This window comes from Pinus tabuliformis, chromosome 3_2 (genome assembly GCF_031772625.1).
Source record: "Pinus tabuliformis cultivar Carrire ecotype Pingquan chromosome 3_2, CPIR1, whole genome shotgun sequence".
NCBI classification, from domain to species: Eukaryota; Viridiplantae; Streptophyta; class Pinopsida; order Pinales; family Pinaceae; genus Pinus; species Pinus tabuliformis.
Window position 1 is genome coordinate 673,657,168 of NC_142302.1, and position 72,089 is coordinate 673,729,256.

The window sequence follows — 72,089 nt, forward strand, 5'->3', positions numbered from 1 at the left end:
TGCCACACCTGATAGGAAACATTTTCATGATTATGTTCAAGGAGATTTTGGACAAGTTCGATTGGGTGATGATAAACTCTATAAAATCATTGGAATGGGTACAGTTTTCATAAAACAACAGAATGGAAATCAATGGCTATTGAAGGAGGTAAGGCATGTTTCGGATCTGAATAAAAATCTCATTTCAATAGGGCAGTTGGGAGGTGAAGGCTGTGTGACTACTTTTACAAATAAAACCTGGGAGGTCACTAAAGGATCCTTGGTAATATCAAAAGGAGAAAAGGTTGGTACATTGTATTTATGCAATGGTATTTATAATTCTGTTAATGCTTTAACCTCTATAGGAGAAGACATGACATTGTGGCATCATAGGCTCGGGCACATGAGTGAGAAGTGGATGCAGATTCTTCACTCAAGAACTTTGTTGCTAGGTTTGAAGCATGTTGATTTAAAATTCTATGAGAATTGTGTTTATGGAACACAAAAGAGAGTCAGATTCCTCAGAGTTGGGAAAGAAAAGAAGAGCAAAAAATTAGAGCTTGTGCATACAGATGTATGGGGATGTGCTCAGGTATCATCTCTTGGTGGGTCTCATTATTATGTTACTTTTATTGTTTATGCAACTAGAAAAACCTGGATTTATTATATTCAAAATAAATCTGATGTATTTGATACTTTCAAGAAATGGAAAGCTTTGGTTGAAAATGAGTCAGGAAAAAGGTTGAAGTGTCTCATATCAGAAAATGGAAGTGAATATTGCAGCAAAGAGTTTGATAGGTATTGTTCGGAGAATGTAATTCGCAGAGAGAAGATAGTTCTAGGAACACCTCAGGAAAATGGTGTGTCAGAAAAGATGAACAGGACAATCATGGAGCATGCAAGGTGCATGATATTGCATGCAAGATTTCCTTTACAATTTTGGGCAGATGCTGTAGATACTACTATTTATCTAATAAACAGAGGGCCTTCAAGTTCCTTGGATGGTGGTATTCCAGAGGAAGCATGGATAGGTAAAAAGGTAAACTACTCATTTTTAAAAACTTTTGGTTGTGAAGCCTTTGTCCATATTAATAAAGAAAACAGAACAACGCTTGAGGAAAAATCAAAGAAATGTAATTTTATTGGATATGGCGTTAATGATTTTGGTTATCTTTTTTATGATTATGAAAAACACAAAATCATTAGGAGTAGATATGTCATATTAAATGAAAATGTTTTGTATAAGGATCAACTACAGGAAAAGAAACAAGAAAAGGAAAACAAAGAATACACAGTGCTTGATGAGATCACAAAAAAAGTGATGGTACCTGAAAATCATAATGATCAATGGTCAAAACAACAACCACAATAGCAAAAGGCACCTCAAACACTTGAAAGTGGTGTTAGAAGATCTTCCCAGATAAGTAGACTCCCTGAACGATACTCTCCTTCATTATATTATGTACTGTTGACTGATTCTGGTGAACCAGAATGTTATGAAGAAGTAGTGTAGGTAGAAACCAGGAAGAAGTGGGAGCAAGCCATGAAAGAAGAGATGGACTCCTTAGCACATAACCAGACTTAGGACTTAGTAAGGTTGCCTGTAGGTGAAACAACATTGTAGAATAAATGGGTTTACAAGTTGAAGGAAGAAGATGGAGGTACAAAAAGGTATAAATCTAGACTTGTGGTGAAAGGGTTTGCACAGAAAAAGGGTATAGACTTTGATGAGATGGTTTCTCCTTTTGTTAAAATGACTTCAATCAAAATTATTTTAAGTCTAGTAGCAGCTAAAGATTTGCATCTTGAATATTTAGATGTAAAGACAACCTTTATCCATGTGGATTTGGAGGAAGAGATATATATGTAGCAACCACAAGGATATGAGGTAAAAGGCATGGAGAAATTAGTGTGCAGGTTGAAGAAGAGCTTGTATGGCTTAAAATAGGCTCCAAGGTAGTGGTATCTAAAATTTGACAGGTTTATGTCTGAACAAGGTTATACTAGATGTCACTTTGATTAGTGTGTTTATCTCAAAAAGCAAAATGATGGAAGCTATATTATATTGTTATTGTATGTAGATGGCATTCTTATTGTAGGTTCTAACATGCAGGAAATAAATGTGCTCAAAACAAAATTGGTGAACTTATTTGCAATGAAGGATTTGGGTGCTACAAAACAAATCTTTGGTATGAGAATAACTAGAGACATGAATAATCGAAAATTAACATTGTCACAAAGTGAGTACATAGAAAAGGTGTTGAAAAGGTTTAATATGTAGAATGAAAAACCAATTAGTATACCTTTGGCTAGCTATTTCAAATTAAGTAAGGAGGAGTGTCCCAAGACTCAGGAAGAAATGGCTCATATGTCTAAAGTTCCATATGCATTAGTAGTTGGAAGCTTAATGTATACAATGGTATACACAAGGCGTGATATTGCACATGCAGTGGGAGTTGTAAGTAGGTACATGAAAAATCTAGGAAAAGAACATTGGATGGTGGTGAAGTGGATTCTCAGGCATTTAAGAGGTACCGCAAATCAAGAATTATGCTTTGGTAGTTCAAACATTTCTCTATAGGGATATGTAGATGCAAATATGCCGAGTGATAGAGATAATAGGAGGAGCACAGTAGGGTACGTGTTTACTGTAGGTGGAACAACTGTTAGTTGGGTCTCAAAACTATAAAGTGTTGTTGCACTCTCAACAACGGAAGAAGAGTATGTTTCTGCTATAGAGGCTAGTAAAGAAATGATTTCGTTATAAAGGTTTCTGGATGAATTGGGTAAGAAGCAGGAGTTGGTTAGGTTATACAGTGATAGTTAGAGTGCCATACATCTTGCAAATAACTTTTCATTTCATTCCAAGACTAAACATATATAGCTCAAGGACCATTTCATATGCTTAGTGTTAGTGTTGGAAGATGGATAGTTGAAGCTGGAAAAGATACACACTAGCCAGAATCCTGCAGATATGTTAACAAAAGTTGTAACCAGGGACAAACTGAGAATTTGCTCAGTTTCAATTGGTCTTCAAGTATGATGAAGAACATGAGAAACAACCAAGTCCAAAGTGGATTAATTGTCCATCAAATGAAGAAACAATGGAGTTTCTATAATCAGTCTCCAAGTGGGAGATTGGTGGATGTGGATCCTGATTATTTTCTTTATTCAGAGGTATCATCGCATTGGACCCTAGTTCATAATGTGGTGGCAATGTCACCCATAATATTTACGTTGCAGGGGGGTCCTGGCAAGGGGATCGGGGGCAGCGCCCCCAAAGCTAAAAATAGATGTAAAATTGCCTTGTAAAATGTTGTAATTTCGTAGTCAATCTGGGCCATTCATTAGGCGGAGATCTGACAGTAGAAGTTATGTTTAATTTAGGGTCTTTTTCCCAAGAAGGAAACCTCTCGCTATCTATGAGGATCTGCATTCTGTAGATCTGCATTTTGAGTGAGAAGAGAGAGGAGATTGAATGAGAGAGAAGATGGAATTACAGCAGATCTGTTGTAGGTTGTATCTCTTTAGTTCGTTGGATAATACAAAAAGAAGGACTGGTTGTTTCTCCGTGGACATAGCCCAAATTGGGTGAACCATGTATATCTGTGTCTCTCTTGTTTTATAAGTTTTCTGCGTTTATATTTCTTCAATATTTTATGTGTTCCATTGCTCTGAAATATGTCATTTTCTAACAAAAACTGCCAAAAATAGTAAATTGTGCTAAAATTAAGGAAACTGAAAAAAACTAAAAGAAACAATGGTGGGGGTCCAAGTGGAATACGTGGGTCAGCACCAATATCCACCAGAATCGGGTTGTGAAATATTTTCTGTTATGGATGGTTTCTTTAGCTATAATCAAATCAACATTCTCCTAGGAGACCAACATAAAACCACATTCATCTGTCCCTGAGGCACATTTTCTTATAGAAAACTCCCTTTCAGATTAAGGAATGTTGGGGCTACATTTTAAAGGGTAATTAACTATTCTTTCCATGACATCAAATATATTTTGCAACCTTATTTGGACGATTTGTTTGCTCATTCACAACATTGGGCTCAGCACCGAATGCCTCTTAGGGCCATCTTTTTATAATGTAGACATTATAACATTCAACGCAATCCACAAAAATCTCTGTTTTGTGTAATTTTCGGTTGACTTATGGATTTTTTTGTATCAAAACATGGAATTTGTATTGACTTGTTGAATTTTCAGGTGATCATTGATCTACATGCTCCTTCTTCCCTCCTTCACCTTCAACGACTCCAGTGGAAGGCTAACTTTCTTCAGAGGTTCAATCCCAGCTACGCCAAACTAACCAAAAGATTTACTCACGTTTTAAATAAAGGAGTTCCCTTCCACTAGGATGACACTGTGTAAACATTTTCAATGCCTTGAAATATGTACTAATTTTGGCATCCTTGTTATATCCCCTAGATTACCAAGGCAATTATTTCTTGTGTTTGAACCTTGTAGTTACTATCATTGTTATGGTATTGGTTCAGGAAGATGATGTGGGAATTGAACATCCTATTTATTACTTGAGTCAGAATCTCAACGATATCGAATTCAAGTACACTCATGTTGAGAAATTAGCTTTTCCATTTGTCCAAGATGTCCAAATATTTTGCCATTACATAGTGCTTCGCTAAGCTATGGTTGCTTAATATTGCAACCCCATGACATACATATTATTGCGACAATTGCTGGGGAGAAATACTCTAAGTGTATTTTCATCCTAGAGTTTTATTTGGAATTCATCAAATCTAAGTCAAACAAATCCATAGTTTTTGTTGATTTAATTTGCGACCTTCCCAATTCTGAAACAAAAATGAAATCTAATGATCCTATTCCAGATGAGTCATTTCTTTTTATCTCATCATCTGATGTGTGGTATGGAAACATTATCATATATCTTTAGACCCAGAATTTTTGGTTTGATACCTCTCACTCTGACCAACAACATATCTGATATCAAGCCAAACATTATACTATAATTGGCAACACACTTTATCGTTGTTGTATCGATACAATTTTTCAAAGGTGCCTCACCCATGAGGAGGTCGAGAAAATACTAAATGAATGGCAATCTAGGGAATGTGGCAGTTGTTTGTTTGGATATGCCACCATATAAAAGATCCTACGTGTTGGTTACATTTGGACCACCATATTTCGTGATTGAATTCTCGCTATCCAAAAATGTCATGCATGCCAGATATATGATAGAAAGTTTCGTGCTCTGTCCACTCCATTGCATCATGTTATCACGATTGGTCCTTTTGTGAAATGGAACATTTATTTCATGACATGTAACTCTCACTTGGTCGAGGGGCATGGCTATATCATCGTAGCCATTTATTATTTCACCAAGTGGGCCAAGGCGAAGTTACATACAATAATTCCAGCGAAATAACTACTCTATTTTTATTCAAGCATGTCATTACGTAGTTTGTTGTTCGACACACCGTGGTTACAAATCATGGAAATTTCTTTTGCAATCATATTATGTTTGGATTGACTGCCAAGTTTGGAATTTCCCATGAAATTTCCACTCCCTACTACCCTCAGGAAAAAGGGAAAGTTGAGGAAATTATTAAAGTTCTCAAAACAATGCTTCAATGTATGAAAGGGGTCCATAAATTGGAATGATATCTTATTATTTATGTGGAATTTTGGGCATGCTGAACCTCTATTAGGAATGCTACGGGGTTCACACCATTCTAATTAGTTTATGTACAGGAAGTAATCCTTCTGATTGAATGTGAAATTCCATCACTCAAACTCGTTGTCAAACTCCTCCCTGTCACTTCTGCGGAAGAGAAACATCTCTTACATATGATGCCCTTATATGAAACCCGATGTAATGTTGTGATGGATAATGAATCCCATAAGAAACATATCAAGGTGCAATATGACAAAAATGTAAGGCCTCGTGTCTTCTCTTAAGGAGCCCTTATTTTTTATATGATATACAGTCTGATAAATTAGGATCACGGAAGTTTGAGCCAATGTGGTTTGGTCCATATATTGTCAAATATGTTCTTACTAAAGGGGTTTATGAATTAGTTTATTTCAATGGATTTCCCTTGGTGTAGCCTAGGAATGAGTTGTAGCTTAAGGAATATTATACTTGTGTTTTTGCATAGTTAACTATGTACATATTGTATATAGCTGTGGTTGACTCTGTTTGCAGTGTGTTCCTTTCAGAGTTTCCTAGGTTTCTATCAATCATGTTTGCATTTGGTTTGTAGATGTCAGCTTCATCGAACCATACATTGGTTATGCTGATGGTGCTAGTCGTATTACTCAAAACCTCTGTTCAACATCTTGGGTTATATATGCTCGAAATGGCGAGTTAGTGGGTTTACAATTTATTTGTATTGGTCCCTCTACAAATAATATCATTGAATATAGCGCAATGATATGTTAAGTCCCTATACTACTAGTGTAGCCCCTTTTTGTTATTAGTGAAACCCCCTTATTATATTGTTGTGCCCATGTAATCCCCATATTTTTATTATTGTTCCCCATAGAAGCCCACTATTGTTATTTTTGTGCCCTTACATTATTATTTTTATGGCAGCTTTGATTACATTATGACCCCTTAGACTCCTATATATAGAAAGGAGGTCTTCTCATTTGTGTGATCGAAGAATTGTTCATTTGTGTAATATAAAGGAGGTTTCCCCCTCGATGAGGCTGAATTCTAAGGCATTTATCTCTCTTTTCTATCTTTTTGTGAGTTGGTTAAATAACATTTGGTATCAAAGCTTTGGATTCTAGGGTTTCCTTGCTCTAAACAAGCCTTGGTGGAATTTTTCTATAAATTTTTTTCTACGACATTTCTAAATATTAAAAAAACCCATTTGAGACGAAATTGTTTTGAACCTCGGATCCAAATTTCAGATCTTGTGTCGCTATATTGCCAGAGATATGATCTGAGGAAGTTAGGGTTTTGGAAAGCTCCAAAATTCCATCTCAAACAGGTAATCGTGGCATTTTCACTATAATTTGGTTTCTACGAAGTTTTAGATTCTAAACTTAAGACTTATTTGAGAAGAAATCTTGGTGAAGCTCAAGCCGAAATTTCATATTTTTATTCACTATATTTTTGGAGATACAGTCCAAGACATTTAGGGTTTCTGCAAGCCCCTAAATTACACCCCAAACATGTGACCTTGGGAAATCATCATAACTCTCTCTTGGAGCATCTGATTAAAATTTCGTAAAATGTGATAGAAAGAAGATAGATTCTAGTTTTTTGGGTATCAGTTTCAGAACCTAAGGTCGAAACAATGACACATGGCATGTCATACAAGTTCTCTCTACTGAACGAGTCTATAATTAGGCCATTGCGGGAGATTGGGCATAACTCTTTCTTTGGTAATCCATTTGTGATTAGACTTACATGGTTAGAAAGAGGACTCAGAGGGTTATCACAAGTCGATAGTTCAGAACTTAAACATCCAAAATTACATAGTTACAGGCATTTCAAGATCGAGCTCCTAAAATTGAGAAAAAGTGATATGAGGGAGTTTGATGGCAAAGATTCGTCAAATTGGACACTACAGATGAAGCAATATTTTGATCTATATGAGGTGCAACTATTAAAAAAGGTATGTATTGGATCTTTATATCTACAAGAGAATCAATTGTTATGTTATAAAGGGCTTTGTTCTCGTAAATCACTTGTCATATGGTCAATTTTCAAGGAGGAAATGATAACACATTATGAGGATACAAAGAGCAACACCTTCTTTAGCCAATTGATAAGTCTCAAAAAAAAGTGTTCAATGGCAAAGCACATTTAGGAATTTCAAAAATTGAATATAAGGGTAAATGATATTTTAGAGAAGTAAAGGCTTGATGTCTTCATAGGGACTTTAAAGGATAACATTCAACATGAGGTTTGTCTTTGGGAACCTGATTCATTGGAGAAGGCATACAGGTTGGCAAGAAAAGTGGAAAGCAAAATTATGGAAATAAGGAAGTCTACCCCTCACAACTATAAATATGGAAGTGTTGTTTCTCCTAGCCTTCCACAACCTACAAGGTTGACATCACAACAATTAGAAGAAAAAAGAGAAAAAGGGCTTTGTTACAATTGTGATAGCAAGTACATTAAAGGTCATAAGTGTGATGAGAAGAAATTATTTTACATAGATTGTGAAGAGGAGGAAGGAAAGGATCAAGAAACATAAAAAGAAGAGGATATACATCGATAACCAACCCTAGAGAAAGAAAAAATGAATCCTACCATATCTTGTACAACATTTCCAAGAAATGCCACTCGTCAAACTCTCAAGATAGAAGGAAATATCAAGAAGAAGAAGGTTCAAGTAGTGAAATATCAGGAAGAAAATGATCAAGAAACATAAAAAAAAGGATACTCACCTGGAACCAACCCCAAAGAAAGAAGAAATGAATCCGACCGTATCTTGTAATGCATTGGCTGGAATTACCACTTCTCAAACTATAAAGATAAAAGGACATATCAAGAAGAAAATGGTAATAGTGTTGATTGATTTAGGTAGTACCCAAAATTTTATTCATTGTAAGATAGCAAAGTAATCGAATTTCTTCCTATATCTAGCGCTAGAGTGTTAAGTGACTGTTGCAAGTGGAGGAACCATAAATTTCTCTAGAAAGTTCCATAATATCAAGCTATCCATGGGAGAATATGTTTTGAATAGTCCAATTATTTCCATTCCAATGGGTGGTGTTGATATTGTACTAGGAGTCTAATGGCTACAATATTTTGGGAAACCAGGAAAGTTAATTATCTCTAATGGCATGACATAGCTTCTAAAGGAAGAGCAACGTGGCCTAATTGAACAATCATGTTCGCCAGAGGTTCCCATGTTGAAATAATCTATTTCTCCATATCTCCAAAAAGTCTTGGACAATCATTCCTAGGTATTTGAGACTCCCAAAGGCCTCCCACCTATTTGTGATCATGATCATGCTATTCATTTTCTAGGAAGTATTCCTCCAAACATCAGGGCTTATAGATATCCCTTTGCACAAAGGAGTGAAATTGAACGTATGGTTGCAGAAATGCTAGAGGATGGTATAATTTAACCCAGTCAAAGTTCTTTCTCTTCTCCATTAATATTGGTGCACAAGAATTATGGATCATGACGCATGTGGTTGGATTTTAGAGAGCTCAACAAGCTCACTATTAAAGATAAATTTCTCATCCCTCTCATTGATGGATTATTGGATGAATTGCATGGAGAAATTTACTTCAGTAAGTTGGACCTTCATCCATGATATCATCAAATCAGAATGAAGACTGAAGACATTCTGAAAGCAACATTTAGAACTCATGAGGGTCATTATGAATTTTTGGTCACGCCTTTTGGCCTTACCAATGCACCTTTTACATTCCAAGGTTTGATGAATTCCATTTTCAATCCCTTAGAAAATTTGTGTTAGTTTTTTTTGATGATATACTAATATACAACAAGTCTTGGAAGGATCATGTTCAACATGTTGATAGAGTGCTTAGACTATTGAACAAAAAACAATTATATGCAAAAACCTCCAAATGTTTCTTTGGAGTACAAGAGGTGGAATACTTGGGTCATATTGTATCTCGTGAAGGTGTTAAAGTAGATCATTAACAACAATGAGTTCTCCAAGTCTTAATGGATAACCTCACTTTGGCACAGAATCGAATGAAACAACAGGCAGATCAACCTCATAGGGAAAGAAGTTTTGATATAGATGACTGGGTATTTTTACGAATACAACCATACAAACAAATGTCCTTCAAGAAAGCTGTTATAGCATTTTTTTGGTTCTGATAAGTTAGAATAAATTAGACAAAAAATGAAAATATATATACAAAATGTTAAGATAGGATATGGACAAAAAGAATATTGAATAAAAAATGTTAGGAAATTTTTTGAATAAATATGTCCATATAAAAGAAAATGTTAGGGTAGATGCCCTAAAAAAATACAGGAAAAATAAAATGCTAGGTTAGACAGAAAAGAAAACAGAAATAAACCATGAAAGTGTGCAAGTCTAAATGGCACTACTATTTACTTTTATGCATAATAATGATTGTGTGCAACTTGATATTCATACCACAATCCATGTTAATCAAACTGTTTAATCTTGGTTATTCCATGCTTTGAATTTTATGTTTATAGATCAGAGAATAAAATCTGACCAAATAGTTTAATCTTGGCAGACTATAGATAGGTAGAGAAAATAAAAGGAGTTCATAATCTTAGTCTGAGCCCTTGGATGATATAAGGTTAGAAATAGAGTTAGATTGTTTATAAAAATAAATGTCGAGTTGCTAGTTTAAATGCACTCTAAAGAATTAGAAAAATGTTAGGAATAGAAGAGTAGGTAGAAGTTAAAGGTTTTGAAATGTTGAAAGATTATTTCCTAAAGTATATTATCTCATCGCATAATTCATAATGAAATTAACCATTGGGCAGAAATAAAGTGCGATGTTTGATGTGCAATAACGTTGTCAACCGTTGGATGACTACAGATTCCTGATCGTATATCTTATCACATCGCATCGCTCTTAAGGGAATGAACCATTGGGCATAAGAAAATGTGATTTGCGATGTTCTATCCCTTTATTCACTAAATCACCCAGATCTACACCCACCTATGATATCCTTCATAACCATTCGTTACCCGCTATTATGATAAACACTTGTTTACCTCCGCTCCACATTTCATTAAGATCTACCCGATTAAGTTTAAACTCGTCATTAAACTTCAAGAATCCCTTACTGGCAACGCTTAAAGCACTAGTACCCTCCCAAAGCCCATGATTTATTTCCCACTCGCTTCCCTCGCCTGACTGCCATTAGATCAACTCCCATCTAATCCAATGCTCCACATCTATATCGACCACGCCTAATGCCCAAACAATAATGTCCAATAAAATGGTTTTCCCCAACCCCTGTGAGGCTATGTGTCACGCTCTAAAGTATATTGGGTGAGCCCTATTCAAAACCACCTTCGCCTCATAAGCAATGCAACGACCCTTTAGATTCGCCTCCTTGCCAACTTGATAAACCACCGATTATTCAAACATTCGCATCATATTAAAACTTGCCTGTTACACTTTAAAAACCCCAAAAAGTCTTGTTTTCGTGCCTTTCTCCTGTTTCATAGTTTAGATCATTAAAACCCTTCAGCACTACCATGAACCTCTATGATCCCATTTGACCTCTGATTACGTTCAGGACGCTACCAAAACTCCTTCCTCAGGCGTCCTTGTGTAGCCAAAGCCATCAATCGCCTTCCTCCTGAACTTGTGTTTTCTTAACTATTATTGTGTTTTGCAGGTAATTAGTTGAAGACTTGAGCATTGGATAGACAACTCTAATATTAATCGCAGAGACTGTTTATTCTAAGACTCAACAAGAAAACTGTTAAAAAGTCTATATTTAGAGAAGAAGACCATTACACAAGGAATAGAGAAGAAGACAACTATGTAGAACCTTGACTATTAAAACAGAGGATCAACGATACAACTCTCATAATAAAAATGCTCAAGGATTCTTTCTTCATCCCAGATGAAATCAAGCATATATTTTGGGTAAAACCCTATTTTACTAAATACACCATGATGGATGAAATCTACAAAGGATAACAAGCATTTCTATCGCAGATAATAAATGCTGGGAATAATTAATAGATTTACTTAATTAAGGGTAATTGAACAACATTCAGTTTTTGAAGGAACAGTCAGCTAGCTTCAACCTCCTTTCAACTTTTTTAGTGATATGTCATCAAAGAGCCAACACTAAAGCAGTTCCAGATCATTAGACAGTTTTATTTTTTATTGTGTAAATAATCTATTTTTGTAAAAGCAACTTAGGATATTTTTCATCCTATTGTTGTATAAATAACTCTCTTAACAAGTTATCATGGGTTGCACCCTTGATGAAGCATTTCTAGATATTTGATGTACTTGAATTTTATGGAAACTCAATATGGGGCAAAGGATTCTAAATTTTGTTTTTCACAGCTTCTGTTTCATGTAAGTTTTTATGGTATTACTTATTATGTTTTTCTTCATATTCTTATGACTTTACAGAGATAACTAGGTAGGAATAATCGTGTCTCAATCTATTCCTATAAGCTTTCTGAAGTGATAATCATTAAAGAGAATGGATTAATGGACTATCTATTTAATTAATTCCCTCTCAATCAATAAATCATCAAAATTTCATTGTAAGCATAAGCATATTCTCTTGAACCTTTTGAACATCGGTCAGAGGTTTTCATACTTATGATTATGCAATTATCTATCAGAGAATTGTGACAATCATATTATTTTTGTTTTCTGCTCACCACTATTCAAGCTTTATCACTGTGTGAAATTTTATAGGAGCCCTTTACTAATATATTGATATTATTCAAAGGTTTAGGTATATCCATTCTATATTTTTTTTATTCGTTGGTCTCCCAAATCAAAACAAAAGCACCCAAAAATTTATCTTAGATGCTCTGGCATAATAACTGACCATTATTATCTCATAGGTACAACATCGAACTGGCTCTGTTTCCAGGGACTCGAATTCCATTAATTTTTCTTGGGGTAATGATATGTATTATGTTCCTTTAAGGTGATTAAAGGTCTAGAAAGGTTAAAATCCTTCACCTGGTGACTCCACCCTCTCAAACTGGAACCTTTTAAGCACACCAGATCTCATTCAGAGGGTAACCTAGTTGATGCTTTGTCAGATCCTAGAAAAATTATGAGAAAATCTAGTTCTAAAAGGGGACATCAACCCTCTTATTCTTCTTCTTCTTCTTCTTCTTTAGTCTTACATTATAAAGATTTACCATCATTTGATCCTTATAGTAACATTCCATCCAGTCCAGATTACACTCACCTATCACCTAGGGTTGTTGAACTCTTGAGGAGAGGAGTGTTACACTAAAAAATGTCACCTTGACTACTTACAGTTAGTATGGCTCAAATCAACAGTCATGCTACCCTCTTAGGCAAGTCTCATGCCTCTGTTATCCATCTCAAACTCAAAGAAGAGAGAAAGTCTTGTAAAAACTATGTTTATCTCTGGGGTCGCAGGTTCTCTCTAGCCTTACCTGCGGAGACGCTGACCATGTTCACAAAATCTGCGTCCATGGACGCTCTGTATGTTAAGGGACAGGTGCGTCCCTCTGTAAAAGGCAAAATGCGCGAGTTTTATCTTGAAAAAGTTACTTGTGGTTACTTCTAGAACATTCTAGAGGTCGGTTTGATGAAATGGATGCGCCTCCAGTTGGTTCATGTATCTCTATTAAGGGGGAACTTATCCCATCAATAAGGGAGCTATCCCACCCATAGAGGGGGATGATCCCATTGATAGTGGACCTGAATAACCTCTTTACAGCACTATAAATAAAGGCATTGGGCCAGAAGGAGAGGAGGTTGGAGCTATACATTTTCTTTGGGTAAATGCTGCAGGATTTAGGTCTTCCATTAGAGCCTTTGTGAGGAGAGATTGTCTTCACTTGATTCTACTTGGGAGAGGGTGAGCTTTGTCAAAGTAGAGGAAAACCCTTGATGGACCCTGGGAGGAACTTGCACAACACCAAGGCCAGGTTGTAAGAGTTTCTTTGTTTCGTTATTAATACAAACTGGTTTATTTTTCTCAATAGCTTGTGTTAATGAGTTATTTCATGTGTTCCTTGGTCTGCATGTTGAATATATGTTTTATTATATGAAATGCAAGTGCTTGGTAATTGTTTGATTGTTTGTGGTTGCAGGAATTGACTTGAAGGAGGAACTCATCCGGATCGTCAAGAACGGACTTCAACAACAGCGTTTTGGAATAAGGTAAGCCTAAACACTTGTAGTTTTCATGTTGTAAAAGGTGTATTTAGAGAAAGATCACTCCATTTTGTCTTGTTTGTCATTAGAATGTCTTAGACTTCTAGGAAGGTCAGTCGTGTCCGCACCCTTGACAAATTCCGTGTGACAAATTGGCGACTCCGCTGGGGATAGATTCCATTGATGAGAAAAGTCTTTTCCTTTATGTGAACTTTGCTTTGAGAAAATTGGTTTATTTTTCTGGTTTTGGCTCTGTGATTCTGTCTCTGGGTGGGTTAGCTTAGGATTAGTTTTATTTTGGTTTTTCTTGAGTTTTTCAGACGGACGCACCCTCTGAGTGCTGCACAGTGCGTCCCTGGACGCACTTTTGCTGTGTGCACAGAGCGGGCCCGCACCTGTGCTAACGGGTTGCCTGCGTCCCCTGCCAAAATTTGAGAAAATTCCATTTTTTGCCTTTTTTGCTCTTAGATTTTGTTTTTTCTTAGTTTTTTCTACCCAGATTCATTAGTCCCTTGCCCAGAATCTTCACCTAAGCTTGTTCCTGCTCTTAGCTTTCATCAATTGGGTGTTTTGAGTCTCTTTCTTGAGAAATTCTTGATTTGATTTCCTTTGATCATTACTTGGAGGTTTGTCTCAGTCTTTTCACAATTTTGCATCTTTTTGCTTCTGTTTTTGCAAAAAAATTTCCCCTCATTCGCCGGGGGGGTCTAAATTGTGTATGAGTGTTAATCGCCTTTGAGTGTTTTTATGTTTTGATCTTTGGAACTCTCACCCAATTTTCTCGACTTGCACTTGATTGGTTCTTAGATTACATTAGAATCATCTTGTGTTTGAGAATTCTCTTGCATAGATCACATTTGCATAATTAGAATTCTCATTTTCAGAATATTAATGAAAAATGTGCATAGATTACATTTGCATACTTTTCAAGTGAATTGTGCATAGATTACAATTGCATAGTTTACATTCTGAAAAAATCAATTGTAGATTTAGATCAGCTTTCTTTGATTTGAATTTACACAGAAATAAAATAAAAATGGTTTGGAATTGATTTGCATTAGTTTTTCTTGATGAAATTAGTGCATTAGGGAATTTGTTATATTTTCTCTTTGTGATCAATTTTTGCATTGTTGGAAGTGAATGGAAACTCTCTCCTTAGTTTAATTAGGATTCATCGAATTGAAAAGATTACATTATCATATTCGATTGCATTCAGTTGAGTCGGGTCATAACACCATTGGTTTCATCTCCATTTACCCATTTGAGTAATAACAGCCTTAATAACACAGCGCTTAATTAAAATTCATCTAGTAATTTTTACATTTCTAGGGCTCTGAAACACCAACATAGCTTAGGCTAGGGTCTTGGAGTAGGTGAGTACTTAACTCTCCAAGACTACAAAACCAAACAGATAGTTTATCTTGAGTAGAATAAATCCAATTGTTTCAATTGCACTCTGGGAAAGCTCCTCTTAAAGGAGAAGCACGAGCTCGTGTCCGAACCAGTGAGGGGATCATTCCCCCCTCGTTGGGAACGACGCCAGACAGTACGTATTACAAATGGTAAACCTCGGATTAACCATTGTCGAGGAGCCAGGGGTCACTTATCGGTAAACCTTGGATTGTTGTCAAGGAGCCGGTAAGGGGATTGAGCTTGCTACTCTGCCCTTGCGTGCTGTCGGAGTTTAGACTGTTCCCCCAGGTGTATTTGTTACTGTTGGTGACCTTAGTGACCATAATCTTTAGGGTTCTACCGAGGTGACGGTGGAGGGAAGGTCCCACTGTACCTGGAGCAGACGTCGGTTATACTCACTTGGATTTTCCGGGGGGTTCACTTCACTTCGAGACGGTTAAAGTGGAGGAACTTGTGCCGGTCTATTCATTAAGCAGGTTGCCGGGGTAACTGTTCCACCCGCCATTTCTGTACTGAATTCTGCGAGGTTGGGCTTCATCACCAACTAGTGTTTTCGGTCCGGAGAGCTTACTGTTTGTGTGTGGTTTGACTCCTAGATTTGATAGCGCGTGTTAATTTTTTTGTTTTTACTTTTAGAGACCATAGGTGTGAATTGTGAATTTTAGTTGTTAAGTGTGAATTGTGATTTGTTAATTTTAGTTTTAAATTGTTAATAAAATTCACTGAAGTTGAATATAATGGCAAATGTTCCGGAATTTATCAACCTAGGAACCCCTCCTAATGAGAATCCTAGTACTTTTCCTTACTTTGGAAATGTTGGTCCTCCTTATATGGCTACTTTGTCATTACCTGGATTTACAATAGGTTTACCGATATGGTTATTTTCAACTTCGTTGGCCCAAAATACTCCAATTGTTCAACCTCAACCGAATGCTTCTCCTTCACAGAGTTCACCATCTCAACATCACCAACCTTCTGTTGACCCTTTACCTTGTTCGCCTATTTTTTCTTCCTCCATTTCTTCCTCTTCGCTTGGTAAAAGCCTTGATGCTAGTAACCAGGAGTCTAAGAAGAAGAAGAAAGGGAAGAAGAAGAAGAAGAAGAAGAAGCAAGATAAGAAAGAAGTCAACCAACCAAGCACGGCTGTAAGTGTTAGTTGTGTTGAGGAAAATTCCGACATGCATCGTAAACCCAAATACCCTTGCAGGCTTTGTAAGGGTGACCACTTCCTTGTCAATTGTCCTGGCATTCCAAAGGTCTTGGAAGTATGGTCAGAAAAATCTCATCAACTTTCCATTGATCCATCAACCAGTGATAGTCAGGTTCCTGGGAAAAAGGGTAAAGTTAGGTTTCCTTGTAAGTTATGCAAAGGGAGTCATCAAACTCACATTTGCCCTCACATGGATGAAGCCTCAACATTGTTGGAAAACCTTACTGTTCCACAACAAGAATTTCCAACTGGTTACCGTAAACTTTCTCCCAACCTACCGTCAACTGACGGAGTGATTGATCTAAATTCAAGTACAGTCGATCACACTCTCCCATTGGAGAGTGAAACTCATGTCACTCAGGTTGATGATCCATTAGTTGATCAAGTGGTCGATTCAATTTCACACTCGGTCGATCACACTCTCCTTTTCGAGAGTAAATTTCATACCGCTGATGTTCTTCTTGTTACATCGGATTCTTCTATGCCGGGGGGCATTTCACCTGTTTCTACAGAACCCCCTCCAAGCACTGAGGTCTTTTCCTTTGATTGGAATAGACTGACAGAACCTCGTCTTCCTTCCTCCATCCCTTTCCAAATCATTGTCAAGGCCGGTGGTAGGGACATACATCGTACTCAGGTAGATGAAGGTGCTTCTGTTAGTATTTTATCCTCAACTGTTTGGAAAGCTTTGGGTTCCCCTCAGCTTGCACCTATTACGCAGAATCTGAAAGCTTTTAACAGAACCATTAGTGAACCTTTAGGGATCCTTCCTAAGTTTTCTATTACCTTGGAAGGTAAAACTGTCTGTATTGATCTTATGGTAGTTCGAGGTCCCTTGGATTTCAATTTACTCCTTGGGCGAGACTATGTTTATGCAATGAAAGCTGTCGTATCGACACTCTTTCGCGTGATGTCTTTCCCTCACAATGGCAGTATTGTGACTGTGGACCAGCTTTCGTTCCCTAGTCTTGTTTCAACTACCAATAATATGACACCCCTAAATGTTCCTGATTCTAAAGTGGTATCTACCTTGCCACGGGTTAATTATGTGGCAACTGGTCCCATGTTTTCAGTTACCGATGTAAGTGAGCCTCTCACTGTTGATTTAGATCCGGTAATTGACATGGAAAACTCTATGGGATTACTTGAACACGATGTTCTTATCCCTTTTGAGTCCCTTGACATGTGTTCCTTCCAGAGAAATATTCTTCCTTCTGATGAAGACCTCTTGGAAGCCATGATCAAGGTGTGTCCATTGACATGTCTTTCTTCCAGTTGGAAGCCATGATCAGTGAGTACGAGGATAGTTTTTTCCTGTATCAACCTCGTTAAAAAATGAAATAGGCGGTAGTGAGGATAGTTCCTTTTACTGTGTCAACCTCGTTAAAAAATGAATCAGTGAGTGTGAGGAAAGTTCCTTTTACTGTGTCAACCTCGTTAAAAAATGAATCAGTGTGTGCGAGGATAGTTTTTTCTTGTATCAACCTCGTTAAAAAATGAAACAAGGAGAACGAGGATAGTTTGTTCCTCTCTCAACCTCGTTAAAAAATGAAATTGGATGTTATGAGGAAAGTTCCTGTTACTGAGTCAACCTCATTAAAAAATGAATCAGTGTAACGAGGTTGAGCATAGTTTTGCATCATTATGCGTCCTTCTGTGTCGACCTCATTAAAAAATGAATCAGTGAGTACGAGGATAGTTTGTTCCTCTCTCAACCTCGTTAAAAAATGAAATTGGATGTTATGAGGAAAGTTCCTGTTACTGAGTCAACCTCATTAAAAAATGAATCAGTGTAACGAGGTTGAGCATAGTTTTGCATCATTATGCGTCCTTCTGTGTCGACCTCGTTAAAAAATGAATCAGTGAGTACGAGGATAGTTTTTTCCTGTATCAACCTCGTTAAAAAATGAAATAGGCTAGCATGAGGACAGTTCTTTTACTGAGTCAACCTCATTAAAAAATGAATCAGCTAGTTTTTAGGTCATATAGATAGTTAGAAATTAGGATGTAATGAGGAAAGTTCCTTTTACTGTGTCAACCTCGTTAAAAAATGAATCAGTGTGTCCGAGGAAAGTTCCTTTTACTGTGTCAACCTCGTTAAAAAATGAATCAGTTGATGAGGATAGTTCTTTTACTGAGTCAACCTCATTAAAAAATGAATCAGGTAGATTTTAGGTTATATAGACAGTTAGAAAGTAGGGTTGTGAGGAAAGTTCCTTTTACTGTGTCAACCTCATTAAAAAATGAATCAGTGTGTGTGAGGACAGTTCCTGTTACTGAGTCAACCTCGTTAAAAAATGAATCAGGTATGAGGAAAGTTCTTCTCTTGCGTCAACCTCTTTAAAAAATGAAACAACTCCCTTTTCAAATTAAATATTGAAAGTAAACCTTCATTCCATCCAGCCGGTTGAATGCAATGAAGCCTGGGGGGCATGTACCTCTCTTTGCATCATTATGCTGGGGGCATGCGAACTTTTTGAGCATAGTTCCTTGTCTTGTGTCAAGCTCGTGAAAAAATGAAACAAGGGTAGGTTAAGTAGGTATATTGTAGAGAGTAATCATGAGCATAGTTCCTTGTCTTGTGTCAAGCTCGTTAAAAAATGAATCAAGGATTTTAGAGCATAGTTCCTTGTCTTGTGTCAAGCTCGTTAAAAAATGAATCAAGGTTTTTAGAGTAGAGTTTTTGTTAGGTAGATTGTAGAGAGTAAGTTACGAGCATAGTTCCTTATCTTGTGTCAAGCTCGTTTAAAAAATGAAACAACTCCCACAAGTCTTTCCAAGATCTTGAAAGTAAAGCTTCATTCCATCCACCTCATTGAATGCAATGAAGCTTGGGGGGCATGTACCTTGATTTGCGTCATTATGCTGGGAGCATGCGAACTTATAACAAGCATAGTTTTTCGTTTCAAGCTTGCGTAAACATGAAACTGAATCCGAGCATAGTTCTTTTCCTGTGTCAAGCTCGTTAAAAAATGAAACAAATCCTCCTCTAATTGAGTCGAGGGTTTGACTAGACCTCATAGATGATAGGTTGTACGTTTAGGTTAGTTATTTCGGTTTTTGCTTAATTTTCATACAGTTTTAGGTCGAGTCTTTCAAACGATCTTGTTCATTCCATCCAGCTTGTACTTAGTTGAATGAAATGAAGCTGGGGGGGCATGCGCTCTAACAGTTATGCTTAGGGGGCATCAAGCACAGTTTTATCTCTGTTTCAAGCTTGTGTAAAAATGAAACTAACTTTGAAGCATAGTTTTTGTCTGTTTCAAGCTTTTGTAAAAATGAAACCTATCTCGAGTCAATTTCAGTTATTTTCAAGACTCGTTAAACTCATGAAAATACCGAGATTATTTTGCTATCTTTCATTCTCGTAAAACAAATGAAAATGCCGAGTTCTTTCCGTCTTTTCCAGCTCGTAAATTAAATTGAAAGTCGGCCATATGAGTACATTTTTATCATTTTTTCGAACTCGTTAAAACTTACGAAAAAATGAAAACCATGAGTACATTTTTATCCCTTTTTCGAACTCGTTAAAACTTAAGAAAAAGTGAAACCTTAGAGTTCTCTTTTAAGCCCTTTTCAGACTCCTAAAACATGAAAAGATCGCCGAGTGTTTCTTTTTCACTCGTTAAAACGGAATTAAAAGACGGTCCCCTTTTAGCTCTTTTCTGACCGCAAAATCAGGAAAAGATCGCCGGGTTTTTGTCGTTTCGAACTCGATAAGGAAATAAAACGACGTGTCCTTGATCACTTTTTACTTTTCAGGTTAACGACACTATTATGAAAGTACTCCTTGGTCGCAAGATCAAGCGGTTCCCCCAGGTATTATTTTATACTTTTTCGGGCTTGAGGGACACAAATATATGAAAAAGTTCAACGTGGAGTTTCCTTTAGTTTTTTCAGACTCTCTAAAATTGAAAAACGCCGAGTTTCTCCTATACTGGGCTCGTTAAACTTTTACAGTAGAGGACCTGTTCAATTACAAACAGGAACGAACCACTCCTTCCTAGGGTTCAAATTTAAACTAGGTTGGACTCGTCCGAAGGATGAGCTTATAATCAAGCATATGTTATCCTCCTCAAGCTTGTTAAAAATAAAGAGGTACTTACCAGAAATGGTGGGGGAAAAGAGAGAAGAATGAACCTGTTTGTCACCTTTAGTCTCGGAAGAAACTTTATTACCACTCTTGAACACGACACTTTTCATTCACCTGGGTTGGGAAATCTTTTACCTCACAGTTGACCAAATCGCTTTGAAAGTCTTTAACCGGGTTCCAGGGGTTAACTTTGAGTTATACGTCACCAAACCATCTGTTGTGTCGTTATGTGTTCAAGAGGTCTGCAAGAAAAAACTTTCATCTGCAAAATACTTGTCATCCATTTGACCATCCCTGAGTCAGTCCTTACAGCAACATTTCTTCAACTTGAACAATGATTTCGTGTTGCGGGCTTGCCTGCAACGGGTCGCTTTCTATCGACATCGACACATTATCTAGAAAGATGACTTAGGAATCGACAGTACCTTGAAGTCTGCATGCATCAATGGCAGGTTTCTCGCCTTTGACGTCAGTTTACATCATTGACTTTCGATCAGAGGATTCCGTGAAGTGTTCGACATCAAAACATCTATTCACAATTCACGGGTTGTGCTTGGTACTTTGAGAACCATTGACATTACTGGTGGTTTCTCTCACGCTTGTTAACAGTTTACATCATTGACTGGTAATCAAGTGGTTTCTACCATGTTCGACATCGAATCATTTAATCACATGGTTAGAATCGTACCAATTCGGGAAGTAGAAGTGAAGACCCTGGATCTAGTTTCTACCATCCAGGCTGCGAGGAGTTTTGTATTCATTATCTATGTAGACTAATCATAAACAGATGGCTGCGTCCATACTGTGTCTACAAAAGTCTATAAAAATGATGTACTGCAAGATCATTCCTGTATCAGAATAGTTAGTCCATTAGTTAAAGTTTTGAATCTGAGTATGGGAATGCCTACCTCAGTGATGATATAATCTTATCCATGTATTTTGTGTTGAAAATTGCAGGTTCCAACCAGGCCATCCACAAGGCAATCCTTGAAATGATAAAGCGCTTCACCCTTCCTAGAATTACAAAACCCTATTCTATTCCAGGCTTCGCACTTTAGGGGGCAATCTGTTACACTAAAAAATGTCACCTTGACTACTTACAGTTAGTATGGCTCAAATCAACAGTCATGCTACCCTCTTAGGCAAGTCTCATGCCTCTGTTATCCATCTCAAACTCAAAGAAGAGAGAAAGTCTTGTAAAAACTATGTTTATCTCTGGGGTCGCAGGTTCTCTCTAGCCTTACCTGCGGGGACGCTGACCATGTTCACAAAATCTGCGTCCATGGACGCTCTGTATGTTAAGGGACAGGTGCCTCCCTCTGTAAAAGGCAAAATGCGCGAGTTTTATCTTGAAAAAGTTACTTGTGGTTACTTCTAGAACATTCTAGAGGTCGGTTTGATGAAATGGATGCGCCTCCAGTTGGTTCATGTATCTCTATTAAGGGGGAACTTATCCCATCAATAAGGGAGCTATCCCACCCATAGAGGGGGATGATCCCATTGATAGTGGACCTGAATAACCTCTTTACAGCACTATAAATAAAGGCATTGGGCCAGAAGGAGAGGAGGTTGGAGCTATACATTTTCTTTGGGTAAATGCTGCAGGATTTAGGTCTTCCATTAGAGCCTTTGTGAGGAGAGATTGTCTTCACTTGATTCTACTTGGGAGAGGGTGAGCTTTGTCAAAGTAGAGGAAAACCCTTGATGGACCCTGGGAGGAACTTGCACAACACCAAGGCCAGGTTGTAAGAGTTTCTTTGTTTCGTTATTAATACAAACTGGTTTATTTTTCTCAATAGCTTGTGTTAATGAGTTATTTCATGTGTTCCTTGGTCTGCATGTTGAATATATGTTTTATTATATGAAATGCAAGTGCTTGGTAATTGTTTGATTGTTTGTGGTTGCAGGAATTGACTTGAAGGAGGAGCTCATCCGGATCGTCAAGAACGGACTTCAACAACAGCGTTTTGGAATAAGGTAAGCCTAAACACTTGTAGTTTTCATGTTGTAAAAGGTGTATTTAGAGAAAGATCACTCCATTTTGTCTTGTTTGTCATTAGAATGTCTTAGACTTCTAGGAAGGTCAGTCGTGTCCGCACCCTTGACAGATTCCGTGTGACAAGGAGTTGATTTTAAATCAACATTCCTCATTCATTCATTTGAAACTCATCCAGAACCCTCACTACCACTAGGATCTCCTAAAACTGAATCTGAATTGGGTGTTAATTTACCAGAATATAAACCAATAGATTTCATATCCCCTACCACTGGTTCATTTCCTCCCACTTTTGGATAACCTGAAGCTTCTACTTCTGAACAACCCGAAGAGACCTTCTCTATGTATTCAAATCTACTCTTTGAAACAAAGAAGGTATTCATACATAGGTCCAAAAGTTAGTTCTTAGGACTCCTTTAAAATCACTCAGGAGATCGCCTCTTTCTTCACCTCCAACTAGTTCTTCAACACCTCAATCACCTTCCTCAACCTCTTCTTCATCTTCTTCAACTTCTACATCTACAAAAACACCTCATACACCACCTCCCATTATGGATTTCCAACCTATTGTATAGGTTAGATATGCAGATTTAGTATTACCTCCTAATCTCGTTGCATTCCCAGCTGGATACTTGAAATACCTTCCTAGGTATAATGGAGAGACCGGTCCTTTTGTTGAAGACCATCTTCAAGCCTTTTTAGAATTTGTAGATAACATGAATATTGGACAAGAAAATTTTTACATAAGGTTGTTTGTATACTCTCTTGAAGGAAGTGTAAGGATTTGGTTTAGGCAGTTACCTGTGAATACCATTAGAAATTGGGAAGATCTTACAACTATATTTAAATACAAGTGGGGTGTGAAATAGGATCCTCTTTACTTTCTTACTGAGTTTGATAAAATTAAAATAAATTTTGGTGAACCTGTATCAGACTTTATCAAAAGATTCAATAAGCTTTACCATAAAATGCCCCCTGATTGTAAACCCCCTCTAGCAGCAGTAAAGTCTAGATTTCCTAAAGCCTTTGATGATGAGTTTTCTATTATGCTCAAAGAGAGAACTTCAAGAAATCTTGAAGATATGAAAACAAATGCTATTTAGGTAGAAGCAAACTAGGCGGCTTCAACTATGAAAGCTAAAGAGGAAAATGCCCAAAGAAAATTCAAATCGACACTAGAGGCTTCTAGTTCCTCTAAGACTAAAACCGAAGATTCTAAAACAGATGAAATAAATTCTTTTCTTAGAAATCTATCTAATATAATTTCCAATATTGAGACTCAACCTAGGACAACTCCACAAATAGTTTCCAGACCCCAAAACCAAAATCAAGGTCAGTATCAAAGAAATCCACCATTACGAATTCTTCAGAGACCTAGTAATGATCAACAGGTTCCTACTTCTTTATTGATAGATGATCAACAACCTGATGATAATACTACGACCATCATTGAAGATATAAATAATTTGGATACTTCCTATGATCAAACAGTTATTATTCCTCTTACACAAAAAAATCAGGTTCAAGAAGATCAAGAATCTTCACAGGTTTCTAAATACCATGCCTTCTCTGAATTTTTAATTGCAGAGTTGAACAAAAGATATGACCTTAGGGCTAGGCTTGGTCCTGGAAGACCTCCTAAGGAAACTCCAGTAATTGAACCTCATGCCAAAATTACTCAAACTCAAACAACTTTTAGTCAACCACTAGAACAACCAATTGATATTCCTCAAAATGAAAAAGATGCATTGACTACTTTTAATGTTGAAAAAGAGTTAGAAAGAGTTAAAATTTGAATTCCTCTTTTAGAACTTTCTAAAAACCCTAGGTATAAAAATTAGGTCTCCAAATGGATACAAAATACCTCAGCTAGTGCTGAAGGTGATATCATTAGTTTGTAAGATGGAAAACCAGCTATTGTTTTTAGCCCAAGCTTAGATATGATAGATGAAATAATGCCTCCTTTCTATGTAACTCTTAAGATAAATTATTCCATGTTTTATAATTGTATGCTTGATTCTGGAGCATCACATAACCTCATGCCAAAAACTATCATGGATCATTTGAAACTTGAAATAACTAGATCCTATCATGACTTGTACACCTTTGATTCTAAAAGGGTGCCTTGTGTAGGATTGATTAAGGATTTAGTAGTCACCCTAGTACTTGATATAGTTGTCACAGATATCCCTCCCAAATTTGAAATGCTCCTTTCAAGGTCTTGATGTGCCAAATTAGGGGGAACTCTTCAGATGGATATGTCTTATGCCACTATTCCAGTTTATGGGGTAGAACAATTAAGATTATATAGGGAGGTGATATTTATGCACAATGTTTGTAAAACAAATCAACCAATGAACCATCCCCTTTATGCAATTCACCAAGATTATTGTTGTTTTCAACTCTCTTCAAACCAAGTGCATGAAACTCAAGTTAAAATTGAAGGTGTAATTGAAAGTCCAGTACCAAATAAAACTGATATATGGAAATTATTCTTTGATGGCTCCTGTAAAAAAGATGGATCAGGAGCTAGAATAGTTCTAATATCACTAGAAAAAGAAAACATTACCCAATCATGTAAGCTCGACTTCGAAATTACAAATAATGTGGCTGAATATAAAGCTTTCCTTTTAGGATTGCAATTAGCCAAAAGCTTAAAGGTTCGAAACTTAAGTGGTTTTACTAATTCATATCTTATTGTCAAATAAGTGAGAAGTATTTGCTAGACTAAACATCCTAGACTTAGGTCTTACCGAAATGAAGTATGGGATTTAGTTGAAAACTTCTTTGATGCCTTTAATTTGACTTATATTCCAAGAGATCAGAATATTCATGCAAATGCCTTAGCTATTTCTGCTAGTTCATTTAAAATTCCTAATCAGACTAATGTACTCTACCAAATACAAGTCAAGTGTAGACCATCTATCTGAGACAATTTGAAACAGTGGTAGCTATTTGAAGATGATGAACACTTGAAATCTTTTATGCAACATGTAGATCAATTTTCCCTTTATAAGTTTATGGAGGTAGATCCCAAATAAATGAAAATACAAGTGAAAATGATACTTCAGATTTCAGTTCCAAAATTATTGATCATGATATTATTCCATTGTCTAACAATTTTATTCCAGAAGGCTTGATACCTTTAGAATTTTTTTTTGATCAAATGATGTCCTCCAAAATCCTTTGTCCATTTCTTTGGAAGAGGATATAGAAGAAATTAACATGGGAACAAATGATGATGTCAAAGCATCAAAATCTATGCATCTCTAGACCTTGAGATTAAAACTCAATATCTTAAGTTACTTCAAAATTATAAGGATGTTTTTGCTTGGACCTATGCTGATCTAAAAACTTATGATACTTCATTAATACAACATAAGATCCATTTGAAGCCAAAAGCAGTTCCTTATCAACAAAATCTTAGGAGGATTAATCTAGCCCTTTTACCAATTATCGAAAGGGAAAGTAAGGAAATTCTAGATGCCTAGATCATTCTCCCTCTTAGATATTGTAATTGGGTTGCAAATTTAGTTCCAGTCAGGAAAAATAATGGAGAAATCAGGCTTTGTGTGGAATTTAGAAATTTGAACAAAGCATCATTAAAGGATAATTATCTTTTGCCCAAGATGGATCAGTTACTTCAAATGGTTTCAGGAACAAAGACTTTCTATGCTTGATGGTTTTTTAGGTTATAATCAGGTGAATGTTGATCCAATAGACAAGGTAAAGGTAGCCTTCACTACACTCCGGGGTACATTTGTGTACGCTAGAATGCCATTTGGCTTATCAAATGTTGGAGCAACATTTTAGAGAGATATGGATGTAGCTTTCATGGGTCAGGTAAACAAATTTGTAGTTATTTACCTTGATGACATTACTGTTTTTTCTAAATCTGATCAGAAACATCTAAAGCACTCGAACAAGTTTTTTGACAGGTGTAGGAAATTTGGGATATCATTGAACCCTAAAAAGTCTTGTTTTCTATTAAAGAAGGAAAACTATTAGGCCATATAATATCAAAGGAAGGAGTGGTAATTGATCCCAAGCATGTGTCTACCATTGAAACATTGACCTTACATAGAAACAAGAAAGAAATTAAAGCTTTTCTGGGTAAGATTAATTTTTTAAGGAGATTCGTCCCAAATTATGCAGATATTGTAAAAGATATAACTGACATGATCCTTTACATGATCCGAAAGGATCATGAAGTTAAATGGACTGACTCTTCCAGGCATGCATTTTATCAGATCAAGAAAGCTATCTTTGAAGCTCCCACCTTGGCCAGCCATGATTATTCTAAACCATTTAGTATCTTTTCTTTTGCCTCATAAACAACCCTTGTTGTTGTCCTATTGCAAAAGAATGATGATTCCCATGACCAGCCCATAGCCTTTTTCAGTAAGGTTATGAGAGATGTTGAGCTTAAGTATGACATAATCAAGAAGCAAGTCTATGCCCTTATGCAAGCCCTGAGATCTTTTAGGATGTATATCTTACATTCACCTATTACTGCTTATGTTCCTAATGGTGATGTAAAAATTGTTTTAACTCAACCTGACACTGATGGGAAAAGAGGTATGTAGATCACTCAAATACTTGAGTTTGATCTAACTATCAAAACTACAAAGCTAGTAAAAGGCCAGGGATTAGCAAAGCTTCTAGTAGAATCCAATTGCAAAGTGCTTGGAATCAATTCTATTTTAGAAGTACAGGGAAAGAATCCATAAGAACCTTCTATCCTAGTACAAGAGAAGAATCCACAAGAACCTTTTTTCCTTGCACAAGGAAATAATCCACAAGAACCTTTCCTAATTCTACAAGGGGAGAATCCCCAAGAACCTTCTCTTCAACCTGAAGAAAAGAATCCAAAAGAACCTTTACCTTTAGATCAGATCAACCCTTTACATATTGATGACAAATTTCTATTGTCAGATTGGTATAAAGACATTGTAAATTTTCTCCTCCATTTTGAATGCCCAGCATCATTTTCCAAAGCCCAGTGTAAAAGTCTTAAATTGAAAGCGGTCAAGTACTGCATCATAAATGCAAATTTGTATTGGAAAGATCCAGTGAATATTTTGTTATTATGTTTAACAGAACCAGAAACTGAAGGAATCATTGATCAGTTTCATGCAAGATTTTTTGGAGGACATTATGCTTGGAGAGAAATAGCATACAAGATATTAAGGGGAGGATTTTATTGGCCAAAATTGTTTTTGCAAGTAGGGGCAAGGGTCAGAAGTTGTGTTCCTTGTTAGATGTTTGCTGGTAAGCAGAAACTAGCAGCTCTTCCACTAGTACCATCAATAATCTCAACACCTTTCCTTCAATGGGGATTAGATTTTATTGGATAAATCCATCCGACTTCAAGTAATTAGCAGAGATGGATTATCACAGCAAAAAACTACTTCACTAAATGGGTGGACACAATTCCAATAATAGATGCTAATGATTCAGTAGTAAGTAAGTTCATTGAAGAAAACATCTTATCTAGGTTTGGTTACCCAAACCAAATTGTCACAGATAATGCACCAGCATTCTCTAATTTTAAAATGATTGAGTTTTACCAAAAATATTAGATTATGTTACATCATTCAACTTTGTACTACCCTCAAGGTAATGGCCTCGCAAAATACTCAAATAAAATTTTGGTAAAGGTAATCAAAAAGACCCTAGCAGATCATAAAAAGAGCTGGGACTCTCATTTAGTTTATGCAATATGGGAAAACAGAATAAATCCAAAAATATCTATTGGTAAATCTCCTTTTCAGTTAGTCTATGGGAAAGATGCATTTTTTTCCACCAATTTGGCTTTCCCAGTTTTAAAATTCTTGCAGGACTCAACAGATGAACCTAATGATTTTTTAAGAAGGATAAATTAGATTATTGAACTAAATGAAAACTGAGATGAAGTTCAATACAAATTTAAGAAATATCAGAATAAGATGAAAAGCTTGTTTGATAGAAAATCCAGGGAAAGGGACTTCAGAGAAGGTGACCTAGTTCTAAGATGGGACTCTAGGAAGGAGGAAAAGGGAAAGCATGGTAAGTTTGACAACCTATGGTTTGGTCCATTAGCAATTGCTGAAGTAAAGGGTAACAACACCTTTGTGCTACAAAATATTGAGGGACAATATTCCACTTATCCCATAAATGGTAGGTTTCGCAAACATTTCATTTAGTACTAAGAAGTTGGATACATTTCATTGTAAATATTCTGGTTTCTTTTATTTTTAAGCTGTCAGTGATATTTTTTTACAGCAAAGACTCTAGAGCCCAAGGAGAAGGCACATGGATACGTAGGTTTCTGCATTCTATAGGAGAAAGAAGTCCCTGGTTGGAGTCAATGTTGTAGCATTTTTTGGTTTTGATAAGTTAGAATAACTTAGACAAAAAATGAAAATGTATATACAAAATGTTAAGATAGGATATGGACAAAAAGAATATTGAATAGAAAATGTTAGGAAATTTTTTGAATAAATATGTCGATATCAAAGTAAATGTTAGGGTAGATGCCCTAAAAAAATAAAGGCAAAATAAAGTGCTAGGTTAGATAGGAAAGAAAGCAGAAATAAACCATGAAAGTGTGAAAGTCTAAATTCCACTATTATTTACTTTTATGCATAATAATGATTGTATGCAACTTGTTATTCATGCCACAATCCATGGTAATCAAACTGTTTAATCTTTGTTATTCCATGCTTTGAATTTTATGTTTATAGATCAGAGAATAAAATCTGACCAAACAGTTTAATCTTGGCAAATCATAGTTAGGTAGAGAAAATAAAAGGAGCTCATAAGCTTAATCTGATCCCTTGGATGATATAAGGCTAGAAATAGAGTTAGATTTTTTATAAAAAGAAATGTTGAGTTGCTAGTTTAAATGCACGCTAAAAGAATAAGCAAAATGTTAGGAATAGAAGGGTAGACAGAAGTTAAAGGTTTTGAAATGTTGAAATGATTATTTCCTAAAGTATATTATCACATCGCATAATTCATAATGCAATGAACCATTGGGCGGAAGCAAAGTGCAATGTGCGATGTGCGATAACGCTGTCAACCGTTGGATGAATGTGGATTCTTGACTGTAGATCTTATCACATCGCATCACTCTTAAGGGAATGAACCATTAGGCATAAGAAAATGTGATTTACGATATTCTATCTCTTTATTCACTAAATCAACTGGACCTACACCCGCCTATCATATCCTTTATAACCATTCATTCCCTGCTATTATGATAAACACCCGTTTACCTCTGCTCCATGTCACTTCATTAAGCTTTTCCCGATTAATGTTAAACCCGTCATTAACCTTCAATAACACTTTACCACCAATGCTTAAGGTGTTGGGCCCCTCCTTAAGCCCATGCTTTATCACCCACTCACTTCCTTCGCGTGACTACTGTTAGATCAACTCTCGTCTCATCAATGCTCCACATCTATATCGGCCATGCCCGATGCTTGACAAATACCCATAAGATAAAGTGGTTTTCCCTGACCCCCTTGAGGCTACGTGTCATGCTATAAAGTATATCGGGTGAGACCTCTTCAAAACCACCTTCGCCTCATAAGTGGTGAGACTACCCTTTAAATTTGCCTCCTCGCCAACCCGATAAATCGTCGATTATTCAAACATTCATGCCATATTAAAACTTGCCCGTTACACTTTAAAAACCCCAAAAACTCTTGTTTTCATGCCTTTCACCCATTTCACAGTTTAAACCATTAAAACCCTTCAGCACTACCCTAAACCTCTGCGATGCCATTTGACCTCCAATTACATTCAGGATGCTACCACAACTCCTTCCTCAAGCATCCCTGTGTAAACAAAGCCATCAATCACCTTCCTCCTAAACCTGTGTTTTCTTAACTATTGTTGTGTTTTGTAGGTAATCAGCCGAAGACTTGAGCATTGGATAGACAAATCTGATATTAGTCGCAAAGTATGTTTATTCTAAGACTCAATAAGAAAACTGTTAAAAAGTCTATATTCAAAGAAGAAAACCATTACACAATGAATAGAGAATAAGACAACTATGCAGGGCCTTGACTATTAAAACAGAGGATCAATGATACAACTCTGATAATAAAAACACTCAAGGATTATTTCTTCATCCCAAATGAAATTAAGCATATATTTAAGGTAAAACCCTCTTTTACTAAATACACTGAGATGGATGAAATCTACAAAGGATAACAAGCATTTCTATCCCAGATAAGAAATTCTAGGAAGAATTAGCATATTTACTTAATTAAGGATAATTGAACAACATTTAGTTTTTGAAGGAACAGTCAGCTAGCTTCACCCTCCTTTCAGCTTTTTCAGTGATATGTCATCAAAGAGCACAACACTAAAGCAATGCCAGATCATTAGACAGTTTTATTTTTGATTGTGTAAATAATCTCTTTTTGTAAAAACAATTTAAGATATTTTTCGTCCTACTGTTGTATAAATAACTCTCTTCACGAGTTATCATGGGTTGCACCTTTGATGAAACATTTCTAGATATTTGATGTTCTTGACTTTTCTAGAACCTCTATATCAAGCAAAGGATTCTAAATTCTGTTTTGCACAGTTTGTGTTTCATGTAAGTTTTTCCTGTATTACTCATTATGTTTTTCTTCATATTCTTATGACTTTATAGAGATAACTAGGTAGGAATAATTGTGTCTCAATCTATTCCTATAAGCTTTCTGAAGTGATAATCATTAAAGAGAATGAATTAATGGACTGTTTATTTAATTAATTCCCTCTGAATCAATAAATCATCAGCATCTCATTATAAGCATAAGCATATTCTCTTGAACCTTTTGAACATCGGTCAGAGGTTTTCATACTTATGATTATGCAATTATCTATCTGAGAATTGTGATAATCATATTATTTTTGTTTTGTGTTCACCACTATTCAAGATAAATTTTATAGCAGCCATTTATTGAGATATTGATATTATTCAAAGGGTTAGGTATATTAGTTCTATTTTTTTTTTATTCATTGGTCTCCCAAATCAAAACAAAAACCTCCAAAACATTTATCCTAGATGCTCTAGCATAATAGCTGACCATTATTATCTCAGAGGTACAATACAAGCTAAGAAGGATAATAAATGATCACCAAAGTACTATGGTCCTTACAAGGCGTTGCAAAATATTTGTACTATGGCATACTAATGGATCTTCCTGCATCTTCCTGAGTGCCCCTAGTTTGCCATGTTTCATCCTTAAAGAAGTTTATAAGTGAAAAGCTTCTAGTTCAAACAATATTGTTGAAACTTGACGAGGAAGGAAAAATCATATTGGAACTTGAAGCAGTCATAGGAACAAGAAACCAATAGCTACGAAATTGATCAATTTCAAAGTATCTCATCAAGTGGAAGAACTTACCTGCTGAAGATTCCACATGGGAGGATGACAATTTTATACAGAAGCATCCAAAACTACTCAAGTGTCAAGGAAAACACTTTTTGAAGGAAAGGGGAATGTTAGGTCCAATGTAACCCCTTATTGTTATTAGTGAAACCCCCTTATTATATTTTTGTGCCCATGTAGTCCCCATATTGTTATTATTTTTCCCCATAGAAGCCCACTATTGTTATTGTTGTTCCATTACATTATTATTGTTATGTCAACTTTGATTACATTATGACCCCTTAGACTCCTATTTATAGAGAGGAGGTCTTGTCATTTGTATGATCAAAGAATTGTTCATTTGTGTAATATAAAGGAGGTTTCCCCCTCAAAGCGGCTAAATTCTAAGCATTTATCTCTCTTTTATATCTTTTTGTGAGTTTTTTTCATAACATGATCAAACTATTTTTTTATGTTATTTCCCATGGTACCTGCCATATAGTTATTAGATTTAACTCACAGTTTGTAGTACTAAAATTGATCAATGTCTATTCAGTTAGAAGTCCAACTATGTTTCACATGTTCATGATGGTTCACCTTCTAGAAATATTTTTTGATTTCATCCGGTATCAACATATTTCTAGAAATCTAAATACATTGACAGCTACATTGCCTAATCATGTTTTAGATAGGCATTTGTGACATATGTAAATTAGTTCAATACACATTACATCACATTGAAAGGAATAATATAACCATAATAAACGCTGAAGATATATATATATATATATATCAAAGTTTTGGTTTTACAAAATTTGTGGCTGAGACACATGTGACCACACAACCTAAAATATATATGCGATCAAAACATAGATATAAGCCTCCTAGTATACTAATCATAGTTCTCACGGTAGCCTACGACTACGTAAGCCATTTTGCACAACAGTCAGTTGATGTAGCCAAGCATGCCAATAATATGTCGTTGCAGTCTCACATAGAGCTCATCGACCCTAGTCTCAACTATGCCCTAGGTCAACCCTTCCATGTGATGCTCAACCTCTTCTAGGGTCTCCACCACATTGAGATCATGTAGTAACTCTTGTCCTACTGCAAAAACCTATACTGTTGTTGGTTCCTATTTTGGGTCTCCTAAATGATGTATATAATAATAACCCACAGATCGAATGGGTCCAACATTTGAATGTCTATAAACTAATAGTTTAGTCTCGGATACATCAAAAATAAAAACAAAATTGCAAAACTTAAAAATACCAAAATGGTCTAAATGTTTTACCTATGGCACACCATCGCTCACCATCAAGAAGCACGAGCTTCAATTCTCTATGGAAATCTATCCCTACATAGGATAGTCTTCTATCATAATGAGTTGAATGCACAAATATCTAAAGAAGACAGGTGTGAAGCTCATTGATGATGGACCTACCTGTATAGACATGAGATCTCCTCATTTGTGGGACTCTCGGATCTCTGGGCTTGAGCACGATATAATGAGGCCTGAGACATGAAATATGCTCTAAAGCAAAAGAAACCGAAATTTAACCATAGAAAAAATTATTTAATCATCCATATTTTTCCTTATTCAATTTCTCCTTCATGTTTACTAGTACCCCTTCACTCTAGTTTAATACTATTAGCTCCAGACACTTTATAACATACTGCATACATGACTTTTTTTTCACATGAAGAGATGCACTACTTTCCAATCTAACGACAATGAATAGGATCATTATTAAAGGAAAAATAACTACATCCTTGATGTCGATTTTTCCATCCTTAGTCGGTTGGGATCTTGGTCAAAAATGTGTAGTGACATATTCTCTGATTGTCTCTCCACCTCTCCTTGAACCAGAAAAAGACATAGGGGCACATCACCTTGACAAACCAGTCAAGAAATATATATTGTTTACTGTTATTTCCATTTTATGTGCACGAAGTCTGAATTATTGTTCTTGAACATCACATGCATGGGAAAGACACCTCAATAATTCTATTATTGCCTCATACCGGGAAGCCAAAAGAATTTTAAGAGTTCATAATCTCTTAAAGCTTGGATTGTGGTAGGATCATTAACTGAACTTAATTCTTGTTCTTCATGTTCTCTTTCCCTCCATATCAAGGCCATTTTGTTCAAATAGACACTTGAAACATCATAAAAAGGATCATTAGAATGAATTTCAAGCAAACAACCAGAGAAATTTTGAGGCAAAGATACAAATCAAGATTGGGAATTGAACCCAATGCACCCTCTTAAGGGTAGAAAATGTAATGTAGAGCTTCTCTTAGTGTATTTGTTTATTTTTCAATGCATCTTTCAACCTTCTAGGGGTGCATTAAATCCAGGGCAAGGAATTAGAGCCCTAGGGCCCTCAAAACTAGAAAATGTGCATGAAATCAGAAAATAGAACCATGAAAGGAAAGAGAAAAGCTCTAGATCCTACCTATAGGTTTTAACCCCATACAAAAATTACCTTCATATGAATTCTAAAACACGGAAAATAAAAATGCGATAACATAACACATAAAACACATATACATAGAGATTTTCCCCTAGATCCCAAAATCATGACTACCAAATCAATTTTTCATTATGTTCCTTTTAATGTTACAATACATTTTTATACATGCTAAAGCATCCAATACCATGGACCAAAAACCATGGACTGAAAACCATCGTGTCCAAAACCATCTGCAAAAACCATGCACAAAACCATAGTCATGGAAAGAATATAACACAATCCAACATTCTCCAACTTGTTGTTTTCTTTCCACAGGGGGCCACAAGAGAGCTTAGTCATTTATCCAGCCCTACAACACCCATTGTTTCTCTACACCAAGAGAACTTCTTAGTTTTTCAATGCATCTACAGTATTCTTCAAAGTGTCCACCTTTACCAGCAACATCTTTTTGTCTTCTATCATATCCCTCATAGCGTGATATTGAACATCAATGTGTTTTGCCTTTGCATGATAACCAGGGTTCTTTGCCAAGAAAATTGCACTTTGGTTGTCACAATCTATCTTTATAGCTCTCTGTACTAACGCCATACTTGAACACAATCTCTACAACTAAACTGCTTCCTTGCTTGCATGAGTGGCTGCCATGTATTATGCCTTTGTAGTTCATAGTGCCACTACAAATTGTTTCCTACTCATCCAACTGACTACACCTCCAAATAGGTTAAACACGTACCCACTTGTAGATCTTATCTGATCCATATCTCCAACACATCCTGCATCAACAAAGCCATGGATATCTAACACTCTGTCCAATCCTGTTCTTCCTTGGTAGCACAAACCATAATCACTAGTGCCACGCAAATACCTAAAAACCCACTTCACTGCTATCCAATTCTCCTTTCCTGGTTTTGACATAAACCCGCTTAATACTTCCATTGCATGAGAAATGTCTGGCCTAGTACAGACCATTTCATACATCATGCTACTGACTGCACTTGCATATGGAACATAGGATATGTCCTCTTCCTCTTCTTGTGTCTTGGGACACTGTTCAATAGATAACTTCACACCTACAGGAATAGGAACCTTCACTGGTTTACTATCCTACATATTAAACCTCATTAGTATTGTCTTGACATACTCCCTTTGGTTTAACAAGAGCTTCCTCTTTGCCCAATCTCTTTTAATTTCCATGCCCAAAATATAGTTTGCAGCACCAAGATCTTTCATGTCAAATTTGGAGGACAATTGGGTCTTCAAATATTGTATAATTTCTTTGTCATTTCGAACCAGCAACATATCATCCACATACAAGACCAGATAGATAACATGGTCTCCAATTAACTTAAAATATACACAGTGATCTTCTTTGCTTCTAGTGAAGCCATGTCCCTGTATAAATGTATCAAATTTATGATACCACATCCTTGGTGACTATTTTAACCCATACAGGGACTTCTTTAACTTGCATACCAGTTATTTCTTACCCTTCACCACAAAGCCTTCAGGTTGCTTCATGTAGATCTCCTCTTCCAGATCCCTATGAAGAAATGGTGTATTCACATCCATCTGTTCTACCTAAAAATCAAAAGTAGCAACAACAGATAACATTAATCTAATAAAAGCTACCTTGGCAACATGAGAAAAAATATCACCAATATCAATTCTCGGCACCTGGGAATAATCTTTTGCTACCGAACGAGCTTTGTATTTCTCCACCTTTCCTTCTGCATTTGTCTTCTTCTTGAAAACCCATTTTCTGCCAATGGGTTTCCTTCCAGCTGGCAACTCCAGCAGATCCCAAGCCTCATTTTTGTGCAAAGATTCCATTTCATCAACCATGGCCTCTTTCCAGAGTTTTCCATCCTCTGAATCTGCTGGTTCCTTCACAGTTCTAGGATCATCATTAGTAATAAATAAATAAAAATTAGAATAGAAAGTAGATGGACTATACCTTTCTCTCTTCCTTCTTTCTCGAACTAATCTTCTTACACCTAGAGTTTGTGGCTCTTCATCTTCTGATTCCTCTTCTGCTGTAGAGTCTGATTCTTCCTCCTTAAGTTCAAACTATATCTTCTCAGGTTCCTTTGGTTGTACTTCATGTTTAATAACATGTTTCACCTCTCTGAACACCACATCTCAACTGTACACAACCTTCCTTGTTACTGGGTTCCAAAGCTTATAAGCCTTTAAACCATCCTTATACCCAATAAAGATGCACTTTTTAGATTTGCTATCCAACTTGGTTCTTTTCTCCTTTGGAACATGTACATATTCATCATATCCAAATACCGTCAGATGTGAAAGAGAGGGTTTCTTATCGGTCCATACCTCTTTTGGAGTCTTATCTTCCAACGCTGATGAAGGTGATCTATTGACTAGGTAACATGCTATCTCCACCACCTCTACCCAAAATTCTTGTCCTAACCTGACACCATTGAGCATGCTTCTTGCCATTTCCATCAACCTCTTGTTCATTCTTTCTGCAAATCCATTTTTATCAGGTGTGTATGGGGTAGTCTTCTGTCGTGCTATACCACACTTCTTGCAGAATTTTTCAAATTGCTTGCTGCAAAACTCTCCACCATTATCTGATCTCTGCACCCTTATCTTCTTCTCTACCTGGTTTTCCACTAGAGCCTTAAATTCTTTAAAACTGTCAAAGACTTCAGATTTCTTCTTTAGTAAATATATCCATGTATTCCTTCAGAAGTCATCTATAAATGATACATAGCACACAGACTTACCCAGTGATGGAACCTTCACAGGTCCAAACAAATCATTGTGCACAAGCTATAATATCTGTTTTTCCCTATTACCACCAGAGGGGAAACTCACCCAATTCTGCTTTCTGTATACACAATTTTCATAGAAATCAAAATTTAGAGAGCTATTACTCATAACTTCTACCATACCTTTACCATGAAGTATTCAAAGGCCCTTCTATCTAATATGTCCAAGCCTTTGATGCCACAGCATGCTATTCTCTCCAGAGACCACTAGATTTTCTGCTCCACTTTCAGGAACCACAGAACTGTTGCACCCATCAACAACAGTGCTACCTTGCAGCTTGTACAGAGTTCCAATCTGAACTCCTGAGATCAATACCAGTGCTCCCCGAACCATCTTGCAGGTATCCTTCTTGAACACTATTTTTACACCTGCATCATCCAGGTTTCTTATGAAAATCAGATTTCTAGCCAATGCAGGGATATGGAGAAAACCTGAAAGTGTTCTAACCCTTCCACCTTGCAACTTCAACTTTACTTTTCTATGACCAACGATTCTAGCCTTCCTGTCATCCCCCAAGAAGACATCACCACCATCATATTTCTCACACTCGCAGAACCTCTCTCTATGGGGAGTGAAGTGAAAGGATGCACTTGAGTCAATCAACCATGCCTCATGATCTACATGTGTACTCAAAGAAGCCAAGTACACATCCCCACCTTCATCTGAGGTGACTTTTGCTTCGTAGAAGGAGCATCATCAGATTCCTTTCCTTTTTGAGGAGATTTAGATTTATAGTCCCTTTTGTAGTGCCCTTCCTTTCCACATTTCCAGCACACCACCTTTATAGGTTTTCCTGGAGATTTAGATCTCCTTCTGGATTTAGATGTCCCGCTCGATGAATTAATTTTGTTTCTGTTCTGGGAATGTCCTCGTACAAACAAGGCATCACCATTCTGACTCTCCATATTTTTTTGTGTCATCTCCTCTATCAGCAAGGATGAGTCTATTTCATCAAACTTCAAGGCAATTGCATTGCTACCTATTTCAATAACTAGAATATCCCACGAATCTGGTAGATAACACAACAAACTGATGCACTTATCTTCATCTGAAATTTTAATATCAATAGATAATAAGTGACTTACCATACAAAGTCCCTAAATTGTCCCACAAAGCCTTAGTCGTAGCTTCCCCTGATCCATTCATCAATATTGAATCTGAGACACACAATCATATTGTGCTCATTGCCTTCCAATCCAACTTCTTTCATTATTCATCAGACACTCGTGTTGGTTTAGTACCTGGATCTACCACGATCCACTGATCTTTATCCACCAACAGATCCTCCACATTGAGTTTCCACAACTCAAAACTATGACCATTAAATTTTTCGATCTCTATCTTTCCATTGCTCACCATCTTCTTTCACCACTAGAATCGATCATGCATATCTCCCTCTAAATAGGGTCTACCATAGGCCCGAGCAAAACCTCTCAGCTACAAAGGCATCTCCTTGATGCCAAAACAGCTCTAATACCAAATGTAGGTTTTAACCCTGTATAAAAATTACCGGCATATGAATTCTAAAACACAGAAAATAAACAATGCAAGAGCATAACACATAAAACACATATACATAGAGATTTTCCCTTGGATCCCAAAATCGGGACTACCAGATTGATTTTTCATTATATTCCTTTCAATGTTACAATACATATTTATACATGCCAAAGCATCCAATACCATGGACCAAAAACCATCACGTCCAAAACCATGGACCAAAAACCACCATGTCCAAAACCATGTGCAAAAACCATGCAGAAAACCATAGTCATGGAAAGAGTATAATACAACCCAACACTACTTGGAAGTGATGACACATGAAATGATCCACTATATTGGTCACAATATGATGCATAAAATTGGTGTTAAACAACACTCAGAACTCACTCTCTAAGAGTTAAATGTGAAATGGTAAAAATGAGTTATCTTTTTCCTATTTTATGGTCATTTTCATCATTAATTTGTTAATGTCTTGACCTAAATATGACTTCGTTTATCATGAAACAAGTATTTATAATCATTTGGTGGTGTTTTGAGCAGGATGAAAGTTTTTTTAATGGATTTGACAATGTCAAAATGGAAACAAGTCATTTTCACTAGCGAGCATACTTTTATCACTTTTTTCAGGCTTTGTAAACCTACGAAAAAGGAACACCTTGAAGTCCTCTTTCAACTCTTTTCAGACTCCCTAAAAATTAAAATATTGTCAAGCACTTGTCTTTTTGAACTCATTAAATTAAATGAAAATAATTTTACTCGATATAAGGTTAACCCTCTTCGGGACTAAGATAAACTATTTACGAAAAAGGAATACCTTAGTCGAACATGGCTAAGAGGTTCTCCTTAGTATTGTTTTCTACCTTTTAAGACTCAAGAGACTATCTACGAAAATGAAACTTTGGAGTTTTATTTTTCACCTCTTTTTCAAACTCATTAAACATGAAAAAAGAGTTGAGTTAGACCGTCCCTGGACTTGTTAAAACATAAAACAGTGATGGGCTCGTAAGAAATGATGAGACCAAACCAGGCCTTCTCAGGGATTGTTAAAAATACTCAAGAGGGATTCATCTAAAGGATGAACTTATAGATAAAGAATATGTTATCCTCTTCAAGCTTGTTAAAATATAAAGGGGTACAGACCAACAATGGTTGGGGAAATTGGGAAAATATGATATTCCACCTATTGATGGTAGCAAGTCCCTCTTGAGCATGACACTCTTCCACTTCATCTCTGTGAATGTTGGGTTGGGAAATTTTCTTGTATTTTGGTTTTTTACACAATTTTAGAGCCTTCGTTTTTTTATTTTGGGTCAATGCTTCCAAATCCATTCAGTGTTGTTGATGTGTTCAAGAGAATTCATTCAATTGATATCTACTACAATACTCTTAGGCCTTCATTCCATGACTATCATTCCTCAACCAATTCGACATCAATATCATTCTATCATAAATTGTGATACCCATTTCCTATCATTTATGGGAGATACATCAAGGCCCTCCTACGTCAGGTTGCTTCTTGTCGACATTAGCTCATTATCCAAGAAGTTTACTTGGAAACCATTCCTTTAGTACCTTGGGACTTGTATGCATCAATGACAATTTTCCTCACTTTCAGTGATAAGTTTTCATCATTGACCTTCGATTGAAAAAATCTATGTGGTGTTCAAATTAAAATCATTAATTCACACCATGTGGATTGTACTATTGTACCTTGAGAGTCATTAACATTATCAATGGTTTCTCTCGTGTCTATTAATGGCTTATGTACTATCTTTAGTTAAAATTCATGTAAAAATATATAATACGATGGTCACAGGACACGTATTCCAAGATGAATGGTAAGAAAGACATCCTAGTGGGTGTTCATTTAGTTTATTATGGCTAAGGAAATTGGCAAGGCAATAAAAAAGGCATTTGGCAAGGCAAAATGGCATTTTTGGCACATTTATTTATGAAAATAATGGAAATTAGGAGAAAAGGAAGGTGAAAGGTCACAAGTTGCACGTGAGGAGGAAATTGAAGGAAAATAATGGAAAATGAAGAACATAGATGCCTCATTGATAAAAAGGCTTCTAAGGATCAGTTGGCAAGCTTTTGAGAGGTTTTAGTGAAGGTCTTTTCTATTCTCTTTCTTTCTCTCATACTCCTGGGCACTTACAGTTTTCTTGGAGCACTTTGGCATTGGATCAAGAAAGGAAAAAGAAGGCAAGAGGAAGGAAGGAAAAATAAAGGAAGAGAAGAATCAAGTGGCTACAACAGGATTCTTTGTAGATATTGATTTTCATGGGTATCTTCCTCACTAGATTTTGCATGCATGGTACTGAATGTGGTTCTTTTCTATCATCGTATGGGTTTTTCAAGGTGTGATAGTGTTTTTAGCCTAGCCTTTCCATTTCTAGATAGCCATGGTGTGACGGGGTTCTCGTGCTTTGGTTGAGTTGTATTATTAGATGGATTCGAAGTTGAGTGAGGTGGATCTCTGAAAGAAAGAACACATGGCCTAGTGATCCCTGAACTAAAATGTCGATGCGGTAAATCCACTGGACTAGTGGCCCCTGAACCAGACTATGGGTTGCAGTAAAAGTAAGTATTTTATCCCTCGGTGGGCCTACAAATCCTTGACTAGTTAATGGTAGGATATATGGTAAATACTAAAGGTGGGTGCTCTTCATTAGACCTAGTAATCCCAGGATGCGATGTAGGGTAAACCCTAGAGAGTAGAGTCTTGGTTAGGGCCTAGTGATACTGGATGGATTGCGGTAAAGCCCAGAGACTGGTTTCTCGATTATGGCCTAGTGATCCCTAGATTAGATTGTGGATTGCAATAAACACTAGAGGCTAGGAGACGGGAAAATTCCTCACAGTGTAGGTGGAGAAATCCAATGGCATCCATGCTTGTTTCAACTTACTGATCTAGTGTGGATTATGTTAAAGCCTAGTTTTCATTGATGAGGGTGAGGTAGTTTAGCCTTGGGATGCCCTTGTTGGTTCTTTTGGTTTGCATCCCACATTCATGTTCGGAATATGGCATGGTGGTGATTGGATGAACATAGATTTGGCTTAGCCAATCTGTGGTGGGATGGAACCTAGTAGTCTCACATTGGGTTGGATTTTGCATTCATTAATAATAAGTTCTTTCCTTGGTATCTTATGTGTAAATGTATTTATTTATATGTGGATTTTATGGCTGATGTATCCTTAATATTTTTGTTGTTATTATGCTAGTTATAAGCTTGTATTATGGCAACGATGATGTATGGCTGTTTTCATGTTTTGATTTTTAAATGAATGAACAATTTATCTATGTCCTAATATATGATAATGCAGCTAATGATATAAGGGAACAACGTTCCTTAACGATTATCAAATAATTATGAGACCCTATGCTCATATTTGTTGTTTAAACCTATAGATTACATATTTGTGACATCTTTTATGAAATGCATATCATGGCTAGTAGGGGTCCAGTCTAGTTCTTGTTGATGTTTTTGCAAATGTATCTTTGTTCCACTGTGAAATTTCATTTTCGAAGGTGTCATTGAGTTTTGGGCAGTGACCTGGGCTCTAGGCCTACAAAGGTGCCACAAATCCCATAGACGTAGGCACAACACTAGGGAAAAAAGTCCTTGGAAGCACCATTTCGCTTGTTGTGGGAGCATCCATAGCCCCCAGATGCACCCTTGTCCATATGAAGGGAGAATCCAGGGGTTTGATGCAATAGAAATTCAGTTGTTCTCAGGGCTTGATTACTTGAGTGGTTGGGATGGTCCATGGGAGTTCTGTTGCTGATGTGGAAGGTTTTTGTGGTGTGTTTCCATCGATTCCACTTCCATAAGGTGACTTAGCAGGTTGAATCTCATTATAGTGGCCTCTCGTCACATATTTACACCGGTTGGCTGGTTACTTGGGTAGATGTCGGATGAGGGTGTTACAGAGCAGTATCAAAGCAGGTTGTGCTCTCTTTAGGTCATATCATATACAACAGAGTGGTATCAAAGCCATGGTTCAACCCTTGGAATGGATGGGTTGAATTTTTTTCATGCATGCATGTCAGTTGCATATGTGTTCTTTATGTTTTTGGATTATGTGCTTATTGTGTATGCATGGTGGTGGTCATTTTTGTCATTATGTCACCATGTAGGAGTTGATGATGTTATTGTTGAGATGTGTTTGTTATGAATGAATGTTGGTTGTATATGCATTTGTTATGCATTTCAGTGTCTATATGTTTTTATGCATGCATTGTCATGATTATGGTTATGCATGTATGCTAGGCTAGACATGCATTCTGAGGTCATTATATGCAATTAGGTCATCATGATGTTATTTGTACGTTATGATGCTAATGTGTTGAATGAGGTAAAGCAGGAAATGCAAACAATTAGAGTGAGGTTACAACACTAAACTTTCAGGCAAGAGCATGTCGTCAGACATGCTTGTATGTTGGGCATGCAAGTATGTAGATTAAGGATTGTTATATGCATTATGGTTATGTGTATGTATTTCATTATATTGATGTTATGGTTACATACATGATCAATGATAGTTGATTAGTGTAGTTATATGCACATGTCAGATAGTCATGAATGATAATAACCTATGGTTATTGGTGGGCTCCAGTATTGTATCAATAATGCTACAACTCCCGGAGCTTCCTATCTCTAATTTTATCAACCCGGTAGTTCGTAACAAACTTGGAAGCGACGATGCTGTATGCACAAGTAATAGCTCTTGTCGCAGCTGTCACTTGGTCAGCTGGCACAAGTCCGCTAGGGCTCAAGCCAACTTCTATATATTCTTAGAAGAAGCTTTCTAAATGATGGACGAAGGCTATCTCAAAGGAAATTAATCTACTTTGCAAGAATGAACTGAAAGCCAACCAAAACATGGAAACCCTAGTAAACCCTAATCTGACTAGCTTAATCTCTATGATGCAATGGTGGGAGTGCAAATGTCTAAAAATGATGCCATTACTTCTAGTGAGATGAGATGCATGAATTTAAACTACTTTCATTGAAAAGAACTCATTTTTGTATTTTTGCTCAAGTGGGTGGAGTTATTGTGATTGTGCTTCTTACTAGGTCTTGACTGTGCAGGGGTAGTTCAAAGGGAGGAAGGCTTGGAAAAGGTCAGGAGGGCTAGGAGAGGTTCCAGGGGATCCCTAACATCATTCCACAGAAGTCCACAACGTTCAGGTGCTTGGCAACCGAGCTTGCAGGCTTCTACAGGATGTCTGCAGGGGACCCTACAGGAAACTCGGGATTTCTACAGGAAGTCTGCTAACTTCTACACGATGTTCCACAGTTGGAGTTTTGGGTGCTGGAGGAGTTGAGGAGCTGTATGGGTGGATAGGTGGGATGAAAAAGGAGCTTGTGATGGCTCAGGGACAGAGAGATAAGATGGGGAAAGAGTGGGTAAAGTTGGCTGGTGGATAGAAGGGTGGAAGCAATGGAAAGTTAAAAAGGTGGAGCTACGTGAGAAGTAGAAGGGTTGGAAGGCTAACGAGCTGGACAGATGATGAGTAGGTGGCTTTAGGTGCGGTTGAGAAGAAGAAGAACAAAATCAAGTGATGCTTTGCAGTGTAAAAGAAACAAATCCTCTATGTCTTGCACAAAACCAAGAATTCCATCAACCTATTCTAACTGTGTTATTAAACCAACGAACAACAATGTAAATTGTGGAGAGAAATAGTGCATGGTGTTGGAACGAAGAAGTATTGCTCAATATCAGAATGCATGGACGGTTTTATGACTGAAATGATTGTGTTGCAGCTTGCATGAACGTATAAGACTATGTTTTTTTGGTGGTTGGTACGGTCCACACCCCCAATCTCTAAACAGAGATGGCAGCGGGTGCACTATCAACCCATTTTTGGAGCTCTGATGAATTACAATCCTCCTACTCTAATCTAAGCTGCTGAAAGCACTTTAACCATAAACTAATCCTACTCAATCACATTAAAGAAATTAAATCAGCAGACTGTGTTTTTCAAATGCATGTCAAAACAAAGAAATGAAGTGCTGAAAGGAAAGACAAGTAACAATACAAGGAAAAGGAGCTCTATTGCTCTCAGATTGGGCCCTAACCTGAGAGCTATAGCTCCCTTAAGAACTTAGAATTGAATCCAAAGCTGCCTGCCTTTATTAAAAGATCATAATCATGAGTCTAACATCATGCCAAAACTGGCTTACAAAAAGCAAAAACCGAGCTGTAGCTCGTACTCAGAAATTGCAACAGTAGTTCAAAAGTTCAAAAAGATCCTATCAAAGGCTACGACCTCAATATTTATACATGATGAGGATCAAGCTGGCTTCCTCAATTGGTGGAGCTTGGCTGTCCAACTACAAGTAAACTGCTGTTCCTGTAGAATCCATTCGCTGCCTTCTAGCTCGGTGGGGATAGCTGATGGAGCTCGGAGTTAGGGTGGAGATCATGAGGGAGGTCATTCAAGACCGTGGAAAACCTCCCTATGAACCTGCAATGCCACCTTTGTTGTCTCCTTGTCTCCATTTGCGTGGTCTTTGCTCTCTTTAATGCCAAAAAACCTGAAATCATCATGTATTAGCCACATAGATATAATGCCTGCCATTCTTCCTACAAATAACACGAATATACTTAAGAAATGATGCATAAGTGATAAAAGATGAAGGGTTGAGCACGGTAAGTAGGCCAAATGAGCCTAAATTGTTACCAAAAATTGGGGCTCATCATCACCCCCCAGCTAAAATATTTGCTCATCCTTGAGAAACTAGTCCAACTCTTCATCCTTCATGGCCTTTACTGCTACCCTTACATCCCAAGCCTCTGTAGTAGTGTCCTCCTTGCTGATATGAAACCAAACTTTCCTGTTCACCTCTTCCCATTGTTCACTGTCATCCTTTTCTGTGCTGCCTTCAGTCAATCCTAGCAGCAGTGGTGGGCTGAGTTTAAGGCCAATCCAGTTGGCCTGGAGGTTTTGCATGGATTTCTTGTAAAGGGATACCCTTACCAGCGCTTCCCTCATCCGAGTTGGGGTATGGTACTCTCGGATTTTCAAACTGTGTGCCAATGTATTCCATCTGCGTGTGCATGCTTGGACCGCATTTTCTCCTAACAGTCTATCCATGTCTTCAAAATGAGCTATGGCTTGGGCCTGTTGATCCACATATCTTAATGAAGTTGTAGGATCAGTGGACAAATGTTGGTGTGCTGAGATGAGTGCAACTGGATCCTCTGGTTCTGCTCGAATGAGCAATGGCTCGTTTAATTCTCGGTTCATGACCGATTTTGCTTCTGCTGCTGTTTGATCCTCATGGTTCAACCATGAAGCGAACACCATTAATTGCATATCACCCAAGGCAGTATTGGGATCCCAGGAAACTATATTAGGCAAGGCCAAATTGTGGAGGTATAACTCCCCTAATTTAGCCTTATCCTCTGACGAACTAGTACTGCATAATTCAGAAAATTGTAGTGGGTCTTGGATCTGAGAAATACCTCTTTGTGCCAAGGTATTTATTTGGAACTGCAGCCATTGGTATTTCAAGTACAAACCATAGGATTTGGCAGGCTGTCTGCATTGTATTGCCTCCATGGCCCAATTGGCCATGCAGGCCAATTGTGCTTCTTTTTGTTGCAGCTGTTCCCTGAGAGCTTGCACTTCAATTTGTGCTTGCTGTTCTGCTTCCTGTAGAAGTGTGGTTGGCTCCCTAAGACCGGTGTTCAGTCCCTTTTTGCCTTGCTGATCTTCTGTGGTGTCCTTGGAGGATGTACCTGCCCCTGCCCTGAGCTCCTGTAGCTGCAATCTCAGCTTCTGGTTTTCTTCTTGTAGAAACACACGTTGGCAATTTGCCACGTGTTTGGCCATGGACAATTCACTTCTGACCTCCTTGAGTTGCTCCTGTATTGTTATAGACATTTTTGTGCCTTACAGCATTGAGCATGAAATGTCCATAATCTAAGGGATCCAAAGTCCCTAAACATGTTGTTCCTACCCCTAGAGGAACAAGGCTAACAAACCACAGCAATTCACAGAAGTTCTCCACCAAAAACTGCTCAAAAACAAGTCAATTCAGGATCATGTCAATGGCTCTACTGGCTGTCTGCGCTGAATGTCAATGGCTCCACTGGATACCTGTGCTGAGCGAGAGTGGACATGTGGCAAGCTCATTTCTCAAGGTGTCAAAACCCAGGAAGCTTCCAAAATGACACTTGCCTCAGGGAATTCGACTTTGATGAGTAAGAGGTTCCAAATCTCCAAGTGGAAGCAAGAACCTCCAAGTGGAATCAAGAACTGACAGAGGGAGAGGACACTAGTCAGATCTCAAGCTGACTCATCCTCTCTCCAAACATCTATATATGGATCTCTCCTCCATGAGATCTAGAGGCTGGAATTTTGTTATTGCAAAGAATTGTTGTTGGTTTGAGATTGGAATCATTGGGTGCTTAATGCTTTGAAGGGAGGTGAAGATAGGAATTCCATTTTGCTGGGAAGGAGATGCTGGATTGGAGCCCTCTGGGTTGTATCTCTTCCTGAACCTTGTTATTCATCAATAAAGCTATCTTGGTTTCTCCTATATGCTGATGTATCTTTGATGTATGATTGCATTAGTATATTTAGTTTACTTCTAATCCTGAACTAGTTATGTTTATGAATCTATGTCTTTGTGTAGTGTTCTTCTCTTGTGATCTTGCAGAGACCTGTTGAAGCTGGGCGAGCAAGAAGACAAGTAGCTGTGAACTCCCAAAGATAAGAGGATCCGGATCGAGGGACAAACGGAAGACACCGATTAGTCCATCCATCTCTCTTCATTCTTAATTCATAAAGGAAGAATACTAGAATAGCTGTCTCTGTTTGTTGCTAAGGCACTGTCACACCTTAGGTGGATAGGATCGTCCTGCATAGGCAATTTTCCCCACAACAAATTGGCGACTCCACTGGGGAAATTTTTTTTAGTCATTTTATTTGTGTTTCTATCATTGTTTGTTTCATAGACTCAACAATAACAATCAAACTGCTTCTGCTATTCTCAGTTGATGCCTTGATCCAATCACTGGATTTGTCTATGATCTGAACAATGGACTCACAAATGATTTGATGATCCTTTGTGATAGATCTTAGTACCCCCTCAAAGCATCCCTTTGATTGTACCTTGCTTGTGTTTTTGATTTGGCCTGAAATCGTTGATTAATCAGCAATCTGTGACCCAGAACCCATTGAGAAACGAGAGTTTCTCCTTCAGCGCGACCCCTGTGAAGGCATTCTGCATTTCAACATAGGTCCCGTGAAGGCTACCTGCGCTGAATGTCAAAACCACAGTGTTGAGGTTGCGCTGATCCAGTTTTTCCTTGTGCAGCTGGGGTTCTCTGCTCTCTGTTGCCCTGTTTTGATCTCTGATTTTTGCAGCCTGTAACCAGCATAGGTACTAGTCTGATAACTCCTTTTCTCTGCTTAAATTCCGCCTCCTTTTGTACAAAAATACTGTTAGTGTTTTTATGTGTTTGTGGCATCATTTACAGTTTTCCTTTGCATGAGTGAAATAATCATCCTGTAGCCCTTGATTCAGATCTATCGATTGTGATCTTAGGAGAGAGTTCATTGGTTGTTTACGGTTGATTATACATTTGATTTTGCTTATTGGTTTGAGTTTGTCTCTTTTAAGTGTTGAAACAAGTGTTCATTTCGAAGGTCGTAAAGTGTTGTAATCTCTTCTACCCTTGCTGATTTCGAAAAAAGTAAACTTGTTTGTACTTGTCATTTAAAAGCAAATTCAAAGTTGTACAAAAAGCTTTCTTTGTAGGCATCAATACTAAGAAAGCGGAAAACAAACACCTGCATTGTGCATTTTCATTTTGATAGTTTGCATGCTTGATTTAGGAAAAAGTACATTAGAGTGTGCTGATTGCTCTTTGAGAAAAGATGGTGTCTTTCTTTTCCCTTAGTAGCTAGGATTTTCAAAGTTGAAAAGATATAAAGCTTGCTTATCATCTGTAGACTGCATTTAGGAATTGTATCATACATCTCATGGTGATCCAGAAAGGCAAACTTCTAAAAAGATCAACTTAAAATAAACTGAATGAACTTAACAACGCTTTGCAACATAATGCACAACATAGAGGTCTAGGCTAGAGACGTGTTCCGGCGTCGTAAAGCCTAGTGACTGTCGATCTCGTTGAAGGTGGGTGATTCCTCCTGAGGGACGATAGTGCCAGTACGGATTGTGCTCCCACGTACCGTCGCGTATATTTTGGGAGACCCCTATAGGCATAAAACCTTTATCCTTAGGAAGCCGTGTCGGCCGCCCTACTGATCGCAATGCACTGAACACAGCATTCAGGAAGATCGACCGCCCGTACCTTAAAAAATATTCTGCGGTTTTGCGAAAAGTTTGGCACACCCTCTGCCTAGAACTCCAGAGCAGTTTCTTTTGGCCTTTTTCAGACTCTATAACAGAAAAAGTCCATCCGAGCATTTGTCACTTCGGGCTCGTTAAAACATCGAAGGAGACTAGAGTCATCTTTAGCTTTTTCTCGACTCTTTAAAAGTGAAAAAGCAAGTTGTGTCTAAAGCGTCTAAAAAATTCATTCAATTCGGAAACACACTTTCCCCTTTTGTATTTTAGTTGATCGAGTAATCCGCAATCATGGAAGAAAGTCAATTGAAACCCCGTCGTTCGCGGAGGCTTACGATTCAACCGTCTTTGTCTCCGGAATCGAAAACAGTACGGACAAAGCGAACTCGTTTAACCGGTTCAAAATCTCCTATCAAAGTTAGAACAAGTGTTCCAACAACATCTGAGATTCCGGTTACTCCAAACATTTCTGGAACCCCTGCCTCTATTGAAGAAGTTCAACAGCCACAGAGGGACAGTGACACTGATCCTAGTCTGAGAGCAAATACTTGCATTACTGAACCAGTTCCATCTGTGACCGGTTCAGAGAGTCTTGCTCCTCAAACAACTGTCACTGTCGAATCAACCCCTTCTTCGACACCAGAAATATTTTACGGACCTGACGGTCTTCCTCTTCCACCTGGTTTGATTGCGATAGAGGAAATTTTAGAAGATCCGCAAGTAAGTACTCCAACCCTTTTTGGAGTAGGGGTCACTCTATTTCCTGCTACATCAGAAGTTATTCTATCACCAGTGGAAGTTCCTGTAGAATCGCTAGGCAATCTATTGGATAGACTCAAAATGTCTGAACAACCGTCGACATCTAGGACTGTGTCAAATGACACAGCGACAGCAGAACTCCCTGCCGTCACTCTGACGATGTTTGCCGGCGTACCATCTGTCCCAACTAGCTCGCAACCGCTAGAAGGAGTCCACCCAGGGACTATTTCGACAGTGTGGTCCGTTCCAGTTTGTTCCTCCGGAATAATATCCGGAAACTCTTATGTTGAGACTCGACAAATTGATCCATTTGGAGGTCAATTTGGGCCATCCAGTCCCCAAGGGCAAACAATCCCCTTGAGTTCCGGATTGCTACCGTATGGGGGGCAGTATGCCCTTTCATTACCACCTCCGGGAGGATATCCATACGGGAGTTCTCAACAGTATTCAGGTTATACTGGAGTTACAACAAGTGGTTGGGTACCTATGCTACCCCAACAGCCAAGAGTTGTGTATTCTATGCAACAATGTGTACCTATGTCGAACATCCCGACAACACCAGCTATTGTAACAATGTCACAAGTTCAAACGATGCCTGTTGTATGTCAACCTCAAATTTCTCAGGTTGTAATGCAACATCCCCTTGACCCTGTGACACAACCACAATCGCCAACTGGTGGGGCGACACAGGTCCAAACGGGTACAATTACCCCACATCTTGGTCCATCGGTTAGTATAGCGTAGCAGAACATGGCTTCACAACCGTGGCTGGTGCAATACCAACAACCACAATTCCAGCAAGTGTACCAAGGTTCTGAGCAGCAGATCTTTACGAACAGTGGACAACCGTACATTCAAAACGGTCAAAACCAACCGCTTTACAGTGGTCAAGTCCACCAACCATATCAGTCATACCAACATCAATTACATTATGCTGGTATGCAAAGGCCCACTGCTCAGGCAATCCCATCATACCCGGGGTACGCTTCACCTAACCTGAATCAACAGTTACCATTCGTGGCAACTTTAGAGTTACCTGATTTACACCGGTTAACAAACGATCCAATTGCTTACGCCCCTTGGTGGCCAACGATTCCTCACAAACTTCCATTGGACATTCCTAAATTCAATGGAAATCCAGGTGAAGACCCATCGAATCACGTGATGACTTTTCATCTGTGGTGTTCATCGAACACCCTGAACGATGATTCGATAAGGCTTCGCCTTTTTCAAAGGACGTTAACGAGTCCAACGGCAAAATGGTATATTGAATTACCTATAGCCTCTTTCAACAATTTCAGTTCCCTAGCCACGACTTTCTTAACCCATTTTCAATTGCTGATAAGGTATGAAACGGGAACGGAAATCTTAACCAACTTCAAGCAGACAACTGCCACTCATATATCCGATCATATACATGAGTGGCGTCGTCGTCGTAGGATGGTGAAAACATACGTTTCCGATCAGCTATTAGCTGAATGGTTTATAAAGTCGTTACTTCCTCCCATAACAGAAGATGTGGCCAAGGGGGGAGTCGTAACGGAGGAGCAAGTTATTGCTCGTGCACAATACCTAGACTTAGTCTACACTCAGTCTGGCACGCTCTACGACAAAATACCTGACGCCCCTAGACCGGAATTCTAAATTCCTCCTCCTCCTAAATCAAATAGTGACTCTCATGCCGGCGATGGTGTGATTGGCACAGCAAACGCAAAGTCGACAAGGGCTTCGTCTAAGAAAGCCCGTAAGACTTCAGATCAAAATGCAAAAGAAGAAATTCTTGCTTCGGAAGTAAATGCCGTATCAGCAGATAAAGGCAAAGGAACCAGTCAACCAGGAAGCAAGAAGAAGCAAAACAAAGGGAAAAAGAAGAAACAGGGTGAGTCATCCCCTGAGAAAACTTCTTCAAACCCTCCTCGGAAAGGGAAACCAAAAAGTCCATGTATGATATGTGACGAAGATAATTGGACACAAGATTGTCCATTCAGAGCTGAGCTTAAGAGGTTCTTCAAAAGTTCGCAGACCTCAACTGTGTTAACTGATCCGTTTCCCAATCCAGGTCAAAATCTGGTTGATAGTGGAAATGCTTCCCTGTCGCAAGTGCTAAGGTTGTCAATCTCCAAGCAACAAAATGATGGTTTGATTTTGACAAGGAACAAAGATTACGGGAATCCGAAGCTGTCGAACGACAAAGGTAAAGATCAACCAAGTAGTTCGACAACAACTTCGACGGAAGTTGTACCGCCCATCACTCCTGAGGTAACAATAAAACCGCCAAAGGGAGTAGTACACAAGTCAACATTTAATCCTCGTGCCAGAGCGGCGCAGCATTATAACATAGTGGAATATTTGGCACAATAGCCATCCGCTATGTCGACTCTTGAAGTACTGCAAAATTGCCCATCCCAAAGGCAGGCTTTGTTATCGGCTATTGGTGGGGTTGATCCTAAGGATTCCAATCTTGTATCCTTCGACCACAAAGGATACGATCCTCAGTTACCAGCTCAACTAGCTTTCCTTATTCAAGTGAAATCCCTCAACAAAACTGTTCACCGAACAATTATTGATGAGGGGGCATCTACATGTATCATGTCGATGAGTTGCTGGAAAACTCTAGGATCTCCAACCTTGTCGCGATCTTCGACGACATTAAAAGCATTCGACGGAAGGATGTACACCTCGTACGGTATCCTAAATAACTTGAAGGTTGAACTAGGGGGAAAAACAGTGGAAATAGATGTTGAAGTCATCGATGGGAATCTTGACTATAACATCCTACTGGGAAGACCATGGATATATGCCATGGCAGCTGTAGTGTCGACTTATTTTAGGAAGATCGCATTCCCTTTTCAAGGAGGGATTACGATCGTCGACCAACAAGACTTCCTCCCTAATGGTTCACAAGTTACAGGAAGCATTCCCATGATCCATGGAAGCAACCATTCGCTTCAAGACATCGGAGTAGGCCTACTGAAAGACCCCACATTAATGGGAACTTTCGCACTTCCACCTCCAATCTATATAGGAGAAATAGCATTGGTAGCAGCCTGCAACATGATATCTTCCACGAAGGTTGCAGAAGACAATATCGACATGGATCATGCAATGGTTTTGCCCCCAAGCCCAATAGAAATATTGTAGCAATCAATGTTTCGGGCATGGGAAGCAAACCCAAGTCAACGCTCGTCGAGCGTTTGGGTAGATAGGTCTAGGGAATATGGTACCCCATTAGATCCTTGGTCGAAAGTACATGGGACTAACGAAGGAATCCTACAATCAATGTTGATTGAGGGGACACCATGGAATGATTGCCACCATCGTTCCCTTCTTCCAGATTATGAAGAAGATACTCAACGTGGCCTTTATCACCCTTCAGTTTTTGAATTCCTATCAAATACTGTAAATACGGTGGATTCCGAGCGAAACCTATCCGATATTGAAGAGACTATAGCCATAAATATCTCGACTAAAACAAATGTTGTAGAGAATATTTATGTCGGCAAAGGTTGTTCTCCTTTAGAACTGGAAATATATAACGCTCTTTTTCGCGAGTTCAAAGATGTCTTCGCTTGGTCATATGATGAAATTCCAGGCATTGACTCGAGTATCGTTGAACATGAAATTAAGATGTATCCTGATGTCAAACCAGTAAGACAACGGCTTCGGCAGGTGCACCCCAAGAAAGCTGCTGCCATTAAGGTAGAAGTTGAAAAGCTTCTCCATGCTAGTTTCATCTACCCGGTTCCTCTAACCGATTGGGTATCGAATATTGTCCCTGTTATGAAGAAACAAGGGACAATAAGAGTGTGTGTCGACTATAGGGATGTAAAACAAGCTTGTCCGAAAGACAACTACCCTACACCCTTCATCGACCAGATAATTGATGAATGTGCCGGATGTGAAATCTTTTCATTTATGGATGGATTTTCCAGGTATAATAAAATAAATATCCGCCCACAGGACCAGTCAAAGACTGCATTTATTTGTCCATGGGGCACATTCGCTTATCGAAAATTACCCTTTGGTTTAAAGAACGCAGGGGCGACGTTTCAGAGGGCAATGAATTATGCCTTCCATGACATCAAGAACATCGTTCAACCATATCTCGACGACCTTCCGGCTCATTCGCGAAAGCGGACTGATCATCCGCAGCATTTAAGAGCGATATTTCTACGTTGCCGACACTACAAGATAAGACTCAATCCGCACAAATGTGTGTTTTGCGTCGGTTCTGGTCGTTTACTTGGCTTTGTAGTCTCTTAGGATGGGATTCGTCTCGACCCTTGCAAGGTTCAGGCAATCATTAATTTGCCTCCACCTTCAAATTTGCTTCAGATTCAGAAACTCCAAGGGAAAGCAAACTTTCTGAGGAGGTTCATTCCAAATTACGCAGAACTTGCTAAAGGTTATACTCGTCTTTTGAAGAAGGATGTACCTTTTGTCTGGGATCAGGTGGCGCAAGTTTCCTTTGATGCTCTGAAAGATTCTCTAGTAAAAGCATCATTAATGTATGCCCCAGACTATCAAAGAGATTTTAACTTGTATCTGGCTGCAGCGGATACGACCATTGCGATGGTTTTAGTTCAAGAAGTCGATGGAATTGAACATCCTATATATTATTTAAGTAAAAACTTGAATGATACAGAAAGCAAATATTCTTATGTTGAAAAACTAGCGCTTGCAGCTGTTCAAGCGATTCAAAGATTTCGACATTATGTCCTCTTTCGGAAAACTACCATTTTATCAGATTGCAACCCCATGACTTATATACTGTCGCGACAGTTGCTGGGCGGCAAATATTCAAAATGGATAGCGATCCTTCAAGAGTTTGATCTGGAATTTGTAAAATCCAAATCAAAGAAAGCTCTAGTTTTCGCAGAATTATTGTGCGATCTCCCATCGTCGTCCAACGATGAAACATCCGAAGAATCAATCGTGGACGAGAATTTGTTTCTGATATCTACATGCAATGAGTGGTATGGAGATATAATAATTTATCTCCAAACCCAAAATTTCAGGCCTAACACCTCTCACTCTGAACAAAAACGTATACGATACCAAGCTAAAGACTACATGATCGTCGGTGATACGCTTTACCGTCGTGGTATCGATACAGTTCTGAGGAGGTACCTCACCCATGAGGAGGCCGAAAAAGCCCTGAATGAGTGTCATTTAGGCGATGTGGAGGGCATCAATCTCGATATGCAACAGCACAAAAAATCTTACAAGCAGGATACTTCTGGCCAACCATGTTCAAAGATTGCATAATCGCAGTCAGAAGTTGCCATGCTTGTCAAATTTTTGATAGCAAAACCAGAAGACCACCCGCACCTTTACAGCCAATAGTTGCTGTTGGGCCTTTCGCCAAATGGGGCATCGATTTCATGCAATGTAACCCCACCTCGACCGGGGGGCATGGGTATATCATAGTTGCCATTGACTATTTTACCAAATGGGCCGAGGTGATGCCTACATTAGATAACACTGGTGAAACAGCTGCCCTTTTCTTTTTCAATCATGTAGTTGCCAGGTTCGGCGTACCACAGGCTATAGTCACAGATCATGGATCGCATTTTCACAATCACATGATGGTCGAATTAGCTGCCAAGCTAGGGCTATCTCATGACAGCTCTACCCCGTATTATCCGCAAGCCAACAGACAAGTTGAAGCGATCAACAAGGTCCTGAAGCATATGTTGCAAAGGATGATCAGAGTTCACAAAAGAAGGTGGCACCTAATCCTGTACTCAGCCTTGTGGGCTTACCAAACTTCAGTAAGAAATGAGACCGGGTTCACACCTTTCCAACTGGTGTATGGCCTGGAGGCAGTCTTACCAGTCCAGTGCGGAATTTCGTCTCTTAAACTCGCAATTGGTCTCCTCCCCGGAACTTCAGAAGAAGAGACCCGTTTCTTGGAATTAATCCAATTGGATGAAACCCGTCGTGATGCCACTTTGGCTAACGAAGCCCATAAGAAACGAGTCAAGGCGCAATTCGACAAAAATGTCAAACCCCGTGTCTTCTCAGAAGGTGACTTGGTCTTGCTTTACGACCAAGAATCCGACAAATTGGGAGCAGGTAAATTTAATTCTTTATGGATGGGCCCCTATATTGTTAAACGAGTGTTAGCAAAAGGAGCCTACAAGTTAATGGATTATGATGGAATTCCACTGGCGCAACCTCGCAATGGGTTGTACCTTAAGCGTTACTATGCTTAAATAGTAACCTGTGTGCTTTTGTTGTATTTTGTTTTCGCTAAAGTGTTTGTTTTGGTCGAGTAATCCACCTTTTTACATTTATTGTAGATGTCGAACCTTTCTGAGACATGTGTGGGATATGCTGACGGAGCGAGTCGTAGTTCGCGGAACCTGTCCTCCGCGGCCTGGGCCATTTTTGATCCAAGCGGCGAGTTAGTAAGTTTCAGAGGTGTGTGTATTGGGCAATCAACGAATAACATCGCTGAGTATAGCATGTTGATAGAACTACTCTCTGATGCCATCACCCATGGTATACATCGACTAATCGTCAGGCTAGACTCACAACTCGTGATACTACAACTCAATGGTATATATTCCGTCCGCAATCCAGCTATTTATCGTATGTTTCTAAGGGTTAAGATTTTGGAAAGACAGTTTGATTTAATTCAATACCAACATATTTCCAGGAACCTAAACACATTAACCGACTCATTAGAAAACTATGTGTTAGATAGACATTTGCGACATTTATAAAAAGAAATGCATCATCAATGTTGTACAAGTGGATCATATAACTCAACCAGAATAAACCCCGAAAATCAAAAAATATATATAAAAGCTGTTTATCGTTTACATATAATGTTCTGTAACCAAGACAAAATTGTTCGCATGACCCAAAAACTCAAAAATGCTAGGGGGCACCCTAGCCTAGTGATGCTCATGATAGCACGTCACGGCCTGTGCAATCATGCGTAAGAGACGAGTCCATCGTCTAGGCACGCCAGTAGTATGCCGTTGCAACTGTAAAGGTAACTCGTCGATCCGTACATCCGGAATACCGAGAGTAAGGCTCTCAACCTGCTCCTGCACAGCTGTAAGGGTCTCGGCCACGTCAAGGTCGCGAAGAATAACCCTCCCAGCAGACTCCCCTGCTGGGGCAGCGACTGGCGCTCTCGGGCGAACTGCTGGACGAACAGGACCAACATCTGCATGCACATAAGAGTTTGATTAAAATTCTTGACAGAGTAAAGCACAAAGACATTATGAATAAAAACAATAAACAGTGATATGGTCGAAGATTTTACCAATAGCGCCCCACTGTTCGCCATCCGGTAATACCAAATCCAGATCACCTCGGAAATCCATGCCAACATATGGATACTCAGAATAGACCATCTCCTGACGCTCGAACCACCTGAAGAAGATATCAGTGAAAGTAATCTGAGATTGACCAGCATGTCTAGACATGTGATCAACCCATCTCTGCATGCGTGGCTCGGTAGGAGAAGGCAAGTCGAGTGCAATATACTGAGGCTGCATCAGTGGTATTCTCTCCAAGGCAAAGGCAGTCAAAATAGAACCAAATCCAAAGTTCTTCAGCTTCCCGTCCTTTACCTTGGTCAACTGACTTTTCATCTGAAGAAGTACTGCATCACACCAGTTGAATACTTTCGGTTGGAGACACTCCAAGGCGTGTTGCACATAAGATCTGTTGGCAACATGAAGAGATGCACTACCGGCCATCCTACCAATAGTATACAGAATGGACCTAAGAGACCTGTTAGTAATCTCACGGATAACGACCTTTCCATCTCTGCTCGGCTGAGATCCTTCCCTGCAATACTGGCAGACATAATCTCTCATGGAGTCATTCCCTCGGGCCGAACCTGACAAAGAAATGGGGGCACCCCGCCTTGAAAACCCAGTCAAGAAGTAAATGTCTACTATGGTCAAGGGGATGGATTTGCCCCTAATCTGGAATACTTGGTTGATGGGATCCCAAGCATCAAGCATATACTGCAATAAGGAGATCTGTGCTCTCATGCTAGAGATATGGAAGAACTTCAGTAGGCCACAGTTCCGCAGCGCGTTCACCGTGACAGGATCATGGAGGGCAATCATGTCCTCTTCTTCATGTTCTTGTTCTCGCCATGTAAGGGTCATTTTGCTCAAAGGTCCCTGCAAAACAAACAAGAGGAAGAGTAAGATCCTGGATTTGATTAGAAACTGGCAAAATTTCATCAAAAACTGTGCAACAAAACCAGTTTTCTGTGCCCAACGCAGCTAGCCAAAGTTCCACCTGCGTTGAAGGTCAAACTGCCTTAAGGCAGCTTGACATTCAGTGCAGGTTTCGAGTGAACCAGCTGCGCTGATGGCAGAGCGCCCTAACAAAACCCCAGGTGCTCAGGGAGACAGGAAAACAGGCACAGAATGGAAAAATGAAACCATGAAAAGAAAGAGCTAGGGTTTAGCTCCTACCTGGTCCAGACGGCGCCAAGAATCGTCCACAGAATCTCCCGAAATCAGCTGGTGAAAATCAAGGGGGAAGAGGCACCTACAAAGCTCCAACAAACTAGGTTCAAATGAAATGGTAAAATGAGAGGTAAAAACACTTTTTAATTGCTTTTTACATATTTCAAAGCGAAATATTAGGGTTTTAATCTCATTTTCAAACAAATGTCATTCATTTCTAACTAAGTTTGATGCAGCAATTGAGAATGCAGTACTATCTTTGAAAAGGGCAAAGCTAGTTATGGTAAAAAATCAAAATTTGACCATATAATCGAGCAGTTTTAGCACACAGTTCATGCTCGTTAAAAAATAAACGCAAGATCCAAGCAGTTTTAGCACATAGTTCATGCTTGTTAAAAAATAAACATAAGATTGAGCAGTGCTTCTCCGTGTTCAAGCTCGTTAAAAAATGAACCACCACCCGGTAAATAACCACTGCGAATGTAAATTATCAGCCATTAAAGCCTTGGTCGTGTTTGCACCGTCACCTCCACTTTTCATTGGCCGATCATTCACCTCCATTTGATTGTTTACCCATTTTGAGGAACAGCTGTGAAGAGTGATTTCACCTAGCCATCCTTGTGACACTGCCGTGATTGGAAAATTCCAACCTGTACCTGGAATCAGCTGCTAACCCTGTTTATCACTCGTTCCTCAAAAGATGAGTCTTCTTTAAGCTCTTTTCAGCTGACTCGTAAAATATGAAAAGATTGCCGAGTCCTTGGCCTTCCAGCTCGTTAAAAGGACAGGAAGTGCTATCCCTCCTCTAGATTTTAATCTTTTTGGACCTGAGGGATTATTGCACAAAAAGATCGAGCGCTTGTTTTGTTCGGCTCGTTAAAACTATCGAAAACTCATCCCTTCTGTATTGTTTTATACTTTTTCGGACTAAAGGGATTAGATGACGAAAAAGGACTTTCGGAGTTAAATTTATGTACCTTTTCAGACTCTCTAAAAATGAAAAGGACCGAGTTATCCTTGTTGTTAGACTCGTTAAAATCACTAAATAGCGACAAACTTGTCTTTAGACGAGAACGAGTTTCACTATCGCTAGGCTCGTTAAAACATAGCGATGGGCTTGCCCGAAGGGCAGGTTATAGAACAAGCATATGTTATCCTCCTCAAGCTTGACAAAAATAAAGAGGTACTGGTCAGCAATGACTGGGGAAAAATTGGGAGAAACTAAAGAAAACTTTGATGGTAGCAAGTCGCTCTTGAACATGACACTTTTCCTCCGTACCACAATCGGGTTGGGTTGTTTCATTCACCGGTCACATCACCATGGTCTCGCCATACCATCCATATTTAGGGTAATGCTACCGATCCATCGCATCAGTGTCACCATATGTTCAAGAGAAGTCGTTCAGAAAGAGTCAACCGTGTCCCATCCACTGCCATACATTATCCTTCATCCGTTCATGACCGCCACCCTGAATCATATGTCACAGATCGTTTTCACCTCTATCAAAATCATTAGCTCCGTTCCATGTCACTGATGTGGGATTCATTAAGGCCCTCCTTTGACAGATCGCTTCTTGTCGACATCAGCTCATTATCCAAGAAGTTGATCTAGGAACAACCCCTTCAGTACTTTGAAGCTTGCATGCCTCAATGGCAAGTTTCTCACTTCCGGCGACAGGTATACATCAATGACCTTCGACCAGAAGATTTTGCGTGGTGTTCGATGCCAAGTCCTTTATTCACACCACGTGAACTGTACTGCAGTACCTTGAGGGTCATTATCATTATCGGTGATTCCTCTCGCGCTTGTTAACGGTTTACCTCATTGACCGGTAATCAAGCGATGTCTTTCCATGTTCGACTTCAGAACAATTCTCACATGGATCGACTTGTACTTAGAGTGAAGATCGAACGAGTTTGAAGACCCCAGATCTAGTTTCATCCATCCGGGCTACGATATGTATTCAGGAAAGATAAAGACATTTGACATGTACATCATTGCAGCAGATAATCATCCTACTCATAGGATGATAATTTCATCGAAATTATCAGTCTACCATCAGACGATTGTCTGTTCTATGTACAGAAAATGAATTTATAAAGCTGAGCATGGGAATGCCCGCCTCAGCTAGATCATGAAAGCAGTATGAAAAATAATGTATTGTATTGTATCTTATTACAGGTCTCCTCCTAGCATTGGATGAACTTCGAACCCTCCTGGATAAAGCATTTCACCCAATAAACGGCCTCATACTTTAGGGGGAAACTGTTATAGACATTTTTGTGCCTTACAGCATTGAGCATGAAATGTCCATAATCTAAGGGATCCAAAGTCCCTAAACATGTTGTTCCTACCCCTAGAGGAACAAGGCTAACAAACCACAGCAATTCACAGAAGTTCTCCACCAGAAACTGCTCAAAAACAAGTCAATTCAGGATCATGTCAATGGCTCTACTGGCTGTCTGTGCTGAATGTCAATGGCTCCACTGGCTACCTGCGCTGAATGTCAAAGCCAACACTGGCTACCTGCACTGAGCGAGAGTGGACATGTGGCAAGCTCATTTCTCAAGGTGTCAAAACCCAGGAAGCTTCCAAAATGACACTTGCCTCAGGGAATTCGACTTTGATGAGTAAGAGGTTCCAAATCTCCAAGTGGAAGCAAGAACCTCCAAGTGGAATCAAGAACTGACAGAGGGAGAGGACACTAGTCAGATCTCAAGCTGACTCATCCTCTCTCCAAACATCTATATATGGATCTCTCCTCCATGAGATCTAGAGGCTGGAATTTTGTTATTGCAAAGAATTGCTGTTGGTTTGAGATTGGAATCATTGGGTGCTTAATGCTTTGAAGGGAGGTGAAGATAGGAATTCCATTTTGCTGGGAAGGAGATGCTGGATTGGAGCCCTATGGGTTGTATCTCTTCCTGAACCTTGTTATTCATCAATAAAGCTATCTTGGTTTCTCCTATATGCTGATGTATCTTTGATGTATGATTGCATTAGTATATTTAGTTTACTTCTAATCCTGAACTAGTTATGTTTATGAATCTATGTCTTTGTGTAGTGTTCTTCTCTTGTGATCTTGCAGAGACCTGTTGAAGCTAGGCGAGCAAGAAGACAAGTAGCTGTGAACTCCCAAAGAGAAGAGGATCCAGATCGAGGGACAAACGGAAGACACTGGTTAGTCCATCCATCTCTCTTCATTCTTAATTCATAAAGGAAGAATACTAGAATAGTTGTCTCTGTTTGTTGCTAAGGCACTGTCACACCTTAGGTGGATAGGATCGTCCTGCATAGGCATTTTTCCCCACAACATGTAGGGACCTATGTTCGCCACACCCTTTGAATTTTCTATCTTCATCCACGTGTGTGTACGGACTCTTTCTTCCTCCAATGCAAAAAACAGTGGCACTGTAAATTTCTGAGGTATGATTTTGCCAGCCTCTAGAAAGGTGTAGTATGAACTCAGACTAGGCTGAGGGTTGGGCTTTGGTATATGTTCTTTTTCTACCTCTTTAGGTGGCTCTACCTCGCCCTCCCTTGGTGGTGATGAGGGTCCTTCTCCTTCCATCTTTTCTGTTTCTTGTAGACGGGCCAGAGTTTCCTGTAGAACATTTTCGGCATCCTGTAGCCGAGCTTTTTCAGTCACTAGGTCTAACTTTTCTTGCCACGTATTTCTCTTTGGGCTCCCCCTCTCATAGGTGACTGAAATCCTCGAGGGGGACTTTTCCTTGGGTGAAGTAGGGGTGTCTTCAATAACAATCGGGCTACTGGACGGAGGTTGTGGCTTGCCCGTCTTTATTCTGACACTTCTTCGAGCTTTAAAGTATAGAGGGGTCTCCCTCTTTCTCTTCTCCTTTGGCTTAGGAGGTGTGCTGAGACCGGCCAGCACTGCTGCTGCCTCCCTCTCACGAATATCAGCTTTCTTCTCCTTGGGTTTCACTTTTTCAGGGCTTCCTGTAGAAAACCCTGTTTTAGCAATTTTCGGGCTTCCTGTAGAAGACCCTGCTTTAGTAATTTTCGGGCTTCCTACAGAAGCCGGTTTCGGCTTTCCTGTAGAAAGAGGTGTTGCCGCCTTGGTTTGCTTTGCTGCATGAGTTTTGATTTTTGGTTTGGTTGCGGGTGCTGATGATGTACTTTTGCTGATGTGGACCTTCTCAGCCTTGTCCACTCTGCCTTGCAACCTTTTTTCTCTTGCTGTCAAGATGGGTGTGTCATCTTTTTCTTTGTCATCCTTTTTCTCATGCTTCTTCTTTTGCTCTTTCTTCTGCACTGTGGTCGGGGTCTTCTGGCCTGTTTCTTTCTTTCCCACGGCCACTGATTCCTTCTCCTCACTGCTGGAGGAACCAATTTCCTCAGTCAACATCCTTATGTCTCCATCTCTTGTCAAATTTCTGAATGCTTCCCATGAGAGAGGAACCTTGTATGAATGAAGCGCATCCTCCACGAGAAGTTTGATCAATCCATGGTGGGCTACCTGGTCTGGTATGCCTTCTTTTAACTTTGTGGCACACTCAATTAGAGACTGTAGCAGGAAATAAGGGATGCTCAGTTTATTTTCTACAGGAAGATCAATCTGGTGCCTCAATTCAGTGAGCAACCGAAAGTGATACCCGTACACAATGCTAAAATGGCCTTCGCAGGTTATATACTTCATGATCTGCAGGCTAACTTCATTCCATGGTGGCAGCAAACTGGTTCTACGCACCCCATTTTTGTCCTCTGAGAATTCCTCCTCTGGGGGAAAGAATTCTTTCTTGGCCTGCTGGCTCAACTTCCTTTCTTCCTTATCCCATGGCAAACCCATTGGAAGTTCAGTAATTCGACTGATATATTGCGGGGTGAGCTTGAGGCTTAGGCCCCTGAGGGTAACGGTGGCCAACGTTTTAGATTTCGGCCTCAGAGCTTGCAAAAACTCTTCTGCCACTTCGTCATCATAACCCTGCAATTTGTCACAGAAGGCTATCCATTGTGCTCGTGTGAAGAGCTCCACCACCTCAAGATTTTCCCTTAACTTTGTTGAATCAGTGGGTTCCCTTCTAATGAACCCGCCTGGCATGATAAAAACTGCTACTTTAACTAGAGGTGGCGAACGTGGAAGAAGTTTGGTCTACTGAGATAGAGCGTAGAATTACGCTTCTGTCATGCACAAAATCCATGAAGCTTATCTCTAGGGACCTTAACACAGTTTCAATTATACTGACATCCTGTAGAATGACAGTTTATGCACAGCAGACAACAATTGAAACAATTTTCTACGACCAGACTGTAGACGACGATTCTGCCACCTTCAAAAGCCAATTGCATGGAGAGTTCAGGGTTACCTTTTTATCTGCCACCTTTTGACGTGAGGAACCCGCCTTCCTGTAGAAACAACGTTCCTGTAGGAGCAGCTTTCCTGTAGGAGCAGCGCGCGATTTCCGGGGAATACTGCAGTGGGTCTGCGCTCTTGCTGTAGCTTCACAGGCGTTCTGATGGCCAAAGGCTCGGAGTATCGAACTGCAGAGGGATCCGGATGATCACTCGAGTCGCAAACGGTGAATGATAAATGCATGAGGTTGATAATCTAGCCGATTAGATTTGAATCGGCGGAATCCGTGGTGCGGGGGTGAGCTGTCCCCGCCAGACCATTGGTCGACGTCACACCATCATTATTCTGCACGTTTACTTACAGCTGCATCATTCCCCGCACATCCGCTGCCGCCATTCTCGTTAGAACTCGTTTCTCCCGACGGGATTTCTCTCACGTGTGTGCTGCCCATTCCTTTTGTCATTGCCGCCACCCAAACATCCGACTAGACCATTAACTGGTCGACGTGGCCAGTCAAATGACCATACCACCGCTCAACCCATTCACCTCACACTTCACAAACAATTTCAAAGTAAAATTCATGCAATCTGACGGAAGAAAGGGTCGAGACACTTACCTGTGCGGCTGCAACACGATTTTTCGGCTTTCGGACGATGATGAGTGGATTCATTTGCCCCTGATGAATTTACTCAGGCCCGGAGGTTCATGTTTATAGGCTGCCGACGATGGATTCGATGTTGTGGCTGCATGCACCCGTGTTTTCATTATATATGGCCAGCGCTATGAACAGTGTACACTCTAGCGGGCTTAACTGTTACAGGACTCCTGCAGGATGTCTTGTAACAGTTTATCCTCCTCGGGTGCATGCTGCATGACGAGGGCAATGGCCTCACGATCCCGCTCCCAGAGCTCATGGATTGCTGGGATAAATATGGTATGACATCTCAGCGCTTTTTCATCTTAAAAATTTCTTTCTCTTTGATAACTCAACGATCTGCTTTGCTGGTGCAGGTAACTTCATTGCATGTCGACAAGGATGGTAGAACGAGGTGACAGCAGTGTGCAAGGGTGACAATAGTAGCTTGCATGCGTCCAAACTGATCCTTAGTCGTTAGATCTCCTCATAAAATGAATTCTGGGCCGTCCCGAACTTCTACAGGAAGTTTCCTGTAGAAATACAGAGCTTCCTGTAGAAAGTTTGCGTTTCCTGTAGAAAGTCTGCATCTTCCTGTAGAAAATCTGCATCTTCCTGTAGAAGACTCAAGCCGTGATGAAATTGTGCACATACCTTGGAGAAAAGGAGTATTTTTGGAGGAGGTGCTAGTGAGGTCTCCTGGCAGCATGATAAGGATCCTTGGCTCTGAGTTGAGAGGCTTCCTCTCCTCTCCTTGGCATGCAATTTCACATTATAAACTTGTTGTCCTTGTCTTTTTTGCCTATTGTTTTTTCTTTTTTTTCTTTTTCTTTTTTCCTTTTTTTCTCTCTTTTTTTTTGAAAGATAATAGGGGTGCCTCAATTAGGTTTTCACCCTTGCCATCTGCCCTGAGCGCCTCAGAGAGGTTTTCACTCAAGGATCTTTTTCAAATCTTTTTTTCTTTTTTAAAGACAATAGGGGCGCCTCAATGAGGTTTTCACCCCTACCACCTGCCTTGGGCACCTCAGAAAGGTTTTCACCCAAGGATCTTTATTATTATTATTTTTTTTTTTTCAATCTTTCAGGGTATGCCCAAAGCAGAGGTAGAACCCTTCTCTATGACCAATACAAATTTCTCCATAGTTTTGACGAACTCTTGTCTTAAGAGAGGTTTCCTGTAGATCTTCAATCGATGCCCATTGACAAGCATGGGGATGGCTTCCTCATCAATGGTCCGAATAAGAACAGATCCATTGTCATGACATTCTTCCACTGCATATGGTCCTAGCCATCTGGTTCTCAGCTTCCCCTTGAAATCTTTGTATCTGGAGTCATACAACAAGGCCCAATCTCCCGGCTGGAATTGCTTGTCATGGAGGTGTTGGTCATGCCACACCTTTCTCTGAAGTTGAACCATTTCTGAGTGAAGGAGGGCCTGCATTCGGTGCTCATCCAGTCCATTCAGCTGCAATAACCTTTCTTGTTGTGCATGGCTGAGATCTAGGTCCAGCTGAGCTGCCATCCTCAAAGTGTTGTATTCAAATTCAATGGACAGCAAAGCTTTCTTCCCATAGACCAGCTCATAAGGTGTGAAGCTGGTGGTGGTCTTCCAGGTGGTGTTGTAAGCCCATGTGGCCTCAACCAGGCGATCTGCCCAGTCCTTTCTGCTGCTGCTCACCACCTTAGTCAAGATCCCTTCCAATGCTCTATTGGTGACTTCCACCTGCCCATTTGCTTGAGGGTGATAGGGGGTGGAAGTCCTATGCTTGATCTTGTGATGAGCTAGTAGGTCTTCAATCAAGTTGGATGTCAACTGGCTCCCTTGATTGGTGACCAGCTCTCTTGGGTAGCCAAACTTGTAGAAGATGTTTTCTCTTAAGAACTCGGCCACCTTTTCTTCTGTTGCTGCTTTGATTGCTTTGGTCTCTGCCCACTTTGTCAGGTAGTCATTACACACAATGATGTAAGACCTTTGCCTCGAAGGAGGGTTGATTGGACCCACAAAGTCCATACCCCACTTCTCAAATGGCTCAAGAGTCACTTGAGGTTGGAGAGGCATCTCATCCCTTTGAGTTGGTTTCCCCATTCTTTGGCGTTGGTCACATTGGCTGATATATCTTCTGACATCTTGATGAAGTGTGGGCCAATAGTAGCCTGCCTGCAGGATTTTGAAGGCAGTCCTCTTTGCTGCAAAATGTCCTCCACAAGGCCCATCATGACAGGTGAGGAGGATATCAAAGACTTCCTCCTCCCTTACACAACGCCTTAAGATCTGATCAGGGCCAAGCTTGAACAGATTGCCCCCGATCCAAGTAAATGAGGCACTTTTTCTGATGATTCTGCTCTTCTCTCTTGAAGATAGGTGCAGAGGGAACTGTGCTGAAACAAGGTAGTTTGCTATATCAGCAAACCATGGAGAGAGTACTGAGATAGCAAACAGATGTTCATCGGGCATCTGGTCATCCACTGTTCCATCCTCATCTGCAGATAAATCCAATCTAGATAAAAAGTCAGCAACAACATTTTATTTACCTGGTTTGTCAACAATGGTCAAATCAAACTGCTGCAATAAAAGTAACCATCTAATAATACGAGCATTCACATCTGGTTTATTCATTAAATATCTAATTGCAGCATGGTCTTTATGTAAAAATGTTTGATAGCCAGTGATATAATGTCGGAACTTGTTCAGTGCATGGACCACAGCCAAGAACTCTTTCTCAGTTACAGTGTAATTTAGTTCAGCTTTGGACAAGTTTTTGCTAACAAAGTAAATGGCATATGGAAGTTTTTGTTCAACTTGTCCTAAAGCTGCACCTATGGCTTTGTTCGAGGCATCAGTATGGATGTGGAAAGGTAGGGCCCAGTTTGGACCTCTCAAGATTGGGGCTGACACCAACTTGTCCTTCAATTCATTCAAAGCCCTCTGACAATCGTCAGTCCATTTAAACTCCACATCTTTTGCCAACAGGCCAAACAATGGAGAGGCTAGCTTGCTGAAGTCTTTAATGAATCTCCGGTAATACCCTGCTAATCCTAAGAAACTCCGAACATCCCTTACCTTTTGAGGAGGTGGAACCTTCTTGATGAGAGCAATTTTGTTAGGATCCACCTGTAACCCTTGGCAAGAAATGGTATGGCCTAGCACGGTCCCTTCAGTCATTAGGAATTCACATTTTTCAGGACTAAGGGACAGCTTCATATCAATGCATTTGGTTAGGACCTTTCCCATATTGGACAATGCTTCCTGGAAGTTGGCCCCATAAGGAGTGAAGTCATCCATATAGATTTCCACTGCATCATGGACCAGCTCCGAGAAGATGCTCAAGACAGCTCTCTAGAAGGTAGCAGGAGCATTGCATAGCCCAAAGGGAAGAACACGGTAGGCAAAGGTACCCCAAGGACAAGTGAAGGTGGTCTTATCTTGGTCTTCCGGGCTGATTTGGATTTGGTTGTACCCGCTAAACCCATCCAGGAAAGAGAAGAACTTCTTTCCTGCCAGTCCATCCAACACTTGATCTATGAAAGGTAGAGGGAAATGGTCTTTCTTGGTAGCTTTGTTCAGTTCTCGGTAGTCCACACAGATTCTCCACTTCCCATTTTTCTTGGGAACCAATACCAGAGGGGACACCCATTCACTATCTGAGATGGGGTAAATGAATCCGGCATCCAACAGTTTTTGCAATTCCTCCTTGACAATGTCCTTAAGGGCTGGATTCATTCTCCTCTGAGGTTGCCTAACTGGCTTACAATCCTCTTTGATGTATATGTGATGGGTACAGACCGAAGGATGGACTCCTTTCATCTCCTTATAGCTCCAAGCAAAAGCATCTAGGTGACTGGCCAACATGCTACACAGCTCCTTTTCCTGGGAAGGAGATAGGGAGGAGCTGATCTTTAACGTTCTCTCAGGGCCGAACTCCACATTTTTGACTCTGGGAGTGACAGGGTTGGTTGTACAAAGATCCACTAAGGTGCTGGCTTGGGCATCCTCCACCAATTTTTCTAAGGATAGTGCACTAGAAGGTGGATTTTGGATCAAAGTCTCAATCAAGTCATCCTCGGTTGGGGGGTCTCTTCTAGTGGTGTCTAGGGTGCACAAAGGTGCTGAGTACACCTCATCCTCTTCTCCTTCCTCCAACCACAACGGTAAGTCATGCTCTAAGGAGGGTTGGGCAGGAGGGTATAGGACTATCTGCTTGGACATAGGACCATTTTTGATGGTCATGTTTCCTGCACGACAACTTATGTAAGCATCTGCAGTGGCTAACCAAGGCCTTCCCAAAATAAGAGGATATCCAGTAAGCTTTGCCTTGGGTTGCAGAACCAAGAAATCTGCAGGGTATTCCCAAGAGTCGACAGAGACCAAGACATCCTCCACAATCCCTTCGGGAGTCACAGTGGAGCGATCTGCTAGTTGCAGTAATGTCGAGGTCTTCCTCAAGGAACCCTGAAGATTGAGTTTGAGCATGGTATCCCTGGTCATCACATTAATGGCAGCCCCCAGATCAATCAAGGCGTGTGGTATGATGGTGCCATTGATGTGGACATCTACTACAGGACTCCCAGTATCTAGATACTTTGGGCAGATGACTTGTCCTAACATAAGGTCAGACAGTTGTCCCAAGACATTGATGGTTGAAGCATCTCTCTTTCGCCTGCCTGGGTGTTTAAAACACTTTTCCTTAACCAGTTTGTTGTATATTGGCACATCCTTGATGGCTTGGAGAAGTGGTATTTTCACACACAACTGCTTGAGCTCTCCCAGAAGCTCATCCTCCTCTGGGTTGGGTTGTGTGGTGGCTGTTAGTCTCTCAGGAAAGGGTGGAATAGCCTTTGGTTCACTTTCATGTTTATCTTCCTCATCCTCTGGGGGAGGAGGTTGGCGATCCGGAAGAGTCTTTCCAGATCGAAGATTAATCTCCTGGATCTCCACAGCATAGGTAGGGCATGAGGTTTCCCCAGTGTATACCTGCTGGGCCTGTCTATTGTTGGGGTTCGGGTTCGGTTGAGCAGGCATTTGAGGTTGCCTTGGAGGAGCAGGAGGTAATGGCTGAGGTTGAACTGGTGGTGGAGGCAAAATGGCAGGAGGAGTGTTGTACTGGGGCCTCCATCCCGACTGACGTGCATTCCACTGAGGCTGTGGCTGGGCATGTGAGTGATATGAATGAGTAGTGGGTTGAGTAGGGTACTGAGGTGGATAAGACCATGGAGGAGGCATGGACCAGGAAGGATGAATAGGGGGACCCCAGGAAGGCATAGGAGTCGATTGGTTGGGGCTGTAATAAGCTTGAGTTGCCCCTTGCATCCCCTACTGGTAAGGTCTAGGTCCTTGTGGCCTCCTTTGGTTGAGGTAGTAGAGAGGTTCAGTGGAAGCTTCTATCCCTTGGTACATGGCTTTGAATCCAGGTAAGGTTGGACATTGGTTTGTGGGATGGTCCTCCTCACAAAAGAAACACACTTCAACCGAATGCAATGGACATTCGTTCTTAGGGTGTCTCCTTGTACATCTAGGGCAGAAGATAGCCAAGGCTCTCTCAGCTTCTTCCTTCTTCTGCTGGATCCTGAATGTGCCCAGTTGCATGGCGATAGTCTGTCTCACCTCACTCTTAAGATCTTCTAATTGATTTGCAAACTCATGCTTGGAGAAAGGAACACCAGCTGAGAGGAGGTTTCCCCTACCTCGTTTCCGAGCTGCCCTGGAGTGGTTTCTAAACACAGTCTTGATGTCCTCATAAGGCAATTGGTAAATATCCCCCCCAGCTAACATGTGAAGGGTATCTAAGAGGTCTTCAGGGACTCCTCGGAGCAGAACCAACTTGAGGGATTCAGGGTGAAGTGTGCACCTGGCCCGCTTATAGCTAAGTTGGAACCTCTCCTCATAATCCTCTAAGGACTCATCATTTCCCATAGTCATCCGAAAGATTTCTCCCTTGGTTTCCTTGGACCTACAGTAATCCCGGTACTTGGTATTGAAAGCTTGCTACATCTGAGCCCAAGTGGTGATACTATTCCCAGGTAAGCCCATGAACCAGTGTAATGCTGCATCCTTGAGAGTGGAAGGGAAGAGTTTCAGCTTCTGCTCATCTTCAGTATAGTCATAGGTTCTACAAAGGACAACAAACTCAAACAGGAAGGTATCAGGATCTTCAGTAGTCAGTCCATGGAAGTGAGGTAGAGAGGAGGGGCTAATGTTCTTCATTTTCATCTCTCCATTGGTCTCTCGGATGGGGAAGGCACCTTCTATTCTCTCATCTTCTCTTCTATTGTCAGCCATAGCTTCAGATGGGATGGTCTCTAATTCTTCTTCTGCTATAGGATCTTCGTATATCTCAGGAGGTTCACCTATAGGTTCTTCTGGATCACTGTCACCTAAGAAGAGAGAAGGGTGACTCAGTGATGTGGTGGGGGTGTTGGGTAAGAATTTTCCTGTTTAATCTCGGTTCCTACGAGGCATGAAAGGGAAAGACTTTTTGATTGCTTTTGTTGTTTTTTTTCTGGTACCTGCAAAATTGAAATAGATTGATCTACAACTAACTATCTTGCTGAAATAAGAATGCAGAATTGAAATGAAAGCAGGAAAGGACTAATCTATTTTGCTCAAATGAAATTGCAGGAATGGAAATGCTAGTCTACGCTTGCAGAATTGAAAGGCTAATCTATGCTTGCAAAATTGAAATTGCGGAATTGAAATGCCAATCTATGAAAGCAGGAAATGTCTATGCTACTTTTGCAGAATGGAAATGAAATAAACTACTTGGCAGAAGACAAGAGTAAGAAGAGAGAAGAAAAGCAAAAATTACTAATACGCTGATGCTTCCCCGGCAATGGCGCCAAAAAGATGGTGGGCTCCAGTATTGTAGCAATAATGCTACAACTCCTGGAGCTTCCTATCTCTAATTTTATCAACCCGGTAGTTCGTAACAAACTTGGAAGCGACGGTGCTGTATGCACAAGTACTAGCTCTTATCGCAGCTGTCACTTGGTCAGCTGGCACAAGTCCGCTAGGGCTCAAGCCAACTTCTATATATTCTCAGAAGAAGCTTTCTAAATGATGGACGAAGGCTATCTCAAAGGAAATTAATCTACTTTGCAAGAATGAACTGAAAGCCAACCAAAACATGGAAACCCTAGTAAACCCTAATCTGACTAGCTTAATCTCTATGATGCAATGGTGGGAGTGCAAATGTCTAAAAATGATGCCATTACTTCTAGTGAGATGAGATGCATGAATTTAAACTACTTTCATTGAAAAGAACTCATTTTTGTATTTTTTCTCAAGTGGGTGGAGTTATTGTGATTGTGCTTCTTACTAGGTCTTGACTGTGCAGGGGTAGTTCAAAGGGAGGAAGGCTTGGAAAAGGTCAGGAGGGCTAGGAGAGGTTCCAGGGGATCCCTAACATCATTCCACAGAAGTCCACAACGTTCAGGTGCTTGGCAACCGAGCTTGCAGGCTTCTACAGGATGTCTGCAGGGGATCCTACAGGAAACTCGGGATTTCTACAGGAAGTCTGCTAACTTCTACACGATGTTCCACAGTTGGAGTTTTGGGTGCTGGAGGAGTTGAGGAGCTGTATGGGTGGATAGGTGGGATGAAAAAGGAGCTTGTGATGGCTCAGGGACAGAGAGATAAGATGGGGAAAGAGTGGGTAAAGTTGGTTGGTGGATAGAAGGGTGGAAGCAATGGAAAGTTAAAAAGGTGGAGCTACGTGAGAAGTAGAAGGGTTGGAAGGCTAACGAGCTGGACAGAGGATGAGTAGGTGGCTTTAGGTGCGTGTTATAGCTCCAAGTCTCACTCTTATGGTTTGTGATGCTGCACTTATGGCCTAGGGCAACCCCTCCTTCCAGACCTGGTCCAAAAATTTAAAAAACAGTGTTTTATTCTCTGTACGCGACTTTGCCCTGTGTTAAACGCGTGTACACGCGGGTCTGTTATACCCAACCCGCGTGTATCTATTAAAAC